General features: G+C 42.9%; 4 protein-coding genes across 4 annotated transcripts; all 4 read right to left on the bottom strand.

The window, feature by feature from the left end:
- Positions 1-28,154: 28,154 nt before the first annotated feature.
- Positions 28,155-36,936, bottom strand: rbm46 (RNA binding motif protein 46; the record flags this gene model as incomplete). Its single annotated transcript, XM_083906746.1, has 10 exons — positions 28,155-28,342; positions 31,447-31,549; positions 31,628-31,827; positions 32,703-33,114; positions 33,687-33,784; positions 34,252-34,381; positions 34,581-34,737; positions 35,001-35,181; positions 35,570-35,755; positions 36,930-36,936. The coding sequence occupies 10 exons, from the start codon at positions 36,934-36,936 to the stop codon at positions 28,155-28,157; spliced, it is 1,662 nt and encodes a 553-aa protein (XP_083762872.1).
- A 516-nt stretch (positions 36,937-37,452) lies between these two features.
- On the bottom strand, positions 37,453-40,191 carry LOC310941558 (lecithin retinol acyltransferase-like; the record flags this gene model as incomplete). The annotated part of the gene is made up of 5 exons (XM_083906745.1): positions 37,453-37,614; positions 38,288-38,440; positions 38,546-38,620; positions 39,742-39,847; positions 39,977-40,191. The coding sequence occupies 5 exons, from the start codon at positions 40,189-40,191 to the stop codon at positions 37,453-37,455; spliced, it is 711 nt and encodes a 236-aa protein (XP_083762871.1).
- Positions 40,192-41,007: 816 nt separating this feature from the next.
- Positions 41,008-44,104, bottom strand: LOC310941904 (lecithin retinol acyltransferase-like; the record flags this gene model as incomplete). Its single annotated transcript, XM_083907152.1, has 2 exons — positions 41,008-41,160; positions 43,529-44,104. The coding sequence occupies 2 exons, from the start codon at positions 44,102-44,104 to the stop codon at positions 41,008-41,010; spliced, it is 729 nt and encodes a 242-aa protein (XP_083763278.1).
- Positions 44,105-46,151: 2,047 nt separating this feature from the next.
- On the bottom strand, positions 46,152-63,747 carry LOC310942031 (uncharacterized protein). The gene is made up of 19 exons (XM_083907303.1): positions 63,398-63,747; positions 62,282-62,382; positions 62,037-62,106; positions 61,816-61,946; positions 61,616-61,707; positions 60,688-60,787; positions 60,352-60,395; positions 59,613-59,690; positions 59,319-59,515; positions 57,578-57,642; positions 57,371-57,477; positions 57,166-57,268; positions 56,930-57,029; positions 56,419-56,510; positions 55,561-55,669; positions 53,640-53,723; positions 53,422-53,539; positions 52,679-52,769; positions 46,152-50,208 (listed from the first exon to the last, which is right to left on the bottom strand). The coding sequence occupies exons 1-19, from the start codon at positions 63,660-63,662 to the stop codon at positions 50,134-50,136; spliced, it is 2,022 nt and encodes a 673-aa protein (XP_083763429.1). The 5' UTR covers positions 63,663-63,747; the 3' UTR covers positions 46,152-50,133.
- Between the last annotated feature and the right edge of the window lie 8,342 nt (positions 63,748-72,089).

Below are 72,089 nucleotides of genomic sequence, written 5' to 3'. Positions count from 1 at the left end.
AAAGGACTAGCAAAACTGTTTTCAGCTGTGCTAACATAATTGCACAAGGGTTTTCAAATCACCCAATAGCCGTCTAATGCTATTAAAAACCAGTTGTTTACCACATTAACAATGTATAGAGCGCATTTCTGATTCATTTAATGTTATAATGTTTTTCCTTCAAAAATAAGGACATTTTTTAAGTGACCCCAAACATAAAATAGATACTTTGGTAACAGCTTCCACTCTTTTCTGAAAACTTTCTTTAAGATTATGAAGTGTTTCTATGGTGAATCTGTGTCCAGTCATTCTGTAGAGCATTGAAGAGGTCACGTATTGATGTTGGACCAGAAGGTCTAAGGCTCACAAGGTGCTTGATGGGGGTTTCTGTGCGGGGTCAGTAAAAATTCTTCCACACCAAACTCAAATACATCAAACCATGTCTTTATAGTTGCTTTGTCCACTGGGACACAGTCATGATGGAATAGAAAGGGACCTAAATCAAGCACTTGAATGAAACACTTAACGGGTTAGGGTTACAAATACTGTTTGACCTTAGACTTGTGAAGTTTTCTTTGTACAATTGGACTCAAAGCAACTCCGACACGCTTCGAACTCACTTGCTTCCCCTACTTTGCAACCATTAATCATTCTGGGTTCCAAATTTGCGATCTCATTTTGAAACAAAAAAAAAAACACAAGTTTCCCAATGTGTTGAAAAAGAAATGTGTGGACTTTAATGAGACTACATTTCCTTTCCGTGACAAAGGCCTAATTAGGTGCACAAATTAAGAACTATCACTTGCCTTCTCCCTGCGGGAGCTGGGTACGGCTGTAGTGAGAATAAAGGTACATTGCACATTTTTTAGTATTTTAATTTGGCAGGAAGGAGATCAATTGGCAGAAGAACTGTTCTGGGTCTTTACAGAGCGTTTCTGCTTTGAGAATTTTATAGCTGGTCCTCTGGGAACAAGTAGGGACGTTTTATTATTCACTTTTAAAGCGAATATCTGTGCGCTACGTCAGGATACGAGCACATTTACATTTGGTTTATGGGCGCAAATAACACAGAAGATCAACTATACATATTTAATTTGCAATCTACCAAAGATGATGAGTTTCCATGATTGGGGCGATGACTCGCTTGTGTTTGTACTTTGTTTCAGCGGGGGGTGAAACCATCACACACACACACACAGAGAGGGAGTCAAATTTAGGTTCCATTAGCACATTGATAAGATGTGTCCAGGAAATGGAACCGGCTCTGAAAAAAACATTAGAAACGGCAAAGACAAAAAGCGGAGAGTGGAAAAATTGGAATGTGCAAGAACACAACCAAAAAAAAGGAAAGAGAAAATGAAATAACAACAATCAACATGTCAGAGAAACCGACCCCCCGAAAAAATAATAAAGGGTACGAGAGCGCGACGAAGCGTGGAAATGACAGCGAATACTCTAATCATTTAAACGGCAACAAACTTTGTACCCAAAGTGAGACGACTGGAGAAAGACGTCACATTATAGCGCGCTAATGGGTGAATTTATAAAAGTACGGAGAACGACATAAGGACAGAGCGTCCCCCTCAGAGACAGGAGACAAGAAAAGGACGGTGTCTACGGAGTTAAGTGTCTAAAGCCCGTATTCTCCACTGGCTCGTGTTTGTACCATGGTGCGTTCACACGGGCGTCATCGTGAATTTTCACGCACAAAGACGCAGACGCACCGCCGACCTTGGTCTCGCATCCGGTCGGCATCGGGATAACGTAGTCGTTGAACGCCTCACTCAACTGTTCCGTTCTTTGGCGCCCTTTCCCTTGGTCGTACTAGAGTAAAAATGGTACAGTCCGGGTGGCGCTAGACCGGCTCCACCCACGAAAGCGTCAGCTCCCTTGGGGACCGGTGTTTCTTCAACGCCCTGCAGTCTATCCTAACCTTGACATCTTGGACGTCGTCCATTGTTGTACGATGTCCACACCCCGCTAGTAAAGGTACTGCTATCAGTTGAAACGCAAGCCTGACCACAGGCCTTTACATTGCAAACTGTACAGTACCGTACCAAGCGGAACTGTACCATGACGGAAACACAGCTTATGACATTGACCTACAAAGATCAACGGTCACATAATAGCCGAGAGAGGCGAAATACCAAGTTTTTTTCCGACCGGTTAGTCAGAACTGAAGAGTTTTAACGTCTTCAGCTTAACTCAAGTAAGTCCAGTCGCTTACAGCTCACCACAGAAGACGACGATGTCCTGCGGGACTGAGAACTTTCACAGACATTCATCTCTGATCGAGAAATCACCTCTTCGACGAGCGCCTTTTTTTTAGCCGAAAGTCGTGTCCTCGACCGGTTCTCGTGTCGCTAACCTCGCACACACTTCCTCTTTAACACTCCGTGTTTACCGCGGCGACACTCGTGTGAGTGTTTTTCTGTGTTTGCTGCAGGATTACGAACGTCCTCGGAGGGTTTTTTCCCGCGGAAATAAGCGCCGCCTGACTTCACTCGGCTCGACACCAGCTTCTTCAAACATCAGGAAGGCTTCATATAATAACAGAAATGACTTTAAAGTGCAGAGTTTGAGCTTTAATTTGAGTCAATTTACGTGAATATGACGGTAAAAGTGATTCCTCTTCTATTCAACAATCAGAATCATTATGCGTAATGTTTCCATCAGTCACTATGAACACTAAATTTGAATATGGAACAGTTTGTCAGAACATTGCACATTTGCAAAAAAAAAAAAAGAAAAACAATCATCCCGAGACAGGCAACGTCCAATCACACGCGGAGATAAATGACTTCTTATTCTGAGCCATTTCAATCTAAACTGTCCTTCCAGAGACACCTCGTCTCGCTGGTGTCTCTGCAGTGAAGGGGGGCGGGGGGGGGGGGGGGGGGGAGTTGTGGGGGGGTGATAAACGTCTCCGACATCACGATCAGTTCGTCAATAGGAGGCGTGAAATGCCATTTGGGGAAAAATGCGAGGCATCGCTTGAAAAATGATGCCGAGGTGGAATAAAGACATTCAGAGCGTTTGCTTTACTGAATGTTAAAGCAGTGTGGAGACGGAGAGAGACGAGGAGGGGAGAAGAGTCCATTACTCCTGAAGAAAGACAGGACAAACTCGTTTCAGTTTAAGTCGACAATAGCTTAAGAACATGTTCACGTCTTTATCTCACTGCGAGACAGACTTTTCCAACAGGAAAGTGAAGTTTTGTAAACCACTCACTCTCTCACACCAATCCCCATAGAGAAAATCAGTCATTTTAACATCACAGGAGCTGTTGATGCACTGCTGCCTCCACCACTAAGTTCAAATGTCTCCTTTTGTCAATTCGGCATAGAAAAAACTTTGTTCGGATTTACCTCAGTGACACAAACTGGCCACACGAGGCAGCGGTAGACCGGCAGCTCCTGTGTCCCAGTGAGCTAAAATCACAGATTTTCTCTATGGGGTTTGGTGTGGGAGGAGTGAGTGGTTTACAAAACTTCACTTTCCTGTTGGAACAGTCCGTCTCACAGTGAGATCAAGACGTGAAATTAAAGCCTATAGTTAATTAGCAATTATAACGTGAACGGCGATGTCGTCATCAGAATGTCATGTGACGCAGGCAGCCGACTATTGTACGGCCGTTTGAAAAAGGTCACGACTCGTCATCGGGTCTCGTTTGCGTTCGTCACCTTTGCTCGGGTTGCAAATTTAGACCTTTTAGATTTTCAGAGTTAATTAACATGTGTTTGTTTTTAAAAAAAAACAAAAAAAAACAACGCATCATCGTATCACTATCTGTCAATCAAACGTTCAGCGACAGAACAAATGAAAGAGGCGGAATGTCATCGATCGAAACGCGGCGGATCCGTCATCGCTTCGTCAGATCATTATTGTACTGTATGTGTGTGTGTGTGTGTGTGTCAAAGAGAGAGATTGTGCTAATGAGCTACTCTGAGGACATGTGGACTCGTCCCCTCAGCTGCTAATGAAAGCATAGAGTCCCACGATAGCAGCTATGAAAGCGGGCCTCGCTGTGTATGTGTGTGTGTGTGTGTGTGTGTTCTGAAGACAGAGAAAATAGAAAATGTGAAACTGTCAAAAATCAAACCACAATAAAAACAAAACCCTCAACTATCCCTGCAACGTGGACGACTTGTGTTCTGTTTTGTTCGTTTTTAACGGACGTTTAAATAAAGTTGAAGTGCCGTTTGTTGTTTTGGCCCATTTAGCTTCAATGGCCGCACACACACACACACACACAGAGACACACACACACACACACAGTGATATCGTCTCCTTACATAATGACAATCATGTGTTCACGCTGTGTTCACAGACTGAGCTCATGATTTATTGAGAAGTGACCTTTCACAATTAAAAAAGGTTATTCGACGTAATTATCGTTCTTTATGAACAGGATTTAAATGAAAAAGAACTGATCGGAGAAGACGGAAACAATGTTAACATTTTCCCTCCAGTTTTTTTATGCGTATTTCTGTATTTACTGCTTTACATTACCCACACGCTTCAATTGTAACATTAAAAACAATAGCTTTATTGTTAGCATTTTGCCCAAAGAAACAGCGTAGAAGCTACGTTTAAAAACTTGAACCGGACTGATTTACCGGGAAACAAATGGGACACGAGTGCTGTTTCCTTGTTTCCAAGTTACGACAACAAAAGGAACCCACGATAATGCTAAGCTAATCACTGTACATTTTTTTGCACATTTTTTTTACCTTACCCACACGGTAGCATGCTAAGTTCCTAGCCTCGACTGTAGCATTTAAAACAACAGTTTTATTTCGTTTTGTTTTTGTTAGCGTCTGCCTAGCAGCGGCATTACTAATCACGATAGAGTGAGGCCCGATTGTGTGCTCCAGAAGTCGAAATGTCCGAGTTCCGAGTCGAAAGTCGGAGCAGACTCACAAACCCCGACATGAGATTCCAAAAATGGCTGCCACGCATGCGTTCTATTGTCCGAAAACTCCGTGTGGTGTTTTTTGAGTCAAACCTGTGATAAAAGTGACATTTATTTCATTCGACTTGATTCCAAAGTCTTTTCTGCTCCAACGACTATTTTTTTTCCCGCAAATCTTGCACTGTGTTAGGTTTTAATTGTGCGAAATATTTCCTTCAATTGTTGTCGTGACTTCAGTGGAGGGGAGAAAAAAAACAACATATACCACACGTCCACTTATAATAACCGTGTCTTTTTTTCCATTAAACTTGGCGAAGCAGACACATTTAATCTGTGCTGAAATGAAATAAAAACACGTTATCTTCAGCTGCAGCTGCTCCAACATGACACACACACACACACCACAGTGTGTAACATGCATCAGTTCGCACACACACACACACACACACACACGTGTAGGTAAATATACAACCTGCTGAAGAAGAAGAAGACTGTATGACTTCCCATCACAATCCCCTTATTACAAACTAAATATGATGAATTTGCTGCATTCAGTCAAACACAAACATGTGAATATTATTAACATAAAAAATAAATGTGACAAAAATGCTCTACAATCTCTGCTGCAAGCACTACTTTACAAGCTACTTCTTCGCTTACTGCTACTTTAGCAACTACTATGGCCACGCAAGCATCTATTTTGACAGCTACTTTAGCACATACCATAGCAGCTACTTTAGCACTTGCTATATCAGCTACTATAGATATTGTGGCGGCTGCTTTTGCCTTAACTCTTCTCATTCAGCAGATACTGCAACTATAGCTACGTAAGCTACTACTTTAGCACCTACTATAGCAGCTAATATAGCTATTTTGGCAGCTACTTCTGCACCTACTGCAACTATGGCTACTTAAGCAGCTACTTTAGCAGCGACCACAACTATTTTGGCAGCTACTTTAGCACTTACTATAAGCGGCTACAATCACTATTTTGGCAGCTACTTCTGCACAACCTGCTAATTTAACAACTATTATGTCCACGCAAGCATCTACTTTAGCACTTACAATAGCTATTTTGACAGCTGCTTTAGCATGTACAATAGCAGCTGCTTTAGCTATTTTGTAAGCTACTGTAGCAGCTACTTTGGCATGTACTATAGCTACTTTAGCAGGTACTTTAGTACTTATTATAACATAGTTATAGCAGCTAGTTTACATTAGCAGCTATGATAGCATTTATTCTAGCAGCTACTTTACTATAAGAGCTGCTATAACTCAATAAAGGTGGCAGTATTCAACTAGAAAATAAGTTCCTTTTTTTTAAAAGCAAAACGAGCTGAAATAAAGTTTTATTATTGTGCTAAATATTGTCAAAGATAAATAAAACAGTAACCACAGAGATATTATTACTGCTGAACGAGAACACGACGAGTTTTGCTCTGTTTTACTTAAGCATTTTAAGGACTTTGTTCTTCCTGTGAACAGTGAAGTACGATCCGACAGTAATGAGCATGTTCGCAATGAGCATACCTCCTCACGTCTGTTTTCCCCCTCGCTGAGAACCCTAACGAGCCTCTTTATTAGACACTTTGGGGAGAAGAAATTTAAATTCTCCAGATAATTACGAAGCTAATGTGTTCCGTGAAGAGGTCGGGGTGTCTCTCTGCGTTTCTCGAGCACAAACACCGCAGCGGAATGAGTCAGACTGCAAAATATTCAAGGTGGAAGCTCGTCGTGAACTGCGGTAAAGGTCACCTGTGAGCGTCTTTTATTGGAAAACCTATTTTTCTCCTTCTCACCATCTTCACTAACTGGAGGAGAGGAGATTTTTTTTCAACAAATTAAAGCATGACTTTGAGCTTGACATTGGAATTTAAAATAAAGCACCGCAGTACCGCAGTGACACAAAGTGACCACATGGGGCAGCAGTAGAGCAGCAGCTCCTGTGTCTCCGAGAGCGAAAATCAGTGATTTTCTCTCTGGACTTTGGTGAGGTGTGCTGAAAAACTGATTTTAGCCACTAGCAACTCAAGACTCCTCACTCTCCCACACCAAACCCCATATAGAAAATCAGTGATTTTAGCTGGCGTGGACACAGGAGCTGCTGGTCTACTGCTGCCTCGTGTGGTCACTTTGTGTCACTGAAGTAAATCTGAACGAAGGATTTCAAAACCGAATACACAAAATAACACGTTTGAACTTAGTGATGGATCAACAACTCCTGTGTGCTGTGAGGTTAAAATCAGTGATTTTCTCCATGGGGTTTGGTGTGAGGAGAGTGAGTGGTTTACAAACTTCAGTTTCCTGTCTGTTTAACAGTGAGTTGAAAACACTTCTAAGATATCGTAGAATTAGTTTAACCTATCCGTGACTCCGCCTCCCCGGCACAAACAAAGCGACGGATCAGCCGACGCGCGCGGAGGTGAAACTGCAGATTCTCGATCCGTGGAGGCGTCACCTCGAGTCGACCTCCGATGATAATTAGACGAAGAAGAAGAAACATCAAGGCGACGTCGGTAGTTTATGCAGCCCTGAGCTTAATGATGTGGAGACGAAAATAGTATGTTTTCTGACAGACGCTTCAAGGCCGACACATCACAAACGCTCGCTCGCGCCGAGCAGAGAACACCAGCGAGGTGTGGTCGGTCTCTGGGACGTCACACACGGATGCGCTGAAATCCTGCCGTCAGTCATCACCGCGCTGAAAACACACGAGGTAGATTAAAGAATAATCAGAGACCGCTTCCCATCAGTGACGCGCCGACGCTGCAGAGACGAGGTCTTTAGTCCCATCATCCTCTCTGGCTGAGCGTAAAAGACAGCGCAGAGGACGTTTGTTTGGATGCGGTGGACGTCCATCAAAACCGTCCACATGAAGACATCGTGTCACATGACCATTTGGGTGTAAACAGGAAGCAAAGTCGAGGTTTATTTTGCTGGCGTGGCGACGCGTTCATCCACACTAAAATACAAATCTGCAGTTTTCAAAATAAAAGTCTTAGTTTCTGTTCAACCACACTAAAACGCACAACTCTGCTATTTTCAGAATAAAAGTCTCTGTTTCTGTTCATCCACACTAAAACGCACAACTCTGCTATTTTCAAAATAAAAGTCTCTGTTTCTGTTCATCAACACTGAAACACAACTCTGCAGTTTTCAAAATAAAAGTTTCAGTTTCTGTTCATCCACACCAAAACACAACTCTGTAGTTTTCACAATAAAAGTCTTAGTTTCTGTTCAACCACACTAAAACGCACAACTCTGCTGTTTTCACAATAAAAGTCTCAATTTCTATTCATCCACACTAAAACACAACTCTGTAGTTTTCACAATAAAAGTCTCCATTTCTGTTCAACCACACTAAAACGCACAACTCTGCTGTTTTCAAAATAAAAGTCTCCATTTCTGTTCATCCACACCAAAAAACAACTGTGCAGTTTTCTAAATAAGTCTCAGTTTCTGCTTATCCACACGAAACACACAACTTTGTTTTCAAAATAAGAGTCTCCGATTCTGTTTATCCACATTAAAACACACAACTGTGTTGTTTTCAAAATAAGAGTCTCCGATTCTGTTCATCCACATCAAAACACAACTCTGCTGTTTTCAAAATAAAACTCTCAGTGTGTGTTCACCCAACCTAAGACACAAAAACTCTCACTTTTCTGTTCAGCCACAGCAAAACATTTCAAAATAAAGTTGGACAAATCAGTGCTTTTTACAAGGGGTCGTCCTCTCCACTCAACATCTTGACATTAAAGGTGAATTCCAGCTGTTTTGAGGCTAATTTATGCGGATTCTCGCCGCTGCTGGGGACGACGGCGTCGCATCAGAAGTCAGTGATAATGTCACGACCTTGCTGCCGACAGATCTGACCAATTAGCGCCTCTGCTGTCAGTGTGTGAGTGTGTGTGTGTGCGTTTGTGTGCGAGAGAAAAAATTTCAAACACAAGGCTCTTCGTGTTTCCTCTCCAAACAATCCTTCATCCTTCTGCTGTTGGTTTGTTTGTGCATTAATCTGCTCTGTGATTCCACTCAGGAATGAAAGTGTGTGTGTGTGCGTGTGCGTGTGTGTTTGTGTGTGTGTGTGTGCGTGTGTGTGTTTGTGTGTGTGCATCAGCATGTAAACAACCATAAACCAAAGGTCATCTTGCACTTCAATTACATACAGATCATTATTGGGGACGAGGAAACCTTGAGTGTGACATGTGGATGTATCATAACACACACACACACACACACACACACACACACACAGGTCAGTGTTTTAATTTTTATGCATATTTATGTTCAAGCTTCATAAATATTCATGAATCCGTAAAAAAAAAAAACTCATCCATATTAATGAGTCCATGCCCGTAACAGACATATATACTGTATATAGAACACACCTACGTGTGTTGTTTGTTTGTCGTCTCCGTGGTAACAGTGAATGTTTACACCTATAGTCGCTGCTGAGTAAAGTCAAGCTGAAGAATATTTATAGTTTTAAAGTATGTACATATACATATATGTTGTGTCTCTATATTTATGTGAAACATGGTTTTAGATTGTTTTTACATTATGTATATGTACATTTTAGGTATACATATGTTGTACATGTACTTATAAAGTCATTTATACATGCAGTTTTATGAATTGTATTATATGTAGAATATGTAGTTAGGTGTTTTACCACACACACAAATATATATAGTTATACATACATGTTTATATTATACATTTTAAGATTTTAGTTGTGTCTTATAGTTACATTTATTGAATATGTAAATCTATTTTCATGAATCATGTGTTTTATATATGTTGCTATACAACGTTTATATAAATCGTTATTTTGAAAACGACAGGGTTGTTTTTTTAAACAGAAGCTGGGTCTTTTATTTTGAAAATTATAACATTGTGTTTTAAACAAAAAACGGCTATTTTACTCAGAAAAGTACAGGATTGTTTTTTTCAGTGTGGACGAACATCAACTGAGACTTTTATTTTGAAAACTATAGGGTTGAGTTTAAGTGTGGACGTACATCAACTGAGACTTTTATTTTGAAAACTATAGGCTTGTGTCTTAGAGTGGATGAACAGAAAGTGAAACTTATATTATATATTTTAGCAAACTTTCACTTTTTCGTCGCTAAAACCAAACAAATTTGCTGCTTTTACTTTTCCCCGACGGCTCACATCAGCTGAATGACCCCGTGATAGCGGTGAACACACACACACACACACACACACACACACACACACACACACCGTGACAACATGAAACCTTGGGATGGATCAGACGATTCATCCCACGACGACACACGTCAAACGTCAGATTACATTTTCACTCACCGTCTTTGCAGCTGATCATCCTGAGAAGACGCAGGTTCGTCGTTGTCATCGGGGGTCGCGTGGACACGCGGGGTCGCATCGGCCCTGACGTCACAATCGTTCGACTCCAGACGACGCGTGATCTTTGCCACAGCCTTCGTCGTGCCGTCATTCCTCATCCGTCTCCCGCCGGAACGCCGTGTTTATCCACTTCCCCTAATAAACTTGGAAATGCCACAGAGATAATGTCAGATAAGGTGCTTCCAGGGTCTTCGCCGTGGCGACGGGGGGGGGGGGGTGAGGTGTTTCCCCAGTTTCAGTCGGGTTAATCGCAGTCGCAGGATTCCGATCAGGCAGCGACACGACCCTGTGGCTGATCCGTATCTGCATAATTACAGGTGAGGATTCAGAGCAGCTCGGCTCTGATTGGATCAGCCCCAAGAGCCTGATGAGGAGATACCAAAAATGAAAGTCAAATAAACCCATTAACAATAAAACAATAACACATCAGATTGTTATAGCACGTTTCACGTCGATGAAAGACGTTTTTAATGTGATAACAAAAAGAAAAGGCTGGTCAGGTGATTTATGTTTGAGTCTGTAGTGAGTCAGAGTTCCAGATGGTTCATGCTCGGTTCTGGTGATGAGGATCATTGAGAACTTGTAGGTGAGAAGGAGTTTGTACTGAATACAGATTTGGACAGGGTGCCAGTGGAGCTGTTGGAGGACGGGGGTAACATGGTCTCTGGAGGAATTCCAGACCTAATCCTCTAGCCTCCAGTAAGGGCTCGCAGTTGAGCTGCCACTCCTTTGTGTGGAAAGTAGCCAGTTGAGGTGGTTTGGCGAGGCATCCTGGAGAAGACTCCCAAGATTCAGCGATCGGTTCTGGCGATGGGAGTCAGGAGGTTGGATTCGGAAAAATCGGAGATATCGATTCGTTGAATGTCCCAGCGGTGTGTCCCTGCCCGAGCCCGATAAAATGATTTTATTTGATAAGAAAAACTTCATGGGCTTCTTTTATTGTGTAAGTGTAATGGCGAAAGGTTGGTACAGGAAGTAGCCGGCAGTGACTCTTAATCTGAAGGCCAGGGTGAAAGGAAGTGGTGGTGTGTAAGATGGGCCGAGTCCAGTCGACTGGTTCAAAAGGTTCACCGGCGTTCCCTCTGTGATCCAGGTGAGTGAAACACAAAATGACTCAGCCCTGGTTCTTCAGAGACCAAACGTCTCGGCGTTACCATGGAAACGGCTTGGTTCACTTGTTCGGTTTGTTGCCCTGGCGTCGCGGTGAGTCATCCGAGGATCTGAGGAGGTTTATTGACAATTCCGCCACTGCTCTCTTTCTCCTTCAGCTCGTGTTTTCAGCGCGGACGGACCGATGATGAAGTGGAGACGGACCGCGGAGAATCGGGAGATAAGGCCGACTGCGGACATTCGGACACTTTCTCTGAGATGAACACGGACGAGGTGTCACGACAGGACAGTCTCCCAGAGGCCGGGCAAAACATGGGGGTACATATTTTAGCATTTATCAGAATCGGGAACATTTCTTGGTCGGATTTGCTCACGGCACATGGCGTAAACAGAGCAGACGGCAAAACAGATCTCAGGAGATCATGAGTCGGCACTAATAAGAGCTGGCAGAGCTGAATTCTTATTAGGGCCCTGAGCACGAAAGTGTTGTGGTCATTTCTGAGCGGGTTAACGTGCATAAAAAGTCTGGAAACTCGGCCTGGAGGTCAGGGGTGGCCAAAATCTCACAAAACAAACAAACTAGAGGCAAACTAGATGCTCCGCGGCACCTGAGTCCAGGCACCGTTTACCGTTAGCTCCTTTAGCAGCGTTAGCATGCCTACAGTCGAACTGCAGCTGTTTCGATGAAACGAAAAGAGCGGCGCTACAAATAACCTTACTTTTCGCCTTAAAACTACTTGTAAATGACAAAGAGTCCAGAACGATTAACCCTTCCGTTACCATTTTGTTATACGTTACTTCTCATTACCGTAACTCCGAGACTGTTTGTGATATCTAGAAAATTCAAAAGCTAGCTTACTAGCAGGGTGTGACCCCGCCTTTCGTCCTATGTCAGCTTCTCAGTAACGCAATTCCTAAACGGTTGAATAACTGCCAGATATGGAACGTTTAAGTTATCTTGGAAAAAAGGGCGGGAAGAACTCATTCATTGACAATTCTACAGCCATAAAAATCTAAATAAATCCAGGCAGAACTGATTATGATGATGCTCAAAAGAGGCCAGAAGTCTAATTTTGAGCAGGTTAAGGCGCATAAAAACTAGTTGGTAGCTTGGCCTGGAGATCAGCGGTGGCGATATCGCGATATTGGCGTGATGCTCGGACCAAAACTAAGTTAACATGTTATAGCTCAAGAGGAAGTCTGCAATTTTGAATTTGGCGTCCATCTTGGCCATTGGGGAGCAGAGAAAAACTAATATCCCGATATATCAGTATCAGTCAGCTATTGGAAAAAAAAGTCCAATATCGTGCATCGGCAGTTTTAAGAGTTGCTGAATTCTAACTTTGTCTTTAAATTCCACACGAGCCTCTCGGCTCTATACCGAAATAAAACCCTGTGACGAGAACAGACAGTAATCTGTTGTTTGATTTCAGGTGACTGTTTCCCAGGGACCGTTTTCGAAAACCGACAAACGTCGTAAAAACAAACACCGATCCCCGCGGAGCCGTTGTACCCCCCCCCCCCCCCCCCCGCCGCACCGCGAACCCTGTGAAGCAGAGGCTCGCAAATCACTTTTATGCTTTTTTTTTTCGTTTCAAGTGGAAACATTTTGGTGCATTTTAGTAAATTCATCACAGAGGAGACGGTGGAGATGTTTTTCAACGGGCTGAAAACCGAAATCATCACAGAGGAAACACTTCGGCGCACCTTGGCATTAAATCTTAACGCGTCGAGATGGAAAAACGTGCCACGAGTTCAAAAGGAAAAACGAGTGAGAAGCTGTGATCAAAAAACCTTCTTTTTATTTCTTTTTATTTCTTTTTCAATATTTAATTAGACGTCTGTAACAGCGTGAAGGAGTGGAGAGAATCAAAGGCTCTGAAGTGGAGGAGATGAAAACGACAGCGGAGCGGAGCTCACGCTGCTCAGCGCCGCTGTGTCACAGTCGTGATCCGGGGAAAATCGACGTGAACACAAATGTTCTAATTCACTTTCATGTTTGATTTGTGACACAAGGAAGAACAAAGACAAAAGAAAAAATTAACTAGGTGATTATGACAAATGTTTTAACTCCGTCCAAATCTGTTATTTTAATCTGCTCGTCTACTGCTGCCTCGTGTGGCGAGTTGGTGTCAAAGCGGATTTTTAACAAATGTGTTCAGGTCTTTATCTTCACTGTTAGACGGACTTTTCCAACAGGAAACTGTAGTTTGTAAACTTTTCACTCTCCCACACCAAACCCCATAGAGAACATCACAGATTTTAGCGAGATTTTACCTCCAAACTGCTGGTCTAACTGCTGCCTCGTGTGGTCGCTTTGTGTCACTGAGGTTAATCTGAACAATGAATTTCAAACACTGAAATCACAAAATAATCATAATAATAATAATAATTTGATCTTAGTGATGGAGGCAGCAGTGGATCAACAACGTCTGTGTGCTGTGATGTTAATATCAGTGGTTTTCTCTATGGGGTTTGGTGTGGGCGAGTGAGTGCTTTACAAAACGCCAGTTTTCCTGTTGGAAAAGTCCGTCCAACAGTGAGATAAAGTGGCTAACGTGCAGGCTAACTAGCCCGCTAACTGTAAACATCGGGTACCTCCCACTCACCCCCCCCCCCCACCGCCATGTTGAATGTGCATGTCTGTCACGATCCCGTTCTGTACGCAAAAATACAAATACGTAAGTACATTTTACCCAAATTGAGTACAGCTCTGATTTAGATCCGAGCCAACGTTTAACCTTCAAAATAACGTATCTGAAATCGATTCTAGCCTCTGACGGAGAGAAGCAGATTGTCCAAACGTAAGCGACACTGTCGTATTTTACCGTTAGCATCCACTGAGCTCTCTGGAGAGAGAGAGGGCGAGAATCTGCAGCCGAGATCACTGACACTTTTAAACATTTAATTTAAGCAAAAACAGAGTTCGATAAAGCCGTCAAAACTCAATTTGTATCTTTCTAATATGTGGCTTGGCCACGTTTGCCGGTCAATATGAAAAATGTGGGGAAATCGTTTGCAGAGCGATGAGGATTTTATTCATCTTTACAGTTTTTGAGTCGATTATATAAACCCAATCCTCGCGAAAGTAAAACCACAGACCTTCTCTCGTCTCAGGATGGGGAACGCACTTCTATCTCTTGCCTGACAGATATTTACACGCTGCCGTGTTCCAGCCGCAGATACTTCAGGAATGTGGCGGAAAAATCTCGCTTCGTGTTCCGACATCGGGGAACCAAAAAGTCTCCAGGAGGCCGATGTTTAGCTTGTCCTGATAGCGACTCGTGGGGAGTGTGTAGTGTTTGACCCGGCGCAGATTCAGGTATGTGGGTCAGCGCGTTGTCTCCAACCTCCTGATAAAGTCGCGGGTTGACGCAGGCTGTGTTTCGGTGTCGGGGAGCCGGTGTTTATTGGTGTCGCCGCGTGTTATCTCGGCACAGCGTGCAGTGGATGTTAGCGGGTGTTTAGTCAGCGGGAATGTGTTTGTGCGGCAGCAGCAGCAGCAGCTGGAAAAACTCAATCTCCTTCTCCTGTTGCCGTGTGCTGAATTAAGAGTTGTCCCCTTATTCCCCGATTTTCTGCTCGTTATCTGTTATTGAGCAGGTCGGTGAAGGCGTGACGGCGAACGCCAGGGTGCGAGAACATTACTCTGTGAGGTTATTTGCTGTTTTTGTTTTTCCTCGAGCAAAAGTCGACGCGGGTCATTTAGTTCTGGAGAGACGTTAAAGCTCTCCGTCAGACTGTTGTTGAAGAAGCCCAAGCCAGGGCCTCTGGGGTCATTTAAGTGCATCCAGGTTTTTTTAGAGATCAGGTTGAACTGGTAATGGATTTGATAAATTAGATGTGGGACATGTTTTGGGACTTGGGACCCAACTAGATGGACAGGCGTTTTGGATTTCGATCAGTTTTTTTACCTGATCTTGCCAAGGACAAGCTGATCCACGGTCCAACCTGGGACAATTATGGGCCCCTGGACACAGAACTAGAGCTATTCTACATATCACACAAGTTAACCTTCGTTATTTGGCTTCAGGGCCTCAGTGAAAAATCGGGATGAATAGGTTTGTAGTGCAAAGTGTGGGGCTCAAAGGTCCCCCGAGTCCTCGGGGGGCCCGTTGATCAAAGCTCGAAATTGCAAATACAAGTGAAAGAAATCTTTGGAGAGAGCGTTTGGACTCGGCGTCTTACATATTCAGCATTAAGAATTTAGCAACGAGCGAGTGGTTTTTCTCCGGGAGAAGAGGGACGGACAGTAAAAGTAAAGACTCGACTCCTCTCGTTATCTGCTGCTCAGTGAAATTGAGACTTTTCCGTCAGCATCCGACGAAAAACAAGCAAACTAACCACGGCGTCCCCTCAGTGTTTGACACTCCGGTCCGAAGATAAAGCTTTTCCGTCAAAATCCACATCATCGGGGACTTTGCCAGCTGCATGAGATTACGTCCAAAATCAACAGAAAGATGTCATTGGATGATCATTTTCGGGGGGCTACCGTAAACGATACGGCTTGAATTTCGCGTCACTGCTGCCATTACGTCACAACAACGCGACATTTCCCTTATTCTCTTTAGTTAGTTAACCCTCTTTAGCATCATTATCCAAGATAACTTGCACTTTCCATATCTGGCGGTTATTTTACCGTTTAGGAATCACGGTACCGAGTCGCAAACCATCTAGGAGTTACGGTAATGAGAAGTTCACATCGACAGGATTGGTAATTCTACCAACGTATCAGGAACATTGCTACGACTTTGAGCCAAACCTAAAGTGCATATTTCAACCGTTACCATGGTAACTGCTCATTTTCCTCTGTTTACACACACACTATATACACAGAGATATGAACATTTGTGTCTGGGCCTCGATTCAAGCCGTTGGCTCGCACTTCCCTTTGACTACTGTTAGCTCTGGCGTTAGCCCCACGCTAATCTGTCATGTGATCAGTTGGGTTGTTTAATTACAGAATCAACACACACACACACACACACACAGAGTGTTGATTCCCTTTGTTCAAACACGAAAAACCTTATTTAAATTCAAGCTGCGTCTCCAAATATGTGGTGGATAAAATATTCAGATTTATGGACGGTGCGGCAATATGAGAAAAAAAAAAGTTTAAAGCAATTATATTAGAACCTAAAGGGCAGCTTCATTAATTCAGGCAAAGAAAAGCTTTGACCATCAAAAGGACATTAAATGAATGAAAGTGTGTGTAAAGCAAATAAATTATCTTCTTCACACATTACATGTGTTAGAAAATCATGAACTCCGCCCACTGCACCCGAGCGCCTGCACCTGCTGCTACACCACCGTCTTTGGTGTCCTAGCTAGCTGAGATGTCGTCGTTTTGTAAATGTGTCTCACCTCGACAGAAACACGCAGAAAAGCTCGGAAAATTCGTAAAAGACGGAGAAACGACGTTCAGAAGAACAGGGCTGTTGCTAAACCAGGTCCGTGTTTCGTTAAACTAAATTTAATATCGAGCAGATCGGTCTTGCGAACATACAGGTCACTTCCTTTTTTGTGTGGCAAAACGGCGGCTAAATTCCAAATGGCCGACTTCCTGTTGGGTGAGGTTCATGTTCGTAGACGTGTTCCCGATCGGTCTCTTGTCTCACGTAGGAAGTTTCGCGCAGATCGGTCAATGTATAGAAAAGTCAGTGCCATTAGTAGAAATTGGCACAAATTCCAAAAGTTGCCGTGGCCACGCCCCTTTTGAATCTGCGAGACCTTTTGATAATGGTTTATTCACTGATGTGTCTCGAACAAATTGACGCGTGTTTTATGTCGCTACGATTATCGAGTTTACGAAACGCACAAATCCCCCAAGATGGAAGCCAAATTCAAAATGGCCGACTTCCTGTTGCGTTGAGGTCATGGTCCCGGTAAACTTTTTTTCTTCGTCTCGCTCTGTGACGTGTCTTCGCCAAGTTCGTGAAATTCCGTGGAACTTGTCCTACCGGGATTCACCTTTGGAGGCACTGATGATCCATTTGGTTCGACTTTTATGCGTTACCTTTATTTTATCAAAATTTTCATTTTCAATTTGCGTGCCAATTTTTTGTCCATTTTCACTAACATTAAGTGCGTCAAAAATGCGATCCCGGGTCCTCGCACTGGTGCGTGAGTGTTTACCGATCACCAGTAGAATCCGCTTGAATCAGAGCGTGTGCACTGACAGTAAATCTTCGTCCCCGGGCAAAGAAACAACATGTTTGTGAGGGAGGACTCAGCGGGGGGTTGACAGATCCCCAGCAGGAGCAGGAAAAAAAGACAGCGCTCTGTGGTTTAAGACGCTCGCGGCGCGGCACAGATTACTGAGACGGTTAAGCAGCTGGTGTGGCATTTTCACTTCCAATGAGTGCGACTGATTGTGTGTGGTTTTCAGAGCGAACAGAGGAGTTCCCGCGGCGACAGCAGAGCAACAAACAGGGTCAGGGGTCTGGGGGGAAATCCTGAAACCACGTTTTTACATCAGAACGACATGACCTCGTTTTTAGAAAACGTCAAAATCCAGTTATTAATATTACTTTGCCCAAAATGTTTTTGGTCGTCCCGGGTTTAGCCGCAGCAACACACGGCGTGTATTAAGAGAAGCTAGGTGTAGCATTTCACAAGCTAATGTGGCTAAAGTGGTGATCCAGACTAACATTAATCTAAGTGTAGCAAGAAACTATTAGCCACAGAAGCTAAGTTGGCAAAGCACTGTTAGACTAAAGTTCATCCAGAATCACACACACATTACTACCTTAACAAGCTAAGTTAGCTATGTAGCTAAGTCAGAGCTGGCAACACATTGTTAGCATCAAGTATAAATATTTGCCTTATAGCTACTTCAGCTAACTTTACAGCTTGAACAGGTAATACTTGACTGCAAAGCACAACAGAATAGGAAATGCGAGACTTCTTCTCGACTATGCTAGCAAATCGCTAATAGTTTGTTGGTGACCTCTGATGAACTTAAGTCTTGATCACCAGCTCCAATTTAGTTACTTGGCTAACTTAGCTTGCTAATAATGTGTTAATAACAATAGATAAACCTTGGTCTTGATCACCAGCTCCTATGTATCTATGTAACAAACTTCGAGACGGGAGACGGGGATCAAGGCATTTTGCTAGCATGGTCAAGAGGAAGGCTCTTGTTTCTACTTCTAAATTTGTTACAATAGAAGCTTGGGATAAAGACCAAGGTTTATCTTACATTATTAACACAGTGTGCAGTATTAGCTATTCTAGCTAGTTAGCTGATGTAGCTAAGGAGCAACGTATTTATCTATTGCAATACATTTTTTTAGAAAATGACAAATAAACATATTTATATTCACGTTTCAAAAAACAGGTGGTTTTAAATTAGTATTTTCGAGTTACTGAGGGGGTGGAGAAAGAGGCGGAGCTTCTTTTAGAGTGTACGTATAAAGTTTGTGTCTGCGGCGATTCTTTTCCTGTAAATTTTCCAGGGGAACAGGACTGTCACACAAGTGTCCAGAGAAGACAGTCAGTCAGTCTGAGATGGAAGACGAGGTGAGGTGAGGACACGGTGTCACACACAAATGGACACTTCCTGGCAAATGGAGCGAGGGGGGGGAAGTGTGTGCTTTCACTTTGTCCCCCTGAGATGCAAGAGAAGAAGAAGCTGCCAAGTGTAAATAACGACGACAAGCACGAGTTCAGAGGTCGACGAGTAACAAACATCGTTTCATTTACATGAGGCTTTCACGGTGTGGTCTGCGTATGCTTTGATCCGAAGCATACTTCACGCGTTATCGGTGGAGTCTCTCTAGCGCCACGTAATGGCATAGTGAGATAATACACTAAGGGCCTGTTCAGTGCTGCTTAATTAAAAACCGAGTTGTTTTTATTCAAATTTAGAATGAAAAACATCCATGACGTGAAGAGACTTTGATTCCCTGTGTAAATGTGATAATAAGCCGCCGCCACCGCCGCCTTGTCCCGCGTTATCTGTAATTAAGACCTGCCCGACGTACGACGTAATGTCACGATGACAGGACGTTAATGATGTTTTTGTCTTAGTCACCGAGACGACGCCGCCGATATCTACTGCGACCTTTTCACCGTCGAAGCGTCAAATCACTTCTTGTTATATCGAGGCATGTTCCACTGATGGGAGTCCTAATTTTGTTCATTTTCTAAACTGCTAGTTGAACCGGGTTAAAGGGACAGCTCAGGCTTTATAATCACAGAATTTCTCTATAGGGTTTGGTGTGGGAGAGTGAGTGCTTTCCAGCGCTCTCTGTGTCTCTGGTTCAGTTCATTGTTGGTAATAAAAAAAAAGAAAGAACACCACACAGTTGCTGTTTCAGACAAATACGTGAACAAATAAATAGTGATGGATTCACTCACCTGTGTCTGCTCTGTGTGTGTGTGTTCCTGTATTTGTTCCCGCTTCAGGCCCTTTATTTGTTTGTTTCCGTCATAACCACTCAGGATCTGTGGACAAAAACCTGGTCCTAAAGAGGCGCAGACACTCTTTTTCTGAGGAAATGGTTCAAGTTTAGTAACTGTGGTTATGGTTAAGGTTAATGATGATGGTTTTGTTTAAATGAATGGTTGTCAATGCAGTGTCCTGAGAAGAATAGTGGCACAAACCTGTGTGTGTGTGTGTGTCCTCTGGGTAATCAAACCATCAGGTGCACCTCGCTTGTTTCTTCATCCATCTCTCTTCCTGAGACATCTATCTCTCCCCCATCACCACCATGACAGCCAAGTACAATAAAATGAGGTACCACACACACACACACACACACACACATTCTTGTACTTGCTGCATACTGAGGACCAGCATTTCCACTTTATAAATCAGCACAATTACAAATATCTACTTCATGAAAGACATCTACAAAGAACTACTGGTTGCAGTACCATAAAATGTCTGCAGGTGGAGCCCCAGAGCAAAAAGGGCTGGAAAACTTTTTCGATTTTATTTTATTTTTTTAATTTTTGGTCCAACATCTTACAAAAACGTCATACTATACTATGTAGACCAAAATTTAAAAAAGAATTTGACAAAAAAATTTTGGTCCAAAATTTGACAAAAACGTCATACTATACTGTCTTCCAAATATTGGGAAAAAAAATTTGACCCTAAATAAAAATAAAAAAATTGACCCAAAATTTGAAAAAAAATTGACCCAAAATTTGAAAAAAATTAGACCCAAAATTTGAAAACAATTTGGCCCTCAATTGGAAAAATTTTGACCCAAAATTTGAAAAAATTTGACCCAAAATTTGAAAAAAAAAATGACCCAAACATTTTGGTCCAAAATTTGACAAAAACGTCATTCTATACTATGTCGTCCAAAATTTGAAAAAAAAAAAAAATGTACCCAAATTTTTGGTCCAAAATTTGAAAAAAGAAATTTGGTCCAAAATTTGAAAAAAAATTGGTCCAAAAATTAAAAAAAAAAATGTGGTCCAAAATTTGAAAAAAAATGATGGTCCAAAATTTGAGAAAAAGTCATCCAAAATTAAAATTTTTGACAAATTGAGTATAGCATGTTATAGCAACCTAAGGAAGTGATTTCAATGAAAACAAAGTGAGGACCGGCCAAAATGTCCTCACTCCGTAAAAATGACCTCACTTTGTTGGTTTAAAACCCTCACTGGTCCTCAGTATGCTGCAAGTACAAGAACACACACACACACACACACACACAGCTGTAGAGGAAACAGTTATTGATCAACAGTGTAGAAACAGACATCAGTCATTTCTTGATGGTGGTATCGCACAGTTGTGTATCGACCCACACAACACACACACACACTTCAAACTGCGTCTGGCCCTCGTTGGCCTCCGTAGTTTCCACTGCAACAGTTAAATTGAACTAATCTAATTATAATGACTAATAACGTCTTCCTTCTGAGGTCTTTTGAGGACGTCCCACTGGGAGGAAAATCCTGGAGAAGACCCAGAATTCTTAGTCGCGAAAAAAAAACAACAGAAACGTGGTCCCTCCCACTTCCGACTTGTCCATTTCTTGTTCACACGGAGATGGAAAACAACCTCAAAGAGACACAAAATGAACCCCATGAGACAGAAAATGTCCACGCAGAGACGGAATGCGACCACAACGTCACGCAAAACGACCACAAAGTCACGCAAAACGCCCACCAAGAGACACAAAATGTCCACAGAGATGGAAAACAACCTCAAAGACACACATTATGACCAAAAAGAGACGCGAAATGACAAAGAGACGGAAAAAGACACAAAATGACGTCTCATGGATGATGACTATTTCCTTCTGAGATCATCTGAGGTCTTCTGAGGACGTCCCACGGGGAGGGAAAACCTGGAGGAGACCCAGAATCCACAGGAGGGATTGTGAATCCGATGTGGCCTGGGATGAAAACCCCAAAATTAACCACTAGGGGGAGCTGAAATGTTCGGCTAAAACCTGGACATATGGACTGACTGACGGATGAACATGTCACAAGCTCACGCTCTCGATTCTGTCACCGATTGGCTCGTTTTTTACGACGACAATGATGATGATGACGAAAACGACACAGAAAGAAAGAAAGAAAGAAAACAGCTCGTCTGATTCATGCGCAGTGACATTTGAGCTGGAAAACAGAGGGAAAAAAGAAGCTTTAAGTTTTTCTGTGTGATGTTGAAGTGAGTGTCTGATGTGCTGAGTCATGCCGACTTCACACTGCAGCACAGAGAGACACAGAGAGCACGGGTCAGTACACTGATTAGCCCCGAACTCAGCCCGAGTCATCGTCGCTGTGATGATTCACCGCAGGTCGACTCTCTGAACTGAGCCGTCGTGTGAAAACTCAAATTGTTTCCTGTTTTAATTCAGGTGAATAAAACAGCCATGCGCTGCCCCCTTGCTGCTGTGACGGTACTGCAGCGTCACATATTCATATTTAGCCGTCAACAAAGTTTAACCTCAGCTTAAGGTCTGTACTTCGCCGATTTTGTTGTCCCAACACTTTCTTCTTCGTGTCTTGTACGTGTATAAATTTGCGATCGGGATTCAGCTTTCGCTGATTTGGATGGTATCAAAGTTTCTCCGAGTCACTAATTGCTACTTGTATCGCACTGATACCAACAGAAACGAAGATTTTCCCCGCCCTCCGTTTCAGGATTTGTAAAAGTGTTTCTAATGTTTTGCAATAATTGTTTTGCACTTCCAGGCCACCGTAAATGACGTATCGGACCAATGTCGGTAGATACTGGAGTTAGCTACATCGGTGTTACTGGGCACGCTAACGGCGGTTAAAACGCACGACGCATGACGCATTTCCATAACGACTGACCGGAAAATGACGCGTGTGACGTCATGTTTACGTGACTCCCGATTGTTAAAATGATTCTCTTAAGTAGCGTAACATACGCTACAAAGGTTATTCGTAGCGCTGCTCTTTAAACACGTTTTAATAAACATACCAACTGTAGGGAAAGGAGCTAACGCAGCTAACAGAGCTAACTGGTAAATGGTGCCTGGACATCACCGGGGTCCCTCATGTCTATTTATGGTCAGTCGTCATGGAAACGCGGCATGCGTTAACGTTGACGCCGTTAACACGTTAGCGCGCACTAAAAAAACATAACGCGCTGTTCCTTAAAAAAATACTCAACAATCCCGCTCTCAAAGAAATGTGATAACGTTATTTTACACTCTTACAATATGTCGCGCGCGTTTGAACGCTAACAGCCCACAGTAGCACACATAAACCTGAACTGTCACTTTAAACGACACCTTGTTATGACAGAGAAACGACCACAGGTACAGATATCGATGCCAACGTCCACAGCAAACTCGTGTCATTATTTTTGATTCAGTATTTTTTTTAACTCAACGTTCAGCAGCGACAAACTCAAGTCAAAACTCTTCGGGGAAATAAAAGTAGTCCGTGGCTGAAACCATCGCGACTTTGGCTGCTGATTTATGAGTTTTAATAAGAAACCAATAATATCAGCGCTGTGTCGCTTTAATCCGATATGAATTCAGATGAAGACGCGCCTCTGGCAGCTGACGAAACCTCGTTCTCTCCTCCCGACAATTACAGCTTCGTTTCGCCCACGACATCTGTTCCCCGTTTCTCAGGCGAGAATCAAATCACTCGCCCGTTTCCGATTCCGACGGCGATCGCGATCTCTCGTTTCACCTTCACCCCCAGAGACGTTCGTCCGGTCGCTGCGTTCTCAGTCTTCAGGTGTGTGTCTTCTTGTTATTAATGCACCTGTGAAGACGCCGGCACGCACCGATAAGCATCTCGGTCGACCTCCAACGCCTCCAGCTGAGCTCGCCGTCTTCTAATTCATCTCGTTCATCTACACAACCTACACACAACACAAACACACTGTTCCACAAACTGGATGTGTATTTTGTTGATTTATTGCCAAAACACGAGCCGCTGTGGAGACATTCACGACCGTCCACAAGGACAAACTGTAGCTGCTCTGAAGCTCCTTAAAGGTACAGAGTGTTAAATTTAGCAATATTTATAGTTCGTTGTTCCGTGTTGAGGCTGAATGTCTCCCGAGATTTAGACGAGTCTGCCAGAGACAAGGACGGCATTTTGGCCAAACGACAGAATCTCCTAAAAAAAAAAACAGAAGAGCGGCCGTCTTTCGATTCGACTGTCGCTTCCATTTTAAGTCGCGACAACATTTCACATACTGACATCTAGTGGTGACGTCGCAAAGTGCAACAAACAAAAAAAGTCAAGTCGATCGCAGTGAATTATCGTCTCGTCTCGACAGTCGTAAAATGGAGAAAATAATGTTAATATTTCATGTTGACTCGAATACGCTCGTCTGGCTCGCTAACATACACTCCTAGTGATTTATTTAAGACCTCCGGGATTTAAAAACAGACTCATTTAAGGTTCTTATTTTTCAGTAAATACTCCATCACTAAGTTCAAATGCAGCAGCAGTAGACCAGCAGCTCCTTTGTCACCGTGAGATAAAATCACTTATTTTCTCTTTGGTGAAGAGGAGAATATAGTTTACAAACTTCAATTTCCTGTGGTACAAATGTGTCTAAAACAAAGCGTCAGACATCATCTGAGGATATTGCAGACGTTGACAGTGTTTCTCCACCTGCCTCGTCTCCTCTCAAGTTAGAGAACTTTTCTCGGAGATGAACGATGAGCATTAGCGGGACATTACTTTGACTTGTCCTCCGCAGACAGTCCAATCTGAGCTGAGAGATGGAAGAACAGGATCCTATAATGAGAACATTTGTTTCATATAATGTCCTGAGACACTGAGATGAAAAGAAGAAAAAAAAATCTAATTTCAAAGTGAACCAGCGCTGCAGTGGAAAAAAAAATAAAATAAAAAAAATAACACCGTCATTCATCTCCTGAGGCTCATATGTTCATGAGGTGGAGGACGGTGCCGTCATGGTCCAATTAAGACAAAGTATTTCTCTACCACAAAGAGACGGGATTAATGTACAGCTCTGAAAAGTGGAGGTTATGTTAATGTGGTTGCAGTCTGCACAGTCACCACCAGGTGACACTAAACCCAACTAAATGGACTCCCCAGGTTCTTTCTGTCTTCTTGTTTTATTATAAAACAGAAACGTGATCCCTCCTAGTTCTGACTTGTGCATTTCTTGTCACAAAAAGGACCACACGGAGACACAAAACATCCACAGAGAGACACAAAACGTCCACAAAGAGACACAAAACGTCCACAAAGAGACACAAAACGACCAGAGACACAAAACGACCACCAAGAAACACAAAACGACCACAGAGACACAAAAAGACGACAGAGACACAAAAAGACCACAAAGAGACACAATACGATCACAAAGATACGGAAAAAGACCACAAAGAGAGACAAAATTACCACAAAGAGACGCAAAATTATGACAGAGTGACAAAATTACCACAAAGAGACACAAAATTAACACAAAGAGAAGCAACATGAACACAAAGAGACACAAAATGACCACAAAGAGAAGCAAAATGACCACAAAGGGACGCAAAATTACCAAAAAGAGACACAAAATGACCACAAAGCGACAAAATGACCACAAAGAGACACAAAATGACCACAAAGAGAAGCAAAACGACCACAAAGAGAAGCAAAACGACCACAAAGAGACGGAACACGACCACAGAGACAAAAACACGAATAGACATAAACCATAATTCTGTGGCACATTTGCAGATTTCTTTTGCTGACGGAGCAGGAGAAAGCGGAGAAATCAGCAGGAGCAGGAATTATTATCCAGTTTGCTTCATGCTAACTGTGCTGAAGTGTTTGTTTACCTCCTGCTGACAATTCAAACAGCATTTTCTTAATTAGCAACACAAGTAATACAATCCTCCTCCGCTTCTTCCCTCCTGCTGCGCCGCTTTCAATAATCCAATCTGTTTAACTTCTGCACCTCCTCCTCCATCTTCCCTCCAGCTCAGACTCACTCCTCGTCAGCTTTGTTCTTTTGTTCCTGATCTGTATTTTCTCCCTCGTTTCCACAATCGTTTCTCTAAAGGTCATCTTCACCTCCTCCTTTTTTCTCTTTATATTCTACAAACCACGTAATTTGAAGTCCCTCAGTCTTGATTCGATTCGGTGGAACCACGAGGATCTTAGTATGGTTTTACGGTGTGTACACATCAAACGCCACATTTTGTTCCACACAATGTGATAACGTACAAAGTCAGGAGTTCATTCGAAGGTCACAACGCAACACAAAGTCTCCAAGGACGTCGGCGTCCGCTGCACAAAACCACCGCGAAGAAACCGTCGTACTTCCTCCCCCGCGCGAAACCGCATTAGCAAACAACACGTTAGCCGTGAGTAGATTGCTCAAACAAGCTGTATTTATTCCAAAGAAAATGTCGCGAAAATACACGACAGAATAAATTCATCACTTCAGAGAAAACAAAAAAACAACAGTGACGACAGTTCAGGTTATTTTCAGCGCTAAGTTATGAGTTTGTTTGGGTTTTTTTTATAAATAAATCTGATTCACCAACATCGTTTCCTGATTAGGGGTTTGATTACTTTAGTCTGGAGGTTTAATAAATATATATTCTTATTTTTAATTAATTATTATTACCATTCAGAGTCATGCGTCTTTAAATGTTCAATTAATATAAGATCATAAAAGTCAGAAAACTACAGAGAGACACAAAACGCCCACAAACAAACAAAGAGACGCAAAACGAAACAAACTTTCAAAAACAAAATGTGTTAAAAGACAACAGGGATTATTGTTCCGTTATGAAAGTTGAACGACATTTTCAGGCAAAAAAAAAAAATCAACGGGACTAAAACGGAGTCTGGATCAACAAACCATCAAACGGATAAATTAACACAGAGAAAATCATTGGCCTCTTTCAGAAGCTGCAGTAAAACATCCTCACTTTTTTTGTGATGCGCAAATAAAAAAAAACTTTGTACATTAACTTTATCTCGTCCTCCTCCTCCTCCTCGGACGCCGAGGTCACGTGAGGTCATGTAAGGGGAAAACATGCCTTTTGTTCATTATTGCACAGACTTATTGGGAAATGTTGATTTGTCATTTAAAGAAAGGAAAAAAAAGGTCTGACGTAAGATTTTGAGCTGTTATTTTTAGTGTGATTAATTCTTTAAGGAGTGAAAGCGTTTTCATAATCACTCAATGCGATTATTGTTATTATTTGCATGTCTTTAAACGTCAGCGAGTTGTCTTTTTCCGTGCAGGAGCACGTGACCTGAAATGGAGGATGTAAAATTTATACGCATAAAAGAAACTCATGAATATTTCCTTGGGTTTACATGAAGCACATTTTCAGGGATTTTTCCTCACAAAGGTCTTTAAAGTGGAAATAAAAGTCATTGCTTTGCTCCTTTGATTTAAAAAAGATGACAAATCTGCCCCATCGACTTTTTCTTCCTCCCACAAATGACCTTTTTTAGAGCCTTTAAAGTCTCAGAAGAGCCGAGCGTCAGACAAACGAGGGGAAAGTTTAACACTTTGAAATGATCAAACACGCCGAGACTACACTCATCTCCAAAAGAGCAAATCGCCTCGTTACGAAAGCTTAAAAACACAGACGTGTGACTAACAACCACCATACGGCGATGAGTCTTTAAGTTTACGAGTCTAAATTAATCAACGGCGACGACACAAATAACCCTAAAGTCATCATAACTGTAAACCAAACGACGGTGTTTCAGCTTGAACTTGTCTCGTCTGTGGGTGCGAGGATGACGCTCGTACCCGCTGAGGCATCACAGGAACTGAACGTCAGGAGGACGAGGAGGACAAGGAGGAGGACGAGGAGGAGGACAAGGAGGAGGAGGCTGACATTTAACAGATGTTGATAAGAGGCGTTTTTTTTATCCGTTTCATTTCTGTGTTTGTGTGTGAAGTCTAAACACCGGCGGAAGACGAAGGTGAGGAGGAGGAGGAGACGGAGAACAAGAGGTCAGGCTGTGAACTTCAGCCAAAAGAAAACATGTGAGAATAAAGAGATTCCTGCCTGTTCTGCTCACTCTTCTACTTCTTATTATTCTTCTTTCGCTGGAGCCAAGGACAAGGTCCTGCGAAGAGGGATCACAAATGGAAGCACGACATCACTGACTTATCAAACAGCAATGATGTTTCCTCTGTATTCATTCAGCACCGTCACTAAAATGTCACACAATCATTAAAAGGGGTAGCTCAGTCGTTTGTTTTACTCACACAGACGGCACGACCCAAGCACCTCATACAACCAGACTTTAAGAACCCGTAAACTTATCGAATATGAACCACAGCAAACGTCTCTCACCTTCAGTACAGGGGAGACTGGCAGCTGACGTAGTGTCTCGGTGCGTGTGAGGCCGGAGGAGTCAGAGTGGCGGCGGGGGGAGAGAGGCAGGAGGTGAAGGCCCTGCTGCCACAGGTCACGACCCCCAGAGCAGCAGGAGGAGACTGACTGCTCTCAGAGTCGCTGGAGGACTGGCTGAGGAGGGACGAGTCTGGAAGATGGAGGAGGAAGAGGTGAGACATCGGAATCTTTGAGTCCAAGTCTTAGTCTTTGTATCCGAGTTTAAGTCTTTGTACTGGAGTCTTAGTCTTGGTATACGAGTCTTATGTCGTGATCACACCGGCCCTTCTAATTTGAATCCTAGCTCATTTGCTCGGAAAGTCCAGTTCGTTTGGGGAAAGTGTGAACGCGCAACCGAACGCAGGGCATTGTGGGTACAACGGACTATTAGGTATGAAAACGACCTCTTTCATGTTTCCTAAAAACCTTGACATGTCTTATTTCTGTCTACGATATGCTCAGTCGGTCTCCACATTTTCAGACCAGTGTTGTGATTGGCCGAAGACCCATTTTCCGATTCCCTTTCCTATCTTTTAAGTGAATTTAAATATCCACAGAAATTTGTCACAAAATACAACAAAAACAAACATTTTTCTTTCTCTTTTTTTGTATGGAAGTTACAGAAAATGTAATCATTGTGGTTCACACACAGGGGGTAAATAAAAAGAGAACATCTATGAGATCCTGGAGGGACTGATGCATGCAGCGACGGATGAAAGGCAGAAGACACGATAGGAAACATTTGTATTCTGTGGCTTGAGCTCCATCACTCGCTGTTATTCGCCCTCCTCTGGAGTGAGCGTCATAAAAAATTGATGCTCCGTTATGATTCGGATTAAAAGGGTCCGAGGGGGACAGACTTCATGAGGCCCGGGCAGCTTCACTGCACAAAAACACACTGTTAATTGTGTTGGGTTTTTTTTTTTTGGGGGGGGGGGGGGTTTGGCTGGTGCATCACGCAGCAACGACTACAGGGAAACAAACCTGCACTTCCTGTGAGTCAATTAAGGAAACCACTTTAGCCGTGAGTCGTGGCACGCTGAGATGACCCACTTTCTCACTCCTGCTCACCGTGGAGGTTTATCTCCTCCTCGCAACACTTTTAAAATGCACGCATGGTGAACTAACGCCGCGCTCGAGCGTGATGGGACATTCATCAAATATCACTGTATCGGGACAAAATCTGCTCTCAGGGTGGAGATTAAATCCTGAAGAGATTTCCCCTGTGAGCAAACAAAAAGGAACACAGGAGTGTGTCCAGGAAATTATTCTTCTTCTTCTTATCTGGTTCCTCTGCGGCGTCTCAGCTTGTTAAAACTTTATCCCGTCCCATATTTTCCTCTCTCTGTGTCGTGAAATATTTATACGCTTTTTAATCTCGGCTCATGAAGCCGCGGCTGCGGAACGTTAGGCTGCCACAGGTGGGAAAAAGATTTTTATATTTCAGCTCCAGGAAGAAGTGGACGACCTGAAAAAGTCACCTGGAAGAAACCAGTTTTTCTTTCGTCTTTGGACGACAGGTAGCGCGTCGATTAGCCGCATGTGGCCAAAACGAGTATCAGAACAACAATTTAAAATTAAACATTTTATAATCAAATTTACGCACAATCTCGTATTTAGATGACCAATGGGAAGCTTCCTTGAAATCCTTGAATGTTTGTGAATTAAAAAAACAAACAAAATGTGTAAAAAAATATTTGGACATTTCACTCGAGGTTTGGTCGTAAATGCATCGGGACAAATGTCGGTAACTATGTAAGGTTGTGAAATCACGCCTAAATTGGACAAGAAAAGTTGTTTCTGCCCAACATCGGCTAAGGTGCTTCTCCCAGATACAGTTTTCCAAGCAAGAAAAATAATCGAGGTCGACACCGACGGAGAATAACGACTCGGGCGCAGAAAACTATTTCTAATTCCACGTCTAACGACTCTTCCCTCCTTCTTTAAAAACACTCTAGGTCGTTTTGATCCACTTCCTTCCAGACCGCACGCTGTTCTTCCTCCGCAGGTGAGGCTTATTTACAAATATCTCACTTTGAACAGATGTGGTTGAAGGTGCGGTTGCTCAGACGGAGCCGGGTTCAGCCGGTTCGACACGGTTCCGACCCGCCCGCAGCGGTCAGGTGACCTGGTTTCCAAAAGTGACTGCAGGATCCTGAACTTTTAATCCGTCAACAAGTTTTTCTTTAATCAAACTCTTATTCTGCGAGGGGAATAAACGATAGAGCAATTACACGGAAAATGAAAGTGCTGCCTCCGGTTCTGTTTCAATACAGTATCTGTGATGATTTTTCCTGGTTTTAAAGTAAAAAAGAAAAACTATACCATAGTTATTATATTGAATATTGTAAAATAATATATATATATATATATATATATATATATATATATATATATAATCAAAAAACACAAAATTATATATATATATATATATAAAAACACCTAAGCCTAATTATATGAGTTATCGCAGAATTTAAGCCATAATCATAGTCAATCTCATCGTTTCTAAACGCATGTAAATATCCTTCATTTACAGGAATAAAGCAGTTTTTATCTGAAATGAAAGGGAATATATTAAGTGTATTTTTTTATGACGTAATACAGATATTATAACAAGTAGATATTTTTATATATACATAGATACCTTTATATTATGTGATATACGCATCTAGATATCTAGATTTTTGTTCCCATATCCAGTGAACTCACACACTTTTTATAAATTATGGTGCGTTCATACCTTTTGTCAAATTTTGGACCAAAAATTTTGGGTCCAATTTTTTTTTTAATTTTGGACCAAACATTTTGGGTCCAATTTTTTTTTCAAATTTTGGACCAAAAATTTGCGTCTTAATTTTTTTCAAATTTTTGACCAAACATTTTGGGTCCAATTTTTTTTTTTCAAATTTTGGACCAAAAATTTTGCATTCATTTTTTTTCAAATTTTTGACCAAAAATTTTGGGTCCAATTTTTTTTCTTCAAATTTTGGACCAAAAATTTTGGATGACAGTATAGTATAACGTTTTTGTCAAATTTTGGGTCAATTTTTTTTTTTCAAATTTTGGACCAAACATTTTGGGTCAAATTTTAGTAGATGTCATTCATGAAGTAGATATTTGTAATTGTGTTGATTTGTAAAGTGGAAATGCTGGTCCTCGCTTTGTCAGCAACCCAGTCCTCAGTATGCAGCAAGTACAAGAATGTGTGTGTGTGTGTGTGTGTGTGTGTGTGTGTGTGTGTGTGTTGAACAGTACCCAGGTTCCACAGTGTGGTCTGTGCAGCCAGTTCTTTGGCGTCCTCTAGCAGCGCACACAGCCTGTCAGGGATGTAGGCACTTTGCGTGGCAGAGATCACAACCTACACATACACACACACAGTTACAGTGTCTCCGTGTCATGTCGTTTGAACGCGCCTGACCATGTTTGTGTCACAGACCTTGAAGAGGAGCAGCAGCTGTCCGTCTTGTCCGCATGTGGAGAACAGGTGATACTCGGGCGGCGACAGGAAGTGTTGGCGGCAGTAGATGTCGAGTCGACTCACGGCGGTGCCGAACTGTCTGTGGTTCAGCGACATCAAACTGGTGGGAGAGAGTGAGGTGCCCGGCAACAGAGGGAACACACTCCTGTCCACAGCATCTGCCCAAAATACCGACATCAATAACAACACACACGTTATGAGTGGAAGCCAGTTTAAAAAAAAATTACCAAGGTGAATAAACAGGCTTTTATTTTGAAAACTGCAGGGACAGAGACATTTATTTTGATATCTGTAAGGTTGAATTTTAGTGCAAATAAACAGAAACTTATTCTGAAAACTGCAGGGTTGTTTTAACATGGGTGAATAGATACAAAGACATTTATTTTGAAAACTGTGGGGTTGTGTTTTTTCGGGTAATTTAACAGAAACTGGGAGTTTTATTTTGAAATCAACAGTGTTGTGATTCAGTGGCCCGAACACAGACTGTGGGGTTGTGTTTTAAAAACACTGGTAGTAGTATAATCGTCGCAGGTTATTAAAAGTTGATGAGGTGTAAGCTTAAATGAGCACCATCCTCTGTGTGTGTGTGTGTGTGCAGCTGTCCAAGTGTGGTACAGTGAGGAGGAGAAGAGCAGCAGTGACATCTTCCCCCTCATAAATATTTATTCTGAGAGCTGTTGTTGTGGGAAACTTTCCTCATTCAGTCTGCAGGTGTCAGTTCATAACAGATTCTGTCACCACCACATCATTATTGTGACTCGTGTCTATCAGTGAGGGACGGAGGAGACACCAGGTGAGGAAACATCGGGATTTATTTCATGGGACCGACTTCTTCTTGTCCTTCCGTGAATAAAATTACTACATACTGAATAATGACATAACAGAGACTTTTTAACCAGGTGTCGCGATCGAAGCTGTGCTACACATGTTACTCCACTAGGGGGCAGACCGCAAAAATGTGTAGAAATACACATGTTGGTGGGCAGCTGTTTCATGTTAAAAAAATGAACCAGCAAACTGACTTCCTGCTCACCTGCTGCTGAATAGAAGGGGCTTCCCAGGCCAGGTTGCAGGGACACTGGTCTTGGTGATGAGTACATGTCCTTGGCTCCTCCCATCATGCCTCCACGCTTCCTGTGCAGCGCCTCGCTTCCTGCTGCCGCTCCTTCGCCGTTTTCCGCGTTCGTCCTTCCGCTGGACTTCCTGTTGCTGGCCACGCCTCCTTCCCTGTTGCCCATCGGTTTGGCCAGCAGCACCTCCACGTTGGCGCCGTCCACCCTGGCTCCGTTCATTAACTGCAGCGCGGCGATGGCGTCGTCGCGGTAGCGGTAGTGGACGAATGCGTAGTCGGTGATCTTCTTGACGCTCTCCACGGAGCCCGGTCTGAAGCGGGAGAACTCGCGGCGCAGAGTCTCCTCGGTGGTGCTCAGCATCAGGTTACGCACCTGTGAACAATAAACAAAACAAGACGAACACAAGGAAACTTCAACAATGGCAGTGGATCTAGTGGATGTTTTGCATAAAAAAAACACCAATTTAACAGGACACATGGAAGATGATAAAGATAGTTTTTCAAACGCTAAAATAAAGTGAACATCAGTGAGATTCAACCACATACGTCAAAAAACAAAAAGGCAAGGAGACAAATGCTCCACCACAGTGAGTCAGGACATGGCATGGAATGAACTGAATGAATCATCTGCTGCATGAAATCGGAGAAATCAATCACCAGTGTCTGAAAATCTTAAAGTTCAGATTCCTCGTGGATCAGTGGTGCACGCACGCACGCACACACCTTCGCCTTCTGCCAGCAGTGAAAGGAAAAACTCGACTCTCAACAGACGTTTTTAAACCACTCACTCTCCCACACCAAAGTCCATAGAGAAAATCACTGACTTTAGCTGCTGGTCTACTGCTGCCTCGTGTGGTCACTTTGCGTCACTGATTTCAATCTGAACAACGGCGTTCAAATGCCGAATTGACAAAATAATAGTATAACAGTATTGTTTGTACGTACGTAAAGGACTTTGACGCGCTGCATCACGTCCTCGTCCACGTCCTTCTCGGGCTCCGCCCAGTCCACCTGGATGGCATGACTCCACAGATGGAAGCTTCCTGTTGCACAGGAAGAGTGGCAGCGGGGGTCACGACCTTTCTTGACATCGCTCACCGCATCGCATCACATTACAGAAGATAATTTACTGATCGTTACGAGCTTCAATTTGTCAGTTATTTTAATGATAACAGCTTTATGTCTTATAAGACACACACACACACACAGTGAGCTGTTAGACAAACTGACAAAAATGATTGAAAACCTTCAAATACACATTTTCTTCATTCTCTCATTTTTCCTGCTTTATTTGACATTTATTTCACCTTAATTGCACATTTCAGCCCACAAAAAGTGCTGATATAAATAAAGTTTGATGTGATTGATGTGAACGACTGAAACCTCTCTGAGGATGTAGTGTAGTGCTCTACTGCCCCCTGCTGGACACACGGTCAGGATGAGTTTGACACAGTGAGACAGAAAAAGAGACGAAGAGGACGATGACCGCAACAACAATCATCATCATCACCTGGGGCGAGCTTCCTGCGAGCCATGGCTGCAGCTTTGTGAGATATGTACTCCACGAAGGCGAATCCTCGGTTTCTGCTTCTGTCGGTGGAGCTGGGATACACGATGACGTCGACCACGCCGTCTGTCAGCTGACACACACGTACACACACAAATATTAGCATACATGGAGGGGGAGATGTGTAGAAACATAGGTAGGTCAACAACACAAGTACTGTGTAAAGATCCCCTAATATTGTCATCTGATAAGAAATAAGTATGAAACATAGCGACTAAATGACATATATGTGTGTTATCCAGTCATCCATTGTCTTTTAGGTGCGTGTTCACCTTCTTCATCTCCCTCAGGATGTCGTCTTTCTTCTTGTCTTTGGGGATGGAGCCGATGAAGAGGCGACAGTTGTCCAGACTCACGCAGACTCCGATGAAGCGGCCCGGCCGGACTTCGTAATTGTCCAGCTTATGGATCGCTCGCTGGGCCGCTTCCCTGCAAAGTAGTCACGCTGGTCAATGAGTCAGTGATCGCAATTAATCGACCGTTAAGACCCGCGACAGAGAGAATTTCATGTGTTTAATATGTAGTTTATACGTTGATTTGAAATACTGCATATACTTGCACCTTTTCTGTATTATTTATTATCATACCACAGCTACAAAATCATCTACATTTTTGCGCAAAGAATATTGTCCGAAGGAAAACCCTCTGTTTGCCGAAGTAACAGAGGAGCGACGTGTTTGTTACTTTGTTACCTGTCGGCGTACGTGATGAAGGCGTAGCCCCGGTTCTCGCCGCTGTACTCCATCATCAGCCTGAACTCGTAGATCTTGCCCACGCTCTCGAACAGCGGCACCAGCTGATCCTCGAACACGTCGCGGGGAATCTTCCCCACAAAGACCTCGCAGCCCCGCGGCGGGGGCGGACCCTCCCAGCCTGGACACACACACACACACACAGGTCACCCCTCAGTCCGAATGTGTCTCAAAATTAGGATTTGAAATTTGACAATTTTGCCATCGTCTTTAGGTCCATACTATTAGAAAGTTTGGGGCATGATCGTCGTAAGTTAAGTTTCCCTTAAGTTTCCCTTTTTCTGGATGCTAGCTTCAGACTCCAACTTGATTATCTTGCTTACTTTACATCCTTTTATTGATTTGTAGGGCGTAAGTTTATCGGAAAAGCTGAAGGTATTGTAATGCTGCAGGTCTGGATGGAACAACGTCAGCTCCGGCTGGTTTCATACTCGTGAAGAGCACCAGGGGGCACAAGAGTTCAGATTAGACCCCAATCGGTCACTAATCAACAGCATTTCAACACGTACCAGGTGGTGGACCACCGAACTTCCTCTGCCCGTTCTCCTGGACGACAGTGTAACCCGAGTGCTTTGTCAAGCCGAGCAGAGACTCGTCCATGACGCCACACAGCTCCCGCTCGCCATCGGCCACCGGCAGAACAACATCGCCGGAGTTTCCCTCCATCTGTCTCACGTGTGACGTTCTATCCCCACCTGTAAAGAAAAAAAAAAACACTCACTGCATTTCTAAAATCCCCCCCAAAAAACATGTGTTTTTTTTTCACTAGCATGCAAATCTAATCCCTTTGCTCAGGAAATTAAAGAGTTGGAGAAAGTCGACGACTTGGAATTACGACTTCAGGAGGGGCGACAACTGAAAATACCAATCTTCACAGGGAATTTATGACCAGCACACACAATAACTGCACAAATAAGCAAATTAGTGGCCAATTACTTGTCAATTTGAAAAGCTGTTTTTTTTTTCGATATACATGAATATATTTAGGATGCAAAATTAATCTATGAAGAAAAAAACAGGCAGGAATTAAACAGAATCAACAGTTAAATTAGTAATGTGTAGAAAATTGTACTTTCATGCTGAATGTAATATATGTATGTATGTACATATGTGATAAGTATAAGCCTATTATAATTCTAAAAATATTAGTGCCACTTGAAATCAACTGGGGAGCCACGTGTGATCTTTCTTAAAATTCTAAATAATTCTGATAAGATATTTCATTTTTAATAGACATTAAACCACAAATGTTACTGACTAGAACATGATTTTTTGGGATTAATTCAAAACCCCACTTTAGCAAAAAACACTTTAAAAAAAAAAAGGATTAATACACTAATGTATAATACTTTTTTTCAATACAAATCGAAAAACTTATTTTATGTCAATAACAGACGCACAGAGATCCGGTTTGATCCAGTTTGATGGGGTTTACACCGTTAGCTTCTCAGGTGTTTTTAGCTGTGATTTTAGCCGATGCTAACAGTTAAAAAACGCACCGTCACGCTCATATTTGATCCATTAGAACTACCGTCAAGTGTGGCAGCGTTAGCAACGTTAGAAAAACCGATGCTAGTCTGCTAACCGTCACCTTTAGTTCAAAACTTAGCACGAGCAGGTAATAAAAGCTAAACTAATCTCTGCGTTAGCGGCAACTGTTAGCGTCAGTTGAGCCGGAGGTTACGACGAGCGCGTGAACTTCACTGCGTCATTTCGTCACTTTCACCTCAAGATTCAAGCGTTTAAAACGTTAAACGAATTTTTTTTTTATAAAGTGAGAATACTTTGGGACACTTTGTGCGAAGTTTAATCCAGTAAAATTTAAAGAAAATGAGACAGAAAAGTAGTAGAAGAAGAAAAGACGCTCACCTGCCATGACCGTTCCTAATCAACTCTCTCCGGGGATTTTGATTGACGTGAGGGTGATTTACTCTGATCCAATCAGTGCAGGCCTCACGGTCGGGGGGCGGGACCACGCGGAGACGCCCTCTCTTCCGGTACAAAATAAAAGAAAATACTTTTTAAAAATATTAACAAGATTAAATAAAATAAAAATTAGTTATTACGTCAAATAAAATAAATGAATAGGCGAATGTAACTGTAGCAAGAAATAAAATAATGTCATAAATAAACATGATATAGCTATTTTAATCAAATAACAAAATAAAATAAGCTTGAACCATTAAAATGGTTACATAAAGTAAAAAAAAAAATTGTTTAAAATAATAGGAAATGTGGGTTCACATGAACATTTTCATTATAGACATAATAACAACATGAGGTTTTATGTTGATTTTAATGCTGAATTACAAATGAAGAACTGTGAAACAGACTTTATTTGACTTTTTTATTTGACAGCTTAAATTGTTGCTGTGATAAAAAATTTCCTTTTTCACGAGGCCATCCAGAGGATGAAGGGCAGGAGGAGGAGTAGGAGCAGAGCGGAGCAGCTGATCGTCGCAGGCTGCAGCTGCACGAGCACACACAGCGACAGCATCGCCGTCGCCTTGGCAACGCGTCGACTCAGCAGCAGCTTCCTCAGCGTCTTACAGAACTGCAACGACAGTGTGATTTATTCATTCAAATCAAATGTTTGCTTTATCGTTGGAGCCCTGTCAGGAATATCCATCACCACTAGGTGGAGCCACTGCACCGATTTATCATTTCACTGTGCTGAAGAGAAAAACATGAAATAAAATAAAGTAAAAAACAGTGAAATCGAAAGGCAAAATAAGGACATACGTGCATCATTTATTGAGTTGTAATCACTTTTTGTGCAATTTTTAACTGTAAAGATGAAATAAACTAAGAATTTTCAGAATATTTTAGTGAAATAAATCAACTGATGAAAGGTCAGAGGTCACTTTCCTCCTCCTCCACCTTGACCTCCTCTTCGTCTGCAGCTAAAAACAAAAAAATCGCAGCAACAATGGAGCTTTCACCGACGGCCAAAACAGAGGCTTAACGTTCAGCCTGATCTGAGATCAGCATTAATCTGCAGCACCAAGCAGGAGACAAGGAAAGTGTTCATTCATTCATTCATTCATTCATTCATTCATTCATTCATTCATTCATTCTGTCATTCCCAGTGTTTTCTCACGTTTGAGCTGTGAAGCTGTGATGCTCTATGCTAATAAATCATTCGGCACATAAAAAAAAGTTTCCCTCCACCTCGTAAATTACGACACAACTCATATTTTTGCGTCAAAGTAAAGAAAAGAGTGAACCTGAAACGTCTGGAAGCTCGTGACGACGCCGTAGCGGCAGAACATGGCGAAGTGTTCGCAGTTGTACCACAGGAGGCTGAACGACGCGTGGCCGCGAAGCTTCTCGGCTCGCCGCGCCACGTTCTCCCCCTGCAGCGGCGGGCGGCTGCACACCTGCAACACCGACAACAGGAAGAGGCGTGGCCTCTTTTCAAAACAAACATGTCGTGTTGTCGTTGTTGTTGTTGTTGTTGTGTCTGTAAAGTGTCGTGTCCTCACCTCGTCCACGGCGTTGACGAGAATCTCGGATCCGTGGGCGAAGTCGTCCACAGAGTCGACTCTGACGCTGCCTCGCTGAGAAACAGTCGCGTTGTTATCGTTAAGCGCGCGAAGAGCGAGTGGAGAACGTGTCAAATGTTGTAGAACCACGGAGAACGATAATAGAGAACGTAAACACGAAGACTGTGGAGAACACGTGGAACATGAAGAGAGTGTAGAACACAAAGAACACGCGGAAGGTAAAGGAAATACAGAACATGTGGAACTTAATGTTGTGGAGAACAAGGATAACATGAAGAACGTACGTCATGTGACACGCGGAGAACGTGTAGAAAGGGTAGACTCTGGAGAACATGAAGAACATGGAGAACATACATCATGTGCATCGGAAATATTTAGAACACGGACAACATAGAGGACAAAGAACGTGAGGAGCAGAGAGAATGTGGAGAACACTGAGAACATAAAGAACGTGAAGAACATAGAGAACATGAAGGAAATAGAGAACGTGGACAGCATAGAGGACATAAAGAACGTGAAGAACATGGAGAATGTGGAGAAAATAGAAAACAGTAGAACATAGAAAACATGAAGAACATAGAGAACCTGAAGAACATGTAGAATATGAAGAATATAAAGAATATGAAGAACATGTTGAATATGAAGAGCATAAAGAACATAAAGAACATGAAGAACATGAAAAACATGTAGAACATGAAGAACATGAAGACCATGAAGAACATGAAGACCATGTAGAACATAGAGAACATGAAGAACATGTAGAACATGAAGACCATAGAGAACATGTAGAACATGAAGAACATGAAGACCATAGAGAACATGTAGAACATGAAGAACATGCAGAACATGAAGACCGTGTAGAACATGAAGAGCATAGAGTACATGTAGAACATGTAGAACATGAAGAACATGAAGAACATGAAGACCATGTAGAACATGTAGAACATGAAGAACATGAAGACCATAGAGAACATGTAGAACATGAAGACCATAGAGAACATGTAGAACATGAAGAACATGCAGAACATGAAGAACATAGAGAACATGAAGAACTTGTAGAACATAGAGAACAAATAGAACATGGAGAACATGAAGAACATGAAGAACATAGAGAACATGAAGAACATGAAGAACATGAAGAAAACAGTCAGTCAGTGTTGAGGGTTTAACTGAACCTTGAGCAGAACTCCCAGCAGTAGTCGGACGTTGGAGACTGTTTGTCTGATCCTGCTGTGATCAGAGGAGACCAAGGGCAAGATGTCCGGGATGAAGTGGACCACTCTGGAGACGAGGAGAGGAGGGAAGGAAAGGAAGGAAAGGAAGGAAAGGAAGGAAAGGAAGGAAAGGAAGGAAAGGTAAGAAGGAAATAAAGAAATGAACGTTGTTCTAAAGTGACATCATCACACTGACCTGTCTCTGCCCAGGTAAATACCAAAGTGAGTGACCAGAGTCCTGGACACCTGGAGGACGTCTCCTCTCCTGAACATCACGTCATACTTCCTGCTCCCTGACTCCTCCTCCTTCTCTGCAGACTCCTCCTCCTCATGGCTCCTCCTCCTCCTCCTCCTCCTGTCACGCGTCAGTGAGGCGATGAAGACGACGGCGAGCAGCTTCACGCGGAACATGATCGGCGACAGGAAGTGAAGGCGTCTCCTCTCAAACCTGGTGCTTTTATTGTCTCGGGAGGAGGAGGCGGAGTCTGTGTGTGAGGGGAGGGGCTAGGGCTGGTCAAAGGTCAGTGAAAGGTCACAGCAGAAGGAACAATTCTGTCAATTAAAGAAATACTGAAAACATTCAAATATCTTGAACAACAAATCAAGTGTGTGTGTGTGTGTGTGTGTGTGTGTGTGTGTGTGTGTGTGTGTGTGAGGCTGGATTACAGACCTGAGAACAAGAGATTATTTTATTAAGCAACAGCAGATTATGTACACACACACACACACACACACACATCATTTTTAACCCAAACATCACTGCACCTGGAACAAAATTTTCAAAATAAAAGTCAACGCTGGCTTTGCCACTTTCTCTTTATTTACAATAAAACATTTTACAGTGTTACAGCGTTGTAAAAAAATACACAAAAATAACTTCCTGTACAAACGTTAGAAACGGGTGTGAAAACAAATCTACACATATTTACACAAGAGCTTCAGGAAGAGGAAAGAAAGAAAGAAAGAAACGGTAAAAGTCATTATTATTATTATTATTATTACTATTATTATTATTGAAGGGTTTTTGGTCACAGTTTTTTAGACTTTAATCTTTAAAAGGTTTTTCTTCTTCTTTCCTTCGTCTTGATTCTAAAACAAACACATTTCGTGGGAGAATTCTTTCTTTCAGCGTTCAAGTGTTTTTTTCGCAGACGACTCCGACGTATACGTTTAAAGTTTAAAAAGAACAACGACGACAACAACAACAAAAACGTTGTGTTGGCGCTCCTAGCTCGCCATCCACAGGGTGAAGGGGACGAGGAGGGCGGGGACGGCGGTGCCCGGGGACACGCCCACACAGAGCATGGACAGCAGGCCCAGCAGCGCCGCCAAGAGGACGTTACGCTGGTCCCGGATCAGCGACTTCAGCCACTCACAAAACTGGAGGAAACAGACAAACAAAACAACAATTATTATTATTATTATTATTATTATTTAGGCAGAAATTCTACATCAGTTAAATTCTACGATGTCTTAAGAACAAATCTACGTCGTTATCTCACTTTTCTGACCACTCACTCTCCCACACCAAACCCCATAGAGAAAATCGGTGATTTTAGCTCACTGGGACACAGGAGCTGCTGGTCTACTGCTGCCTCGTGTGGCCAGTTTGTGTCACTGTGGTAAATCCGAACGAAATTCTTTTCTATGCCGAATTGACCAAATGAGACATTTGAACTTAGTGATGGAGGCAGCGGTGGATCAACAGCTCCTGTGTGCTGTGATGTTAAAATCAGCGATTTTCTCTATGGGGTTTGGTGTGGGAGAGTGAGTGGTTTAAAAATGTCAATTTCTTGTTGGAAAAGTGTGTCTTATAGTGAAGATAAAGACGTGGACATGTTATATAACATAATTCTGTCCTCACTACTTTACTTCTATGTTTGCTAACGGGACAGTTTATTGTTTTTGTCACTTTGTAAACCACTCACTCTCCCACACCAAACCCCATAGAGAAAATCACTGATTTTAACATCACAGCACACAGGAGTTGTTGATCCACTGCTGCCTCCATCACTAAGTTCAAATGTCTCATTTTGTCAATTCGGCATTTAAAATCCTTCGTTCGGATTTACCTCAGTGACACAAAGTGACCACACGAGGCAGCAGTAGACCAGCAGCTCCTGTGTCCACTGTGAGCTAAAATCACTGGTTTTCTCTATGGGGGTTGGTGTGAAAAACTGATTTTACCAGACTCCACTCACAAAATGTACGTCAGCTTAAGTCTGCCACATCTAAAGAGTAATGTTCACGTCTTTTTCTCACTGTTGGACGGACTTTTCTGACAGGAAGTCTGAAGTTTGTAAACCGCTCACTCTCCCACACCAAAGTCTATAGAGAAAATCAGCTGTTTTCAAATCAAAACAAAGACAGACTTTTCTGGGGGGGGGGGGTTTCTTTAGTGTTGATTTAAAGGAACGTGGACATGAGGCAGGAGTCTCCACTGCCTTCACTACCACCACCATCATCATCATCATCAGCAGCAGCAGCAGCTCATGGTTTCTGGCAGGAGGCTCCTGACTGAATGCAGCTCTTGTTCTCGGGACTTTTTTTTCCGAGGAGCGACCCACATTTTCCTCTCGTTAAAGAAAACAGACCCAGGAGGAGCTCGTGTTTTTAACCTTTGGACTCTGACGGATTTCAATCCGCACCGCTGATCGCTAACATCTGCTCAAAGCGCCGCGCTTAAGAAATAACGCCGAGTCAGCAAAACGAATATACGACTACTCACCTCAGGACGACCCATGCAAGAAATATTCGTATTTTGATCTATCAGAAGTGCCTAACCTTAACCCTGAACCTAAAAAACCAGGTTTGAACCCTGAAAAAAAGTCCTTTAAGGGGTGACGAAACATAAGGATCAGCCAAAATGTCCTCACTTTCCCAAAATGTCCTCACTCCCTGATGTGATTATAAGTGTTTTGGTCCTCACAAAGACACCCAAACAAGAAAACACAACCCTTGAAGACAATGCATTCCCAAGCCCCTTAACTTAAAGGTGCAATATGTAATAAATCTAAAGCAACTGGCCATATATAATATTATATATAAATATATATATATACATGAATATTATGTATATATATATATATATATACGTATATATGTACATATGTATATACATATATATGTATATATATATATACACACATGTATATATACATATATATATATACACACATATATATATATATATACACATATATATACATATACTATACATACTATATATATACATACTATATACATATATACTATATATATATATACTATACATACTATATATATATATATATATATATATATATATACATATATATATATACTATATATATACTATATATAATATGTCACAGAGACTCAGGAATAATGTTCATATAACAAACTGAACTCACCAACAACAACAGTACAGACAAAATATTAGCATTAAAAAAATATTTTGCAGACTGCAAATCATGTTTATGTTTTGAAATCATGTTTTGCATCATGTGGCGCCACCTACCGCCGTCCACCAATCATTGCAGTCAGTAGAGTCTCAGCTGCCGAGCAACCACGGGCTTGCCAGTTACGTCAGAAAACGAAACCTCGGTATTTTGAATTTGAATGTAGTAACCGTTTTTTGGCCACATTCTTACATATGGCACCTTTAAGCTTGGTGTTGTCCTCACTCACTCCCTGAGGTTTAAAAGTTTGTTGGTCCTCACAAAGTCACCCATACAAGAACACACACACATGCACGCGCGCCTCTCACCTGGTCAGTCTGCAGGCTCTGCGCGCTCCCGTAGCGGCAGAAGGTGACAAAGTGCTCGCAGTTGTTCCACAGCAGGCTGTAGGACACAGACCCCACGAGGCGCTCCGCCCGCCGCGCCACCTCCTCCGCGCCCAGCGGCGGCGTGCGCGGCACCGCGCGGTCCATGGCGTTGAGCAGGATCCCGGCTCCGTACGCGAAGTCCTCCACGGAGTCCACGCGGATGCTCGCGCGCTTGCAGAGCACGCCGAGCAGCAGGCGCGTGTTCGTGACCATCCGCTGGACGTGCCGCGGGTCCGCGGTCAGCGCCGGCAGGATGTCCGGGATCAGGTGCGCCACACGGTTGTCGCCCAGGTAGATGCCGAAGTGCGTGAAGAGAGTGCGCGGCACTTCCAGCAGGTCTCCACGCTGGAACCTCTGCGGCGGCTGCGGAGCGGCTGCGTCATCCCGCTCCGGGCGCCTGCTGAGCGGCTGCGGAGGCTCCGCGCGCTCTCTGCGCAGAGGAGGAACCAGGCTGGGGAGTTTGACGTGCGCCAGGAGGAAGAGTCTCTCCAGGAGGAACGTGAGGGTGTCCAACATGACTGCGTCTCACTGCCGCTGTCCTCTGAGGATCTGAGCTGCGGAGGAGACACACGGTCCTCCTCCATCCACACACCGAGGAGGAGGAGGAGGAGGAGGAGGAGGAGGACCGCGTGACGTCACAGAGACAAACCGGGCTCCTCTGAAGACACTAATGACACCAGTCAAGATAGACAGGTAAACTGCGGGGATTAAAGGGACAGTTCATGTGTGAAATTACAGTTGATGGCCACCAGGGGACAGAAAGGAAAACTTTTTGTAAGTAAAAAAAGTTTGTAAACCACTCACTCTCCCACACCAAACCCCACAGAGAAAACCATCGATTTTAACGTCACAGCACACAGGAGTTCACAGGAGTTGTCGATCCACTGCTGCCTCCAGTTATTTTGTCAATTCGGCATTTGAAATCATTTTTTCCACATTTACCTCAGTGACACAAAGTGACCACACGAGGCAGCAGTAGACCAGCAGGCTCCTGTGTCCCCGCGAGCTAAAATCACTGATTTTCTCTATGGACTTTGGTGTGGGAGAATATTCCTTCCCTTTACTCATTTTATTTTAATAGGCTCAAATCGAAAAAAAAACACTTTATGAATATTTACATAATAAGCTAAAAGTTGACGTGGTGCTCCACAAGGCTCAAGTTTAGGCCCCCCCCCCACAATTTAACCCAATTTTTTGCTTTTCTTTCTTTCTTTCTTTGAGACACGGATATTTTGTTACCGGGGCTGAAGTAGCAACTTTTCCAATGAAGCACAAACACCAGGGCATGATGGGTAATTGAATTCAACTGAGGACAGTCACTCATTCATGCCCCTGCTTTTCTTCCTCGACGGAGAAGAAAGGGATTTTTATGAGATTAGGGGTGGATTATGAACACACACACACACACACACACACACACACACACACAAACACACACACACACAAGCCTCAGAGTTGAATGACTGGAGGAGATTTGGCTCCTGAATGTGGTGATGTGACCCCAACTGAGCTGTAGGAGGAAGGTGAATGGAGCTGTGTGTGTGTGTGTGTGTGTGTGTGTGTGTGTGTGTGTGTGTGTGTGTGTGTGTGTGTGTGTGTGTGTGTGTGTGTGTGTGTGTGTGTGTGTGTGTGTGTGTGTGTGTGTGTGTGTTACCCTGGTGCTAATTCTCTCCAGCAGTGTGGGAATGTTTAAAGTGATTAAACATGCGTCATTATCACCATTATTCTTTCTTTTCCTGCCGAATTAGCACTTTTTTTTCGGGGTTTTTACCAACAATTGAAAAACAAAACAAAAAAATGTTGTTAGCATGACCCCAACTTGTACAAACACACAAAAGTAATACATTTTTTAAAAAAGAACCATCCTTTTAAAGCTGCTCTAGCTGCATTCGTCTCTGTAGCTCCAGCTACCTAGCTGTTAGCATGCTAACTTCAGTAGAATTAAAAGTTTTTTGGGTGTTTTTTAAATATACAAATTCACATTTTTAAGCTAACAAAGCGATTTAGCGCTAAAAGTGTGTCCCAGTTGGACAGAGAGCGCGTCGCCATTCGTCTTCCTGTCACGGCCGACATGTCGCCGCGCCGATGGCGGCGGGAAACGGGGCGGAGGGCTTTTGTTAGCGCCGCGCTCCACAGTGCGACACGAACAAAAGTCCTCCGCCCCGTTTCCCCGACGTCGAGAAAAAGGGGACGCAATTTATCTTCCTGCGTCTGAAATGACAAGAGACAAAGACGACAACGTTAAGACAAATGACTCGGAACACACACACACACACACTTGTTCCCATGACGTGTGTGTGTGATGAATGTTAATTGTTGTGTTTGTGGGAAACAAGTTCTGATCCGTTTTCGTTTCGATGGTAAAAAAATGTGTTTGTTTTTGTTTAAAATAAAACATTTGAAACCAAAAGAGTTAGCTTGAGCTTGAGGAAGCGAACGACGCACACAAACACACAAAATCAACAGACGCCGCTGCAACGTACAAATATCTTTAATCTCTTCAGTTTAGAATTTACAATATTACACACACAGGACGTCCTGTTTTAATGCTTTTAGTGGTTTAGTCGGACATCTTCATTGACAACATCTCTGATTCTATATGTTGTGTAAAAATGTTACAGAACTTTTAAAAACGAAAAAGAAGAAGGAGGCTAATGAACTCCACGGTGCACATGTGGGTCCACAGTAAGGCACATCCTGAGGAAAAAACAGGGGCAGCTTTTTGACTGAAATGTACCTTTACATTTTTTGATTTTGTCACAATTTAATCAGTCGGAGACGCAGGAATTAATTTGTGAACTTTGTTTAACTGTTTTTAAATGGCTGGTGTTCCACAAGGCTCCACTCTGGGGCCGTTACCTTTTTTTTTTACACAGATCTGAACGACGACTGGACGGATTAGCGTGAACTTTGAAAACCAAAATGTGTTATATTTTCTGCAATAAAACTGTTGGTGTCCCACAAGGTTCAATCCTTGTATCTTTGGGGGGTTTGTTCACCGTTAAAACAACCATGAAATGTGGCACAGGCTGTCATTTTTACATTTTGTGTTCAGAAACTGTCAAAAAGAAGAAGAAGAAAAAAGATCTGGTGTTCCACGAGGCTCAATTCATGCATCAATTTTGTTCTGTACTTTCGAACAATCCCTGTGGATTAGCGTGAAATTTGGCACCAATGTTTACTATATTTTCCGTGATACGATATTAGAGTTTGACTAGGATTTGTTCAAATTGGAAAAAAGCTAAAGACATGTGGTGTCTTGTGGAAAAAATCATGTGGTGTTCCACAAGGCTCAATTCTGGGGCCGTTACCTTTTTACACATTTTTACACAGATCTGAACAACGACAGGACGGATTAGCGTGAAATTTGGCATGATATTGTACGATATCGGAGCTATTTGTGCAACTTAGAAAAAACTGTTTTTAGCAACGTAAAAAAAAAAGTGATATGGTGTTCCACAAAGCTCAATTCTTTTTTACAATAAAAACAAAATACTGAATGGATTAGCATGAAATTTGGCCAATATGTTCACAGTAGTAGCTCGAAAAATAAAAGCACACATCCGTCTCTGCCTCTTGCGTAACTTGAAGAACGTTCAAGTCTGTTCGAGTATTTAGTAGCATGATTTATATTTCATTTTGTGTTGTGTTAAGACCAACTGTGTTTTGTTTTTGTGCAACTTAGAAAAAGCTTAAAGACGTAAAAGAACAAAAATGACGTGGTGTTCCACAGGGCTCAATTCTTAGACCACTAAGATTTCAGTCCTGATCCTTAAAATTCCGAATGAATAGAAATGGTTAAGTACTCAAATAACAAAGACGGGATTCGCGCAATTTTATGTCAATTTGTTTTGAATTTACAAAACAGATATGACTCTGGGGTGCCTCAAGGTACAAATCTGGGAACCATTTTTTTGTTTTTTGGTTAACAACTAAAAAGTGTTGACGACAATAACGTCGGCACAAACAGATGTTGACAAAATGTGTCAGACAATAACACATATTTACATAATTATTTGTCGTGGGCGGATGGGGATGAGGAGATGGGGGGGGGGGGTGTAAACTGTTGCTCCATCACGACGAATAATTTCTGTAAATAATTAGGGAAAATATTCCGTGGGAATCTTCGCAGGATGTGCTGGACAGATGTGAATCCTCTCGTTTGTGTATTTCCATATAAAAAACGGCGACGTCAGTTCTTTGAATTTCGGGGTTCCTAAGAAACCTTCGACGACCAAACTGGTGAGATTTGTAAAAACCCCGACGTTTTTACCTCGTGTGATTTGTGCCCGACTCGCACGGCTCTGTTTTCAATTTTGTCACTTTTGAATTTTTTTTTTTTTGCATTATTGTTCTCGCAAGTCTTTGAACGTCTCTTAAAAAGAAGAAAAAAAAAAAACTCTTGTTTATTTATTGTTTTCGGGAAGACGACTGATGTGGTTCCCTGGTTCTGCGTCTGGATTTGTTTGTTTGACGGAAAAAAAAGTTTGTGTCAAAAGTTCAACGAGGAACAGAGTCGGCACGTCTCTGAACGAGGGGAGGATGAAAGGCACGAGAAAGGGAAGAAAGAAAGGAAGAAAGACGACTTTCTGGGGGGAAATAATTCGAGGAGGAGACGAGTTTTTCGGTCCCTGACAGAAGCTGCCGAGCGTCTGCAGCTTCAGCCTGTTTGTAATTAGAGACAAACAGACTCGAGGCCACAGAGTCGGGGTTTGGTGGAACATTCCTGCGGAACGTCGGAGCCTGGTCGTGTCGAGGTGAACGAGGGGGGGGGGGGGGGGGGGAGGAGAAAGGAGGCAGTTTAACCTGCGACTGCAGAGCTAGCGTCTCCTCCTGATGATCTGACCACGACTGAGAGGAAACTGTGTTTACCCTCTGAGCTTCAGGGGGGGAAACCCAAACCACCACTCCCTTTCTGAGGGAGGTCAGAGGTCAGAGGTGGTTCCCCCTGAAGCGAGGAAGTCAAGGAAAGGAGGTCAAATCCGTCGCAGAGGAAGCGGGAAAACGGTTAAGTTAAGTGGACGCTAACGGTTCTTCAGGCGTTCCTGAAAAACCTCGCGATCAAACGCGGAACAAAAATAACGAGCGGAAGACGAAATCGGTTTCACCTCAACGGCGGGAACTTTTAATGAAAGCGCGTGTTCATCATCCACACTAAAACACGGATTTCAAAATAAAACTCTCAGTTTCCAAAATAAAACGCTCAGTTTCCGTCAGACCGCACAAAAAAAAACCTGACATTTTTTCTATGCCAAAAATACAACCCTTCAGTTTTCAAAATAAATGTCTGTTCATCCGCACTAAAACACACAACCACGCGGTTTTCAAAATAAAGGTGCCAGTTTCTATACGGCCACACTATAAGGCAAACCTTGAGTTTCCGTGTGTCCACACTAAAACACAAAACCGCATTTTTCAAAATAAAACCGTGTTTCTGTGCATCCGCACGAAAAAATAACCACACCGTTTTCAAAATAACCTTCAGTTCCTGTGCACCCACGCTAAATAACACAAAACTGCTTTTTTCAAAATAAAAGTTCCCGTGCATCCGCACCTGAAACACAAAATCGCATTTTTCAAAATAAAAGTTTTACCTTCTCTGCATCCACACTAAAACATAACCACACAGTTTTCGAAATAAAAGTTTCAATTCCTGTGTATCCATCCTAAAGCACGCCCCGGAGTTTTCAAAATAAAAGTCTCAGTTTATGTCCATCCACACTAAAATACGGCCCTGTCGTTTTTCACAATTAAAGTCTGTTCCTGTGCATGCCGGCTAGTACGCAACACTGCAGTTTTCAAAATAAATGCTGTTCAACCAAACTAAAATACCTCCACGTTGTTTTCAAAATAAAGGTCTCACTTTGTTCCGTCTGTGTTTTAAACTGAAACAGGACAGAGCGGAGATGTTTCCAGGCCTCACCGTAGCAACCAGTGAGGACTTTTCAAAGTAAAACGGGGCAGAAGCTGAGGTGTGTGCATGTGTGATTTCCTCCTCCTCCTCCACCGTGTCTGCTTCCAGTGGAGGTTGAATGAGCCTCTTTCTTCCTCTCAAACATCTGGAGGTTAACAGAGGAAGTGGGTGACGACAGTTGTTCTGGTGAACCACCAAAACCCTCCTGTTTGACCGCAGAGCAGCTCAGAGCAGCTTGTTGTTTCCAGATCGCGGACGAGCGTACACTCAGACTTTCCTCATAAAGCTTTATTTATGATTCTTTTTTCTTTTTTTCTTTCTTTTTCTTCCTAATCTGACAGTTTCCTGGATGCGGCCCTTCTTGTTTTTTGGGGTTGTGGTTTAAATCCTGTGCCAGATCTCATGTGTTGTGCAGATCATAAAGGCTTTGCTAAGAGTGAGTGAGTGAAGGGGTGAGTGGTGAGAACTTGACTCGTCTCACTTAAACAGTAAAACGTGTGTTTCCCGTCGTTTTGCCTTATTTTCTCTTAAACGGCACGTGACTCCGCGAGTGACGGAGATGTTTCTCACGTTTGTCTCCCGCGCCGACGCGTTCTCCGTCCGTCCGTCCGTCCGTCCGTCGCGTCGCGTCTCAGTCCACCAGGGATTTGAGGTCGGGCAGTCCTCGCAGCTTCACGTCCAGCAGCATCTGACCAAAGGACTTACCCTATAAAAGAGAAGACGACGCCAGTTCAAGCCTGCGACGTCTTAAGAACAACACGTCCACGTCTTTATCTCACTGTGAAACCGACGTTTTATCGCCCGCTCACTCTCCCACACCAAACCCCATAGAGAAAACCGGCGATTTTAGCATCACAGCACACGAGTCGCACAAAGAGTTGTCGATCCACTGCTGCCTCCGTCGCTAAGTTCAAATGTCTTATTTTGTCAATTCGGCATTTGAAATCCATCCTTCGTGACCACACGAGGCAGCAGAGGACCAGCAGCTCCTGTGTCCCTGTGAGCTAAAATCGCCGATTTTCTCTATGGGGTTTGGTGTGGGAGAGCGAGCTGTTGACAAACTTCAGTTTCCTGTTGGAACACCGAGTCTCAGGTTTTGTTCTCAGCAGCAGGGGGCGCACTTTAAAGAGAGTGAAAAAAAAAAAAACCACCCTTAACTTTCACTTTAAATCAGAACATGTGTGTTTCCATCTTCATGTGTTTGAATTAACACATTCTGCACGTTTGACCCTCATCGCCTGGATGTGAGGTGTGTGTGTTGGCACATTGTGAGTGGAGTGGGCAGATCGTGTGTGTGTGTGTGTGTGTGAGTCTTTGATGTGCTGTGGGTTCCAGTGAGGCGGTAAAAACTTTACAGGAAGAGAAATAAAGACGACGTGTTAAAGAGGAGACAGGACGTGTCCTCCTCGCGACACGGAGTAAAACTGTCTGAAAACACAAAAACCCTGAGACCACACGTCACATGACCGTTCAGGTGTCAGAAGTTTAGAAAATAAAAGTCCCACGTTTCTGTTCGTCCACACTAAAGCACAAACCTGCGGTTTTCAGAATAAAAGACTATCTGCTCATTTGCACTAAAACACTATCCTACAGTTTCCAAAGTAAAAGCTTCAATCTGTGGTAACCCACACTTAAACACAACCCTTCAGTTTTCAAAATAAAAGCTGACATTTCTGATCAGCCGCTCTTAAACGCAAACACTAAAGTCTTCAAAATAAAAGAGAGACTTTCTGTTCGTCCACACTAAAACACTAGCCTACAGTTTTCAAAATAAAAGTATCAGTTTGTGATTGTCCACACTAAAACTCAACCATACAGGTTTCAAAATAAAAGTCAGATTTTATCCTTGTCCACGCTAAGATTTTCTACTCATTTATGCTAATACACGAGCCTACAGTTTTCAAAATAAAAGTTTCAGTATGTGTTTGTCCACACTAAAACACAACCCCACAGTTTTCAAAATAAAATATTTTCTACTCATTTATGCTAAAACACAAGCCTACAGTTTTCAAAATAAAAGTTTCAGTTTGTTTGTCCACACTGAAACACAACCCCACAGTTTTCAAAATAAAAGTCCGATTTAATACTTGTCCACACAAACACAAACCCACAGTTTTCAAAATAAAAGATTCTCTGCTCATTTATGCTAAAACAATAGCCTAGAGTTTTCAAAATAAAAGTTTCGGTTTCTGGTCCTCCGAACTAAAACACGAGCCTACAGTTTTCAAAATAAAAGTCTCACTGCAGTGAAGCAGTTTTCTTATAAATTTGCTTTTTTTTTTTTTTTTTTTCATCATTTCTGCGTCGTTTCACACAAACTTTGAGTTGATTTAAAGGTCAAACGTTATCAGTGGTCGTCTGAACGACGGGGAAAAACGGAATCTCTGTTTTAACCGGGTTAACGATGTCCGCGAGGCAACTACATAACGGGAGCAGCCGCAGCATGTTCCTGCTGCTGCCGCGTGACGGCAGATTAGGACTTTCCTCCGCCGCCGATGCGGTGGATTTAGAGCGGGGGTTGTTTTTTTTTGTACCTCGGGCTGCAGAACGACCGCGTTCATCCCAAGACGCCGTGTCTGTGACTGCACTCTTTATTCTTACATATTATGTAACTGTGCGTTATATAAAAAAACGGCATAAATGTACATGCACATTTACACTGAATCAATTTATTGTCTCACGAACGGACCAGAGGACAGTGAACGCAGCACCGCATTCCAACAGCACCTCCAAGTCAAAAGTCCGGATTATGTCCACGCTCAATCAAAACAGGAAGTAATTTTTACGGATATTCACTTAAGTCTAATCTGTCGTCGCGTCAACGTACGAATCAAAGAAAATTTACTAAAGCGCTACACGCTACGTCCACAACACGCCACTTTCTGTGGTCACGCCTAGCGTCCACACTATCTCACCGTTTGGTTTTCGGCGTCCTAAATGTCAAATTTTGGAATTCTGCAGATGTCGCGGAGGACGTAGATTGCGCAGATGCTAACACTGAAAATGCGTAATGTGGACGGTGCCATTTTTCAAACTCACGGGGGGTTAAGTTCTACGTTATTTGTGAAACTTTATGTTTCCGTCTGGACGCGGCCTCGGTGTCCTCACAGCTATAGAAAGACAGACGTGTTAACTGTGTGTGTGTGTGTGTGTGTGTGTGTGTGTGTGCGTGTTACCTGGGGGTCGCTGCGTAAGGACGCCACCCCTCCTCCACCCAAGGAATTGCGCAGGACAAAGTTGAGGCCGTGGATGCCTGGAAGTGTGAATCTGAAAAAAAAAAAACACACACACACACACAGAGAAAAATCCACCAGTTACTATGGCAACGCAATTAAAATACCACACACTTAACGACTTACAGACACGGACCGTGTGTTCCGTTCGCGTCGGGCAGACTCCCGCCGGGTTAACGAGCGCTAATGAAGCGTCTGAGGAGGCGTGAGCGCGGAGACGCAAGTCATCGCCGTCGACGCGCTAATCACTAACACGCGCTGACGCTGGCGGCCGAACGCACGTGTTTACCCACAATCCTCCTCGCGGGGCCCCGTACCTGGCAGCTGCTCGCGTCGAGAGAGTTTACCAAACGGCGACCGCGTGTGGTTCGAGGCGGTAATTGCAGTAATTTACACCTCTCGCCCAGAACTTCTCAAGCACCATTTGTCCTTGATTCTGGGCACCTGGAATCTCTTCAAGGTGTCCTTGAACCTGATCCAGGCCCATTTGGAGAAGCTGAAAACCAACTCAAGCCTCTAAAAGAACCACCCAAGGGACATCTGGAACATTCTTTAGGTGTTATGGGAGTTGTATTAACCTGCTGGTAACCACGGCAGTAAAGTGTGTGAATTCTCTTTAGCATGCTGTAAAAAAAAACCTTCCTCTCTCTCACACACACACACACACACACAAACATTGTGTTCACCGAGTGACGGCGTTGTCGACTCCCGGCTGGAGAACGTGAGAGAAATATTCCTCCACCACAGAAGACGTCAGGTGCTTCTTCAGGTACGGGAAGAAGAGAGGATGACGAGCAACTACGCCTACAGAGAGACACAGAGAGAGAGAGAGAGAGAGAGTTCTTATTTCCTGTTTCCCCATGTTGGAGCGCTGACCGTAACCATGGCGACCTGGTGAACTCACCGATGTTGGCAGAGTCTCCTTTGTCGCCGCTCCTGGTGAAGGCCAGCTCCTCCAGCCTGTAGCTGTGTGGTCCACTCGGCAGATCTGGACACGCACCAGGAAAACAACAACAAAGGTGTTTGTTCGTGCCAACACACACACACACACTCACACACTCCCACACTCACACACACATGCGCTACATACACCCCACATAGAATCCTGAACTTGAACGACACATCTTCAAACTTTTGTTTGTGTAAAAATCAGCTTTAAAAAACGGTTTAAAGCTGAAGTTATGTGGTCAAATCACCCCTCAAGGACTTTCAAGGACCATCTTCACCCCTCAAGGTCTGGAAAAGTCTTGAAGGATTATATAGGACCATAGAAACCACCTCAAGGACTATCTACACCCATCAGAGACTCTTGTGTTTGTCTTCAATGACCATCTACAACCCTTCTAGGAACCCTGGAATGAATCAAGGATCATATGAATGCCTCATAATAATCGTATATCCATCCAAACACACTTCAAGCACAATTCAAGGTCTTTGAGAACCATACGAGTCTTGTCAAGGACCCCAGAACAACCTCAAGAACTATCTGCACTTCTCAACACATCTGAAAATGTCTTCAAGGACCATCTGTACATCCCTCAAGGCCATATGAGTCCCTTCAAGGAAAGAAGACTCCTTCTCCAGGACTTTGTGCACCACAAGCACCTCAAGCACAATTCAAGGTCTTTGAGAACCATATGAATCTTGTCGGGGACCCCTCAACATCCTCAAGGACCATCTTCACCCCTCAAGGTCTGAGAAAGTCTTGAAAGATTATATAGGAGTATAGAAACCACCTCAAGGACTATCTACATCCATCAGAGACCCTTGAAATGTCTTCAGTGACCACCTGCAACCCTTCAAGGAACCATGGGACTAATCAAGGTTCATTAAATCCTCTTCAAGGACCTACTGAATGCCTCGTATGAACGCATATCCATCCAAACACACTTCAACCACAATTCAAGCTCTTTGAGAACCATATAGATCTCGTCAAGGACCCCAGAACATCCTCAAAGACCATCTGTACACCCCTCAAGGCCTTTGAAGGAAAGAAGACTCCTTCACCAGGACTTTTTGCACCTTCCATGAACCCTGTGACCCCTTGAAGATTCAATTAATGTCAAGGACTGGAACCCTGACATCGACTCATGGACCATTCAGACCTTTTTAAAGACCTGCTGAACTCATGAAAGGCCCTTTTGCGCCTGAACTCCTTCAGCACCATTCAAGCCCTTTCTACTGACGTATGAGGCCTCTGGAAGATTCTCAAGGACCAATTCAAGACCCCTCGGGAGAAAACTGGAATGCAGTTCTTTGCAGACTACACAAAGCTCCTTAAGGACCCCTGGAACCTTTACAAGCACCATTTGACCAAGGCAAGGACAGTTTGAGTCCTTTCAATGACACACTGTGCAGCGCTAACACAGCGTTTAAAGACTCGTCAGGAACGTCTCCAAGGATCCTGCTCACCTCGTGTGTGTGTGTGTGTGTGTGTGTGTGTGTGTGTGTTGTGAGGGAAGTGTGAAAGGAGGAAGAAGTGGCACAGCCTGTACTTCCCAGGAACACACACACACACAAACATACATGTGAAGGGGTCAGGGCGACTGTCGCCCCCTGCAGGCAGATCACAGTATCAGTCGAATGATGACTTTGCATATATTCATGTTGACTCTCAAAGCAGTCGAGGGTCAGCGTCCTTAAATGAGGTTTGAAGGGTTCCAGGGTGCTTTGAGAATGTTCCAGGCACCTTTTGAGTGACCAAATTTGGGCTTTAACATGTCAAAAATAGCATTAATGCACCTCCTACAACATCAAAAAATTTTGCCTCCTCGGTGTCCAATCAAAATCACTGAACCACAGCGACAGCACTTCTGTGCACTTACCTCTGTCAGGCTCCTCCTCTGCTGGGGCGGGAGTGGCCTCCTTATCAGATGCGTCTGGCCCCGCCTCCGAAAGCGACTCGACCAACTCTCCACCAATGTGAATGTCCACCTGCAACGACACAAGGCGACCACAAGTGCGTCCTTCATCGTTGTTTGTATGCGCATTTTCAATAAGTGCATTGAAAAAAACCACATGTACATACGTTTAAGAGAAGTATAAAATGTTGATTTATGTCAGTACCACAAACGCGCTCGGACGAGTTTGCTCATTTACGTAGGGTGCAAATCGCCAAAGTGGATGCCAAAATTCAAAATGGCCGACTTCCTGTTGAGTTGAGGCCATGGGTACGGTCGACTTTTTTGTTCGCCTTGGTCTGCACCATCTTCCCACCAAGTTTCGGAAAATTTCATGAAACTCAATGTATGCCGAAGTCATAGCGCACTTCCTGTTTCGTGGCGAATGGTTGAAATTCACCAAAACTAACAAAAACGTTTGCTGTGGCCAAACCGTTTTGAATCCGCAAAACCTTTTGATAACGTTTCACCTTTGATGTTTGTAGCACAAATTGGCATGTTTTTTATGTTGGTACGACAAACGCGCTCGGACGAGTTCGCTACTTTACGTAGGGTGCAAACCGCCAAAGTGGCCGACTTCCTGTTGAGTTGAGGCCATGGTTACGGTCGACTTTTTTGTTCGTCTTGGTCTGTAAAATCTTCCCACCAAGTTTTGGGAAATTCGGTGGAACTCAATTTTGCCTCGGTTTTCCTTAGCGGGGCATTATAGAGCTGTTGAGCAACGCACAGGTCTGGGAACGATGCCAATTTCGCATTTTGGCATTCACGTGTTTCTTCACTGACCTTCAGGTCTGATTTCGGGTGTAAGAAGAAGAAGGGCTTAAGGACAGGAGACACTCGGGGACGTCCACCCGCGATGCCAGTGAGTCCAGGCGCTGAAACAGAGACGATAGCGAGCTTTAATTTGGACGAAAATTGATATTGAATTCAATGCAGATGATATTTTGGTGCACTTCCTGACCTACATAGCACAGTTCAACAGAACCACGACTCAGCAGAGTCACACTGAGGTCGTGTGTGTGTGTGTGTGTGTGTGTGTGTGTGTGTGTGTGTGTGTGTGTGTGTGTGTGTGTGTGTGTGTGTGTGTGTGTGTGTGTGAGTGTGTGAGTGTGTGTCAGAGATGAACTCATCTTCACCATAAGCAAAATCTTATTCAGGAGGTCACGACTTGGCTCCTTATCTGGAGCAACACACACACAAGAAGCATACCTCTACTGTATGTGTGTGTGTGTGTGTGTGTGTGTGTGTGTGTGTGTGTGTGTGTGTGTGTGCGCATAATGTGTGTGTGTCGCACCCATGCCGGTCCCCGCAGGAGCAACTTCTCTGGCGAAGAGTTCCAGAGCTTTCTTCTGTTTGTGGTGGACGGCCAACCAGAGCACTGCCTCTCTACAGCCCTGCACACACACACACACACCAAAAAAAAAAATTGATGACTAATCTTTAACAACATGTCCACGTCATCTGCTTCACTCTTATCTCAATTTTCCTAAAAACTTCAGTTTCCTGTGTGTGTGTGTGTGTGTGCGTGACCTTGGTTTGAGCGTTGGGACCGTAAGTGTCTTCAGCTCCAAGGACTTGGACGTTGACGGAGCTGAAATCTTCTAATCCCAGCTGCTTGAACATTCTCTTTGTCCTACACACACACACAGACACAGACACACACACACACACACACACACACACACACGAATGTTAGCGCCGCCTCTCTCTGCGTCTCTCTCTGCGTCTCCCTCACCGTTTGACGATGCTGTCCGCCGTCCTCCTCGCCTTCTCCGCCGCTCTCGGCCCCCCCACTGGACACACGGCCGTCGCCCTGAACCCATCCATGTAGGTCGCACACACCTGCACGCACACACACACACACACACACACACACACAGTTACAGCGATGAAGATGACGACGATGAAGATGAAGAAGGTGAGGACACTTGTAGATACTTACCTTGTAGTCATGTGATGGAGCGAGGCCCTTAGCCCCGGTCACTCTGACAGCACCTCCCTCTACACCTGCACACACACACACACACACACACACACACACACACACACACACACACACACACACACACACACACACACACACACACACACACACACACACACACACACACACACACACACACACACACACACACACACACACACACACACACACACACATCCAGATGACCTTTGACCTCTGCGGACAGTGGACTCTGCATGACAGCGTCCTCGGTTCACGTCCCGCCTCGGGGTCGTGCCGCGGTCAAACGAGGACGATGGTTTTCACCACAGGCTCAATTAAGACGGAAATATTTACACTTTCCGCTGACAACACGAGGTCAAAGGTCAAAGGTCAGAGTGGGTCCAGAACTCCCACAGTAGGCGAGCGGGCGAGGAACCAAACCAAAGAGTTTCAACAAACAGGATGCGAGGGGGGAAAACACACACACACAACTGTGTGGTTTTCAAGATAAAAGCCTCTATTTATGTTCAAAATCGGTGAATCACAAACTTGCTGGTTTCAAAATAAAAGTCACCAATTCTGTTTATCGACACTAAAACACAACCACACAGATTTCAAAATAAAAGTCACCATTTCTGTTTATCGACACTAAAACACAACCACACAGATTTCAAAATAAAAGTCACCATTTCTGGTCATCCACACTAAAACAGAACCTCGCAGTTTTCAAAATAAAAGTCTTTGTTTCTATTACAACACACGGAAGCACAACACTGTAGTTTTCAAAATAAAAGTCCCACTCGCTCTTTTTCTACACTAAAAATCAACTCAGCAGTTTTCAAAATAAAAGTCTTGATTTCGGTTCATTGATGCTAAAACACACCATCCTAGTTTTCAAAATAAAAGTCTCCGATTCTGTTCGTCCACACAAACAAAAACCCACCATTTTCAAAATAAAACTCTTAGTTTCTGATCATCCAGACAAAAACTCAATCCAGCAGGTTTCAAAATAAAAGTCTCTGTTTGTTTCCGTTCTGCCACACTAAACCGAACCCAGTCGGTTTCAAAATAAAAGTCCCCACTTCCCTCTGCTGTCTGTTCGTCTACAATAAAACTAAAACTAAATTTAAAATAAAGTCTTGATTTCTCTTCATGCAAACTAAACCTCAACCTCGCAGTTTTCAAAATAAAAGCCTCAGTTTCTGTTTCGTCCACGTTAAAAACACGTTCTACTTTCACTCACAGATGTGAAGTAAAGAGCTGCAGTGCCGAGCAGAGCGTGACCTCGTTTCTTTTTTTTTCCTCTATTTCCAAACACTTTCGGCCGTTCATCACTAACGCTGTTATTTATTTAGTTTAAAGTTTCATCCCGTCTTTTAAAAAAACACTGAATTAATGACAAACAGAGTGAAATCTAAACGTGTTATCAGCCAGCAGGAGTTCAGCGGAGGAGCGCGGGGGGGGGAAGTTTGACGAGGTCGCGCGAGGGTCAGCTGCAGCGGCGAAGGAAGACGTGGACGAGTGTTTAGGTTTAAATAAATCAGTATTCGCTGATAAAGAGTTTATTGGAGGTTGAGAGGAGGGCGAGCGGTTCAGACCCGGGTCAAAAAAAAAAAAAGGATCCAGACGCGTTTGTTTAGAGGGGAGTTTTAGGGTGAAGAAAACAAGATGGTGGTTCAGCTCGCGGTCACGTCCTCACACTGACTCTCAGAGTGTGTGTGTGTGTGTGTGTGTGTACCTGGTATTTGCTTGATGGCGACCCGGCTGAAGTCACAGATGACGTCCGGCAGCAGGTAACGCCGCGGGTCGCCGATCTCGTACACCAGCTGCTCGGCGACCGTGCCGACGGAGACCAGGCCGCCGGTTTTGGGAGGTTTGGAGAGATCGAAGGCTCCGTCGCTGGAACACTCCACCACCGGGAAACCCATGTTGTCCCTGAGGAAAGACAAAGAAATAACGTGGGATTAAATTAAAGTCGTGGTTTAAAACCTGCAAATGTTTCCACCGACACCGAGAGTCTTCGTGTTCTCACCAATCGGGAACTTTGTGCCAGTCAGTGAAGATCCCGCCTGTGCTCTGAGCGCCACACTCGATCAGGTGACCTGCAAGACTGACACACACACACACAGGCAATAATGGATATTTAATCTCAAGTTTAAACCTGAAGATTTGACTTTGGGATTACACTAAAACACATGGATTATTTACTTCAAAATTAAACTCAAAAACATGGTTATTTAACTTCAAGATTAAACTAAAAAAAATGGATTACTTTACTTCAGGATTCAACTCAAAACTATGGATTATTTTACTTCAGGATTAGACTGAAAAATATGGATTGTTTTACTTCAGGATTCAACTCAAAACTATGGATTATTTTACTTCAGGATTAGACTGAAAAATATGGATTATTCTACTTCAGGATTAAACTGAAAAACATGGATTGTTTTACTTCAGGGTTTAACTAGACATATGGATTACTTTACTTCAGGATTAAACTAAAAAATATGGATTAGTTTACTTCAGGATTAGACTGAAAAACATGGATTATTCTACTTCAGGATTAAACCAAAAAAACAGAGATTATATTACTTCAGGATTATACTCCAAATATGGATTATTTTACTTCAGGATAAAACTCAAAAGCATGGATTTTTTTAACTTCAACATTAAATCCAAGAACGTGGATTTTTAACTTCAGGATTAAACCCAGGAACATGGATTATTGTATGTGCGTGTCTGTGTGCAAGTGTGTGTGTGTGTACGTGTACCTCCCCGCTGCAAGTAGGTCATAGTCGTGTCTCTCCCACCCGAACTGCAACAGATTAAAAAAACACAGACAGAACATTCCTGAAGATTTCTGCTCTTCAACACACACGCACACACATCATCATCCCACTTGGCGCCATTTGTTTAAAAAGGAAAAAAAAAAAAAAAAAACTTTCTCCATCACTTCCTGCTACATGAATTCCCATGATGCCTTGCAGGACAAGTGACCCGGTGAGAGTACATCGGCAGGTGATTACGATCATTTCCTTAATCCTAAATCTCGTTTCACCTTCTTCTCGTTAGGGAGAGAGAGAGAGAGACGGACAGAGCGAACGTACGCTGTGCATGAGCGGCCCCAGAGCGACGGCGCTGTCCACACAACGACCCGTCACCACAATGTCAGCGCCGAGGTCCAGGCAACGCTGGATCGGAGCGGCGCTGAGGAGGAGAGGGAGGGAGAGAGAGAGAGAGAGAGAGAGAGAGAGAGGTGAAGACAGATTAAATCTGAAAACATGGACTTTTAACTTCAGGATTAAGCCTGAAAACGTGGATTTTTAATTTCAGGGCGAACACCAAAAACAGGGATTATTAACTTCAGGATTCAACCTGAAAACATGGATTTTTTAATTCAGGATTAAGCCTTAAAACATAGACTTGTAATTCCGGGATTAAGCCAGAAAATAGCAATTTCTAAATTCATGATTAATGCTGAAAACATGGATTTGTAATTTCAGGATTAGCACCAAAAACAGTGATTTTTAACGTCAGGATTAAACCCGAAAATGTGGATTTTTAAGTTCAGGATTAAGCCTCAAAACATAGATTTGTAATTTCAGGATCAAGCCCGAAAACATGGAATTTTAATTTCAGGATTAAGCCCCAAAACATGCACTTTTAACTTCAGGATAAAGCCTGAAAACATGGATTTTTAAGTTCAGGATTAAGCCTCAAAACATAGACTTGTAATTTCAGGATCAAGACCGAAAACCTGGAATTTTAATTTCAGGATTAAGCCCCAAAACATGCACTTTTAACTTTAGGATTAAGCCTGAAAACATGGATTTTTAATTTCAGGATTAAACCTGAAAACATACATTTTTATATTCAGAATTAAACCCCAAAACATGGACTCGTTGAAGTTGGTATTAATCCCACGAACATGGATTTTTTTTTTTCAATTTAAGGATTAAACCTAACAACATGGACTGTTAACTTCCAGATTAAACCGGAAACATTCAGTGTGTGTGTGTGCGCGTGTGTGTGTACCCGAGGTAAGCATTCATGCTGTGGAGCGTCTTGGGTAACGGCCGCCGTCTGCCGCTGTCGTCGGCCATCTTAACTTCAGTGAAGCTGCTTCTCTGACAGGAGAACATCCACTCAATCATCATTTAATAAAACTAAAAACATGATGATGTCAGCGTTGGTGGGTGTGTGTGTGTGTGTGGGGGGGGGTGTCGGTGTCTCACATGGGGCATGAGGTCATCGCCGGTCACCACGGCGACTTTGAGGTCGACGCCCGCCTTCTTGATGACTTCCTGTATGGCTTGGGCGCAGGCCAGCGGGTTCACGCCTCCCGCGTTACTCACGACGCGGATACCTGCGGGGACGAGACTGCGAGTATGTGGTCACCACGGTAACGGCACAGTGCAGACAGACACACACATCATTATAATTTCTTCACACTCACCTTTCCTGTGGATGTCATTGATGAACGGAGCCAGCGCCACCTGGACGAAGTCTGGAGCGTAACCCAGGTTCTAAGAGTGGACAGAAAACAATGAATCTGAATAATTCTACACTTTTACAGAAAATGACGCAGAATTTACAAAATAGTTCCTTCGTTTTTTTTGTTAATTTACAGTGTAAAAAATTATATAAAAATCTACATGTGCCCTCTAGTGGACAAACTGTGTGTGTGTGTGAGAGACTCACAGGCATTTTGGATTTGGCAGCAGTGAGCAGTGACATGGTGATTTCACTGAGGTAGTCGAACACCAGGAAGTCCAGCTTCCCACTATAGACCAACTGAGGCACTGAGGACACGGAGACACACACACATACATGTATACAGTGAGCTAGCATGTGCTAAACAGACACGTTGTGATCACTGTATACAAACAAGCACATGGCGGTTTACGTGGAAAACTGATCGCAACACTGCGATTTATGTGAACATTTAAATCATGGAACACAGGAATATTTGGAAAAAACACCAATATGGTTGTTTACGGGGACACTTGACCTCAGTATTGTGTTTTTTGGGGGGGATATTTAAACTCAATATTCCGATTTAGAGGTCTTTAACTCAGTGTGGTGGTTTAAGGGGCCATTTTCACTCAATATAATGAATAAAGAAGACACTTTGACTCAAAATAGTGAATTAAGGGGTCACTTTGACTCAATATCGCGGTTTAAGAGGACATTTTAACTCAATATAATGAATTAATTGGACACTTTAACTCAATATTGTGGTTTAAGTGGACATTTTAACTCAATATTGTGATTTCCGAAGACACTTTGACTCAATATCGCGGTTTAAGGGGACACTTTGACTCAATATAATGAATTAAGGGGAAATTTTGACTCAATATTGCGGTTTAAGGCGACACTTTGACTCAATATAATGAATTAAGGGGACAATTTGGCTCAATATAGTGAATTAAGAGGACACTTTAACTCAATATTGTGGTTTAAGGGGACACTTTGACTCAATATAATGAATTAAGGGGACACTTTGACTCAATATGGTGAATTAAGGGGACACTTTGACTCAATATAGTGAATTAAGAGTACACCAACTCGATATTGTAGTTTTAGAGGACATTTTAACTCAATACTATGAATTAAGAGGACACTTTGACTCAATATTGTGGTTTAAGGGGATACTTTGACTCAAAATAGTGAATGAAGGGGACACTTTGACTCAAAATAGTGAATTAAGGGGACACTTTGACTCAAAATAATGAATTAAGGGGACACTTTGACTCAATATTGTGGTATATAACCTTTAGCATGCTAACCACCTAGCACGAACACTTGTCCCCGTACCTGAGGTCGCCGTGTCCCCCCAGAACCCGGAGGCACAGCCGATCCGTACCGGGCTGGTCCGGGCAGAACTCGTGTAGCACCTGGACGTGGTTCGGTCTTGACGGTCTGAGCGCGAGCTCGACAGAGCAGAGGACGAGGACGAGCTGAGGCGCAAAAAGTTCGCGTCAAAACAGGACAAACTGACGCACTTTCCCCAGTCTTTCCGGCGCAACAGGTGCCTGAAGGCCGCAGGGGCGGAGTGGAGTAGCGGCGGGAGGTTCGACATCACGTACACAGTTTATAAAAAGGAGGGAAAAGAGAAAAGAATGAAAGAATAACAGAGGAGAAGAGAGTGAAGTTCCTCTGAACTGTTCAAGGTACACTGGTCCATCCATAAAAACAGTCCGACAGGAAACACGACGCGGAACTATTCATCGACGCACCCAGCAATCTCAAATGTATGGAAATCCAAGCGCGTCACAACAATTAATTAAACTTAAATAAACATCTATCAGAAGATTAATTAGTATCATTTATTTTATTTTATTTGTTTCTGTTATCATCCAGTTCTATTGATTGTATTTATTTATTTGCCATTAATAAATACTTAAAAATGTTTTTTTTACATTCAATACATACATTTTTTTATTATATATTTTTGTATACAAAAATTGTCTAAAACAATCTTTAGGGGCCGTATTAAAACTGTATGGACAGAAAACTGTGTATGGCCATTTCCACACAATGATTTCCATTTTTACAAATGTTTGATAAATGCCGACTGTAAATGGAAAATAAGCAAACATAATATCTCTTCATCGTGGCTTTGCATGATGCAAAGAAGCTTGAAAAAAATTTCCATCCCAAACAAATGTCATTTTTGACGGATCACCTGTTCACTGCAGGTCGTCAAAAATCAGTGCGACGCAAACAAACGTCAGTGCAGGAGAAATATCACAAATAAATTCCACTCACAAGGTCAGTTTATTTTCATTTTCTTTAAAGGAAAAAAAATACAATAAAAAAAATATATATATTATTAAGATTTAAGAAATACAACAAATATAAAGCTGTGAAAACACAGTCGTTGTTTTGTGTCGCGTTTGAGACCTTGCCAATGATGTGTATTGTTTACATTTGATTTTGTTTTTCATCATTTTCATTTTAATATTTGTGTATTATTGTACACCATTATATGTGATGTGTGTACATGTATAGATGTAGATATAGATATATACATATATATGATCACCAAAATATTCTACACAATTTTAAATTTCACATTTGCTGCATTTAAACAGTAATCAGTTTCTTCAAAGGATGAATTGAATTAAATAAACATGTATGTAATTCATCTTCAAACCTCAGATTTTATTGTTTAAAAATAGACACTTTTACACTTTGTATTAAATGAAAGTATAGCACTATAAAAGTTTTATTTTGTTTCGAAAATGCTATTTTTTTTCTTTTTTACAAATAAAGTATTTTCTTTTTTCAAAAAAAAAAACGATTTACATTTATTTTACATAACAGAATAAAAAAAAAAAATGTTACATATTGACGTATTTACATATTTTATACAGATGCTGACAAAATGCTCCGACTTTTAAAAAATAAAAGATTTAATCAAATGATAGCGCATTTAACATATTTTTTAATGGTCCGCATTTTCTGAAATCACCAGACCCTCGCTAAGCTAATTATCGTTAGCTTTATGAAACATCAAGACACCAAAATGTCCAAATATTGCTTTAAATTCAACTTTCCTACACTCTTAGAAATAAGGGTTCCAAAAGTGTCCTTCTACAAGGGCTGAGGTTCTAACCCGGAACCATTTGCTTCTGAAAAACCCTTTCCAGAAGAAAGGGTTTTTCAAGGGTTCTTGGTAACACTGATGGTTCCAGTAAGAACCATTTTGACCCAGAGAACCCTTTAAAACCTTGGGCTGTGGAGGCAAAGTCATGTTTTACTTCCTGTTTAGTACGTTACACTTTCTGTTGGGAGGTCATCTTTTACATGTTCAGGATGTGTCCCTGGTCTCACATATCAAGTTCCCGTGCAGATCGGTCAATGTACGGTAAAGTTAGAGGGCACTTCCTGTTTAAAATGGCTGACTTCCTGTTGGGTCAAAGGCGTGTCCATTAACGTGTTCAGGGAAGTTTCCTTGACTCACATATCATGTTTTTGTGGAGATTGGGCAATGTACGGCAAAGGCCACAGCTCCCTGGGACACGTCTGGTTCGAGCGGCTCTCTTTCATGTTTTCATTTTTGTCCTCAGGCGCCGGATCCTGCACCATGTCGTCCAACGCCTCCTCCAACACCACGCTCCCGTCCAGCCTCGCTTGCGAATCCAACTACATTTACCCTCTCGTCTTCTCGTGCTTCAACAACCCGGGCGGCTCCGTCGTCTTCGCCGTGTTCGGCGTCGCGACCGTCCTCCTCGTCCTCCCCATGTGCGGCGCCGTCCTCTGGAGGGGTTTCCGTCGAGGGCGGTTCTCGGCAAGGGCGCCGTCGAGCCAGTCCGACGTCTTCGTGTTCTACATGGTCGCCACCGAGGTCGTCAGCGCCGCGGCGACGGTCCTGCTCTGGAGCACCATCTACACGTGCAGCCTGACGGCGAAAACGGTCGGGTATTTCACTTACGCGGGCGTCTACCACGCGCAGCAGTTCTTTCACTGCTTGACGTGCGTGGAGCGCTACGTGGCCGTCGTGCACCCCATCACCTACCTGGGCCTGAGGGCGTCGGGTGGCCTGCGGGTCAGACACATCAGCTCTTGGGCTGTTTGGCTGCTCTGCGTAGGATTGCTCGGTCTCACGTGGTTGACATTCCCCGAGGTCCCTGTCGTCCTGTTTACGGTCACCCTCGCCGCCACCATAGCCGTTAGCGCCTTCTGTAGCCTGGCCGTTCTCCATAATCTTTTGCACCCCAAAGTGGGCAGCGAAGGGATCGACCAGTCAAAGCTGAGGGCCTTCTATCGTATTCTATTCATAACGGGAACGCTGGTGCTGAGGTCTATCGGGCACATGATCTACAACATTTTGTCCACAGACGCAGCTAAAGAGAGTGAGGTATGTGTGGCACTGATGCTCGGATACTGGCTCTGTTTCCCGAGCATCTTCGTTGTTCCTCTGCTGTATCTGCACAAACAGGGGGCGCTAGCATGGTTTAGGTGCACCTCGAAACCTGGAAAAAAATAGATGACATTATATGAGATCCTGGGTGCCAAAACAGTCAAGCCTTGACAAAATATGAACAAATAATAATAAGAATAATTATCCATTTATTATCTTCCACTTTATCCTCCACCGGGGGGTGCTGTGCCTATCTCAGCTGACATAGGGCGATAGGTGGGGTACACCCTGGATACTTGAATCGTCTCTTTGGTCATATTTTTTCTCTTGTGCTGAGTTTATAGTGGAAAACATCCAGTTGGTCCTTTGGAAACTCTTCTGTCCCGGTGCCGAACACTTTGAGAACTAACTGATCTAAAACCGTATTCTACATCCGACGTATTCAACGTAACACCTGCTGCCGGAACACCTGCCGTCCACCTTTACCCTGAAGTTCCTAAAAAGTTTGGAATCTAGCCTAACTTTTCTGTTTTGATAGACAACACCAGTAGAATCCTCAGCATCCGTATTGTGATACATGGTTTTGGACATTTTTGTGTGTTGAATTGGAATTGGAGTTCTCTGGTCACTTAGATCCAGGATTAAGTTCCAGGATTACCAACGGCAGACAGAACTGAGAACCCGCAAAAACAGGATCCTCTGTCGTTGTGATGGTCGGACCGACTGACGCTGACGCCTCGACACATTGGACAGACTTGGATGCCTGCCAGTGGAAATAATCAAATCCTTTGGCCGTGAGGGCACAACAAGTTCATTTTTTTTTTTTTTCAATTAATGACTATTGTTGGCATTGTGTTATGCAAATAACCCAGTTGTGTTCCTTGAACCTGTACCAGACACACCTGCCGCGGACAGGTCATTAGAGTGTTGCAGTCTGTGGAGACGCAGGACCGGGACACAGTTTCAGCAGATTGGATTGAAAGGTTTGTCTTCTTTAATAATCTCAAATACGGAAAAAATGTAGGGGGAGACAATTTGAGTCTCCATCTCGCTGCTAGACAACGTTTTTCCAACAGAAAACTCGAGATTTTCTTGGAAGAGACATCAAAATTTGGAAGTTACTGTTGTGAATGGTGCCATCGTCGGCGTATGTGATAACCCCAGGGTCATTTTTATTGTCTTTCAGGTGTTATTCGGCCCTTTTTTGGTGTGTTTTTTTTTGGAGTCTCTTCCAACAACGATGACTGTCTACTCCCAGTCCTCCTTCGATGTCGAGGAGGACATACAACCTCACAACCTCTCCTCCAACTCCTCCACATCCTCATGTTCACTCACTACATTCAGCTACACCATGTTCTCCATCTATGCCCTCCTCAACTGTCTCCTCCTTCCTCTCTGCATCCTCATCCTCCACATGGGTTTCCAGCGATGGAGGCGACAGCGCTCTGTGCCAGCAGGTGCGACAACGAGCCACTCCGACGTCTTCACCTACCACATGACCGTTTTGAATTTTTTTTCCATCCTGGGGTCCATGCTCTTGTTTATTGAAGCAGATTTGCGCAACAAAGATTTGTTCGCTGTGGGTCATTTTTTCTATAGCATGATCTTACCTGGACACACCTTGATGCACTGCCTGACCTGCCTAGACCTTTACCTTGCCGTTGTTCACCCGGTCACCTACATGCGCCTCAGGCAAACAGACTGGGTCAGGGCCAGGAACGTGATTCTTGGGTGTGCTTGGCTGCTGCTCTTTGGAGCAGTCGCATGTGAGGATTTAACCTCGTTTTCCTTTGAAATCTCCACGTATTACTCCATCCTTCTGTGTGTCTTATTCTACGTCACGTTATTTGCCATTGTGTTTTTCTGCATTTCTGTCATCTGTGTTCTGGTTCACCCACGGCCAGGGGAGACGGGCGGCCACAACGACAAGGTGGACAAATCAAAACAGAGAGCCCTCCGCATCATCTTGGTCCTATTGGCAGCACTGTCCACAGAGTGCGTCCCACTTCTGTGTACCTTTGTGCTGTATCAAATGGGAGTCATTGATTCTTTATGTTATTTGCTCGACTGTTTTATGTTTCTGACTCTGCCCAGCTCTCTGATTCTACCCCTGCTGTTTCTGCACAAAGCAGGGAAACTCAAGTGTTGCAGGAAGAGAACTGAATCAGGGTGAGGCGTCATGTGATCTGATCTATGGTCGATCACAGCAAGTATCAGCATCACAATATACAGGCACCACAATATACAGGCATCACAATATACAGGCATCACAATATACAGGCGTCACAATATACAGGCATCACAATATACAGGCACATCATTCTCCACCGCTTCACAGAACCTCGTCAACTGCGTGAAACCACCGTGACGTGGTTTTCGGTGTCACTGAATCATTGGAATCAGTCGATTGAAAAAGATTTGTTCACGGAATCGTTCAGTCTGAACGTGAATACCAGTGAACGGGTCGTGATTTTGGGATTATACGTAGATTTTGGGGTTATAAATTGAATTTGGGACTAAAAGTAGAATTTGGGATTATAAATAGATTTTGGGACTATAGGTAGATTTTGGGACTATCAGTAGATATTGGGACTATAAGTGGATTTTGGAGCTTTAAGTATATTTTGGGACTATAAGTAGATTTTGGGACTATAAGTGGATTTTGGAGCTTTAAGTTTATTTTGGGACTATAAGTATATTTTGGGACTATAAGTACAATTTGGGACTATAAGTGGATTTTGGGACTATAAGTATATTTTGGGACTATAAGTACAATTTGGAATTATAAGTATATTTTGGGACTATAAGTAGATTTTGGGACTATAAGTAGATTTTGGAGCTTTAAGTTTATTTTGGGACTATAAGTATATTTTGGGACTATAAGTACAATTTGGGACTATAAGTGGATTTTGGGACTATAAGTAGATTTTGGGACTATAAGTAGATTTTGGAGCTTTAAGTATATTTTGGGACTATAAGTAGAATTTGGGACTATAAGTAGAATTTGGGACTATAAGTAGATTTTGGAGCTTTAAGTATATTTTGGGACTATAAGTATATTTTCGGACTATAAGTAGAATTTGGGACTATAAGCAGAATTTGGGACTATAAGTAGATTTTGGAGCTTTAAGTAGAATTTGGAATTATAAGTATATTTTGGGACTATAAGTAGATTTTGGGACTATAAGTAGATTTTGGAGCTTTAAGTATATTTTGGGACTATAAGTAGATTTTGGGACTATAAGTAGAATTTGGAATTATAAGTAGATTTTGGGACTATGTCCGTCTTTTTAATTACTTTGTGAAGCCAAAGGTAAATTTACACTTTTGTGGACAATAAGATTATTATTATTATTATTATTTAAGGTGAACTGTTTTACAGATGAGAGTTTGTTAGTGCAGAAAAATATGACGTAATACATTATTTTCTATATTTTAAATAAATGTACAACTACTTTTTTGTGATTCATATATTGTCATATTTTTTTCATTATTATTAATATTCTTGTATCATTATATCATGTTTGTTGGGTTGTATATCTGTATATGTGTTTGTAAAATAAAACAAATAAAACTTGAAAACTAATTTTGAAGTATTTACTTTTTGCCCATTTCTGAAGTCAAATACACGTTTTCCTGAAAGAAAAAAGAAAAACAAACTTGTGGGTTAAATAAATAACTCGTACTAATTGATTTTCACCACAATTTACAACAGAAAACAAAACGCTCCGACTTCTCAAACAATTCAAAATTTAACCAAATGATTGCGCATTTAACATTAAACCATGCTAGCCATGCTTGGTGTCTTGATGTTTAATAAAGCAAGAGGATGTTTAGCTTAGCTAGGGCCTGGTGATTTCAGAAAATAGAGAATGTTAAAAAAAAAAATTTAAATGTGCTATATTTATTTGTTTTATTTGACTTTTCCTGAAAATTTCATCCAAATCCGTCCACGACTTTTCGAGTTATGTTGCTAACAGACAGACAAACAAACGACCTCTAGCGGAAACATAATTCCTGGCGGAGTCAACAATATGAGCATAATCTAACTAATAGCAACCTCCTGGTTCCATGAAATTGGAGTTCTCTTGTCACTTAGATCCAGGATTAAGTTCCAGGATTAAGAACCAGGATTATCAATCGCAAACGGCGAAATGGCGAAAACCATAGTCGTCAAGGTTTTAAACAGGAGTTTAAAACCGACTGACATTGACTCCTCGACACATCGGACGGACTTTTGATGCCTCTCGGTGGAAATAAACAAATCTGTCGGCCGTGAGAGCACAACAGGTGGGTTTTAAATGAGTGACTATTGTTGTTATTGTGTTATGCAAATAACCCAGTTGTGTTCCTTGAACCTGTACCAGACACTTTCACAGGTCATTGGAGGTTTGGACGCCGGACCGGCAGTTTGGAATTGAAAGCAAAAAAAGTGCTACCGCTAAGGTTTGTCTTCTTTAATACTCTCAAATACTGAACATGTAGGGGGAGTAAAAAAAAAATCCGCTGTCAGATAGTCTATGAAGGAAAGGATAAAGCCTGTTTGTTGGACCTAGCATGGTTAAAAATCCAGGAAAAAGCCGTGTTTTTTTTTACCCGCCTATCTTTTCACACTCGGACATTATCCAGAGAGTTGTCTCGTTGGAGACTTTGGACAAACCTCAGGACTAAGCGTGTGTGGATTTTGGTGACGTTGGTTGACTCAATAGCGATAGATAAAGTTGTTTGTTGATTTATACCAAATTTATACCAAATTTTGAGTCTTCGTCTCGCTGTTGGACAACGTTTTCCCGACAGAAAACTCAAGATTCTTTCAAAAGGAGGTTACTGTTGTAAACGGTGCCATCGTCAGCGTATGTGATAACTTCGGTGTCATTTTTTTTTTTTTGCCTTCCAGGTGATATTCTCCACTTTTTTTGGTGTCTCTTCCAACGACTATGACTGTCTACTCCCAGTCCTCCGTCAACGTCAACTCCTCCGACTCCTCCGACTCCTTATGTTCAGGTACTCCATTCAGCTCTGCCATGTTTTACGCCTACGTCCTCCTCAACGGTCTCCTCATTCCTCTCTGCATCCTCATCCTCCACATGGGTTTCCAGCGATGGAGGCGACAGCGCTCAGGTGCCACAACGAGCCACTCCGACGTCTTCACCTACCACATGGCCATTTTGAACATTTTTGCCGTCCTGGGGTCCCTGCTCTTGTTTTATGAAGTGCAAATGCACTACACGGTTTTGGTCCCTGTGGGTCGTTTTTTATTTTGCATGATCTTACCTGGACACAACTTGATACACTGCCTGACCTGTCTAGACCTCTACCTTGCCGTTGTTCACCCGGTCACCTACATGCGCCTCAGGCAAACAGACTGGGTCAGGGCCAGGAACGTGATTCTTGGGTGTGCTTGGCTGCTGCTCTTTGGAGCAGTCGCAGGCGACGATTTAAATGCGACGAATCTGAGAATCTCCAAGCAATACACCGTCCTTCTGTGTGTCTTATTCAACGTCACGTTATTTGCCATGTTGTTTTTCTGCATTTCTGTCATCTGTGTTCTGGTTCACCCACGGCCAGGGGAGACGGGCGGCCACAACGACAAGGTGGACAAATCAAAACAGAGAGCCCTCCGCATCATCTTGGTCATAT

This window comes from Microchirus variegatus (genome assembly GCF_963457635.1).
Source record: "Microchirus variegatus genome assembly, chromosome: 20".
In the NCBI taxonomy this organism is placed as follows: Eukaryota; Metazoa; Chordata; class Actinopteri; order Pleuronectiformes; family Soleidae; genus Microchirus; species Microchirus variegatus.
Note: the sequence above shows the minus strand (reverse complement) of the source record. Positions and strands in the feature narration are given on the sequence as shown.

Coding starts and splice junctions, on each gene's coding strand:
- LOC310942031 (XM_083907303.1), bottom strand. CDS start 63,662: ATGTCGAACCTCCCGCCGCTACTCCACTCCGCCCCTGCGGCCTTCAGG. Junction 62,107..62,281: donor CTGCCAAATCCAAAATGCCT/GTGAGTCTCTCA, acceptor GTCCACTCTTAG/AACCTGGGTTACGCTCCAGA. Junction 57,269..57,370: donor GCGGACAGCATCGTCAAACG/GTGAGGGAGACG, acceptor GTGTGTGTGTAG/GACAAAGAGAATGTTCAAGC.